The sequence below is a fragment of the Dendropsophus ebraccatus genome, chromosome 9 (genome assembly GCF_027789765.1).
Source record: "Dendropsophus ebraccatus isolate aDenEbr1 chromosome 9, aDenEbr1.pat, whole genome shotgun sequence".
Classification (NCBI taxonomy): domain Eukaryota; kingdom Metazoa; phylum Chordata; class Amphibia; order Anura; family Hylidae; genus Dendropsophus; species Dendropsophus ebraccatus.
Window position 1 is genome coordinate 87,048,527 of NC_091462.1, and position 72,089 is coordinate 87,120,615.

General features: G+C 43.7%; 1 protein-coding gene across 1 annotated transcript; it reads left to right on the forward strand.

Moving 5' to 3' along the window:
* Nucleotides 1-6,609: 6,609 nt before the first annotated feature.
* LOC138801814 (uromodulin-like) lies at nt 6,610-33,509 on the forward strand. Its single transcript, XM_069984911.1, has 5 exons — nt 6,610-6,655; nt 29,802-30,599; nt 30,696-30,827; nt 32,936-33,132; nt 33,492-33,509. The coding sequence occupies exons 1-5, from the start codon at nt 6,610-6,612 to the stop codon at nt 33,507-33,509; spliced, it is 1,191 nt and encodes a 396-aa protein (XP_069841012.1).
* The last annotated feature ends 38,580 nt before the right edge of the window (nt 33,510-72,089 follow it).

Sequence of the window (72,089 nt, forward strand, 5' to 3'; positions counted from 1 at the left end):
CTGTGCTTACTAGTTCATGTGTCTGTAGTAGAGTATTGTTGTACCATGTTAGCCATAGAAATCAGTAGAATAGAGAATAAATCAAGTGATACCTTTTGGAGGCTGAGTATCAGACATAATGTTATACAAAAATGTGTCTGTGATCAGATGGTCTTTGGTGGACACAGATGCAGCCAACACGCTTTTCTACAATGTGCTGTGCCATGGCAGGGACAGCTTTTCTTTCAAAGGAATGCACCAGTATCAGCATCTGATACTGGGGGCATGCCAGGGCCATGACGTGACAGAAGCCATCTGTGTCCACCAGGCGGATAGACAACATTTCCAAAGCAAACAGCCCAGCAATGCCAATATTATGTTTTTTTGCTTTGGGACGGTTGGGGTGAAAACATTTTTTATGCTCCTACACCTGGTACACAGAAGACTGGCTGCCAGACTAGCTGCTGTGCAGCCTGCAGGTCACACTGGTGGTAGGGGTAGGTGTAGGCTGTGTTGCTGGTGGTGGGAAGTGACAGTATCTGGACGACAGTATTTGGGACTGGAGATGGTGCTTGCTCATGCTGCACTGGCACATCGGCAGCAGAGGGACGCTTTGGCTTGGAAGTGGCAGAAGAGGAGGCAGAAGATGTCACGGTGGTTGTGGGGTGTAGCAAAAAACTTGATAACTACTCGGCCAGAGGTGTTGGTTGTCGTGACGCCAGTGTTAGTCCAGCACACAGGTGTGATGTTGGTACCTGTCTTAGTGTGTGGTCGGCAGTGTTCCCCAAATGGTCGGTAACCTGCTGGGTTGTAATGGGTTCCTTGGGCACTTGTCATAGTAGTCCTGTGTGGCAACTGACGTGCCAGATACAGATACTGACAGAGTCCCGGTTATACAAAAATGTAGCAGCTTTACTGTGAGGTTTTCTAAGTATAACAATGCACATTCGGTAAACAGTAACCTTGACACACAGGAGTGTTTGACCTTAGTGCTTGGAGGAGCTGCTTCGGGAAAAGCAAGGAAAGTAGTTGTAGCACTGCTTGTAGAGTAGAGGAGAGGAGTTTGCCAGGGGAGCCCCAACCCAGTGTAGCTGTGTACTCTGCCGGAACCTGCTGATATCTTCAACAGTGAAGCATACTTGTATTCATGTATAGACTATGTCTGACCACCTTCTGCCCCCTGGAATCGCCAAACCCGTGCCAGTAGGGTAGTACTTCTGCCCCGGCCGTGGTAATCTGGGTATAGCTAGGTGTCAGAGGTGTCCCAGTTACCTGCACTGCGCGATAGGATACGTAGGTCTTCTAGACTGCTTTGTACTATTGAGGCTAGTTCCTCTCTTGGTTAGTATACTGCCCTGCTCTTTTAAGACATGTTCCTGGCGTGGGTCAAGGTATTCCTTGATCACTTTCTCCCTGAGTCTGTCCTGCTACGGATTGGAGGTGTTGGCCTGCCTGGTTCAAGGGTATTTTTTGAGATCTCACCTCCAAATTCTGAAACTCAATTTTTGAAGCCTTCCAAAAATTCAGTTTGAGGCCCTTGAAGTCAGCACTCACCTTACGGGCCTCTAGACTCCATTTTTGGAGGGCTCACCTCAAGGGATTCTAACTCCATCTTGGAGGGCTCACTTTAAGGGCCTCTAACCCCATTTTTGAGGGTCACCTCAAGGGCCTCTAACTCCATTTTTTTAGGGTGCACCCCAAGGGCCTCTAACTCCATTTTGGTGGGCTTACCTCAAGGGCCTCTAACTCCATTTTGGAGGGGCTCACTTCAAGGGCCTCTAAATCGATGTTGGAGGTCTCACCTCAAGGGTCAATTACTCCATTTTTGGAGGGCTCACCTCAAGGCCTCCCTAACTCCATTTTTGAAGGGCTCACCTAAAGGGACTCAAACTTAATTTTTGGAGGGTTCCCATGAGACCTAAATCCCTTTTTGTGTAATGAAGGGCGTATGGAAGTGCAGATGAGTTTAAAAATTTAAAGAGGACGTGTCCGACCACATCACACACAGACACACACAGATGATACATATGCTTTAAAATGCAGTGCCCAAACTAACACATTTTGTCAGATATTCTGATTTTAATAAAGTCATTTGTCTTTACGATGAAGCTTGCCAGTTTCATTATATCTTGATGTATAAATTTACAACATAAACTGACAAGGAAAACTAAGAACAAAATTGCAAGAATGCAAGGCCCAGATTTGCATTGAGGTTGTGCAGATCTGAAATCAATTCTCTAGATGCCGCAATCACTATTGATATTCATAATTTATTTTTTAATCCCTTTTAGGCAACAGTACTATATTTGTAACATATAATACCCCTGTGAATACATATTTGATAAAATATCCTGCTTCTGGAATTTGGAGAATGGAAATCACAGGAATCAAGTTTATTTCTCTCAGAATATTTGGATTCACAGGTAAGATAAAATAACACGTATAAATATGTTTTAAAAAATCTAACTACTTAGATTACAAAAACTATATAAATAAGAATGAATACAAAACCAAAAAAGTAACACATCTATGTGCAGCCTGTGATATATGGCCAGTGTACTGGCTGCCTAGCACAGACTGAGCATTTCTATGTAATGGGACTGTAATTCATTATGGTGCAGTGAGCTTCCTGAATTTTTATGAATTATAATGCAATAAGTCCAATTCAAAAATAAATTTTATTGCGCACAACTCGTTTCCAGGTCAGAACAACCTCTTCTTCAGGTAGGTGCATACCTGTAAATACAAAGGTAACTGACTGGCGTTTAAAGGGGTATTCCCATCTGAGCTTGTGATCCTCTTATCCACAGGATAGTGGAGCTGATTGCTGGAAGTTCAGCTGTTGGGACAAATCCTAAGAGCAGGGAGGTAGATGCCCTGCATGGAATGAATTCAGCCATTGAAAACCACATGGCCATTGCATTTTGCACTTCATTCATTCTCTGTGAGGTTGCCAAACCCTTCTGAGCACTAAACACTCCATTATTGCAAATCAATTGCATTTCCATTCTTGGGATGAGTGGGCATCCCAGCGCTGGCCATCCCCAGTGATCAGCAGGGGGAATACCCCTGTAAAAAGGCACTGGAATGACATACAATGAGGTCAATTGCAGAACAGTTTCAGAACAGCCTTGCTTTTATAAAGAACGCTATTACATGGAACATTTAACATAGATAGGTAGATGCAAGAAAAAGTACCCATTGCTGAAATAAAGTGTCAGTCAGTCAAAAAGTTGTGCGTTCATTGGAATTGTTCCAAGAGTGCCCAGTAGGCCAATCCATGGACTTTTTTTTATTTTTTACAGGAAAATCGCTAGTAACCCAGTACTGTATATCAAACACAAAAATTTTATTTGCCTATAGTAACCAATCAGAGTTCAGGTTTCTATTTACCAGAACAATTTCAGAAAAGAAAGCTGAACTGTGATTTGTTGCTATGGGCAAGTCACACATCTTTCCGAACCTGCTGTCAGTAGATATTATACTTTTGTGAAAAAGGCCTAAAAGTGCAAGAAGATTATTGATATATTTTAATAAATCCATTTCCTCCTACTGTAGAACAATGGTTAAATTTACGTAAGAAAGTTATGATTAATGAAGAGAGTTACTATAAGAATAAAAAGAGGACTATATGCAAAATAGCTCTTATACCACTTAGGTAAAGTGGTGTCCCACCAAGTCAGTGTTTCACTCCATTCAGGAGTATTTGAACACTGACTGAGGATCTATGCCAAGCCACACAATCTGTCCAAAAGGAGAGACTACCCATCTGCAGACAGCTGTTTCAGGGCTGATGCTCCTCCTCAGTGCAGAGCAGGGTGTTGGCTCGCTAGTGAGAGCCCTATCAATGTGGGTCAAAGTGATTTTTTGTTTTTGTTGTTATCATGCTGTAAAACAAAGTTGATCTTACGCGAAAACCAGGTCCAGTCTCCTGAAGGCAGATTTTGTTACTTGTGCTGGTTGAAAAAAAGAGACCAAACACCGGAATTCCGGCCAGTACAGAGAGTCCCAGCTCAATATTTCCATTAGTCACATGACTGCGTTCTCTCTGTGAGCGCTCTGATGGCCTGGGATACACAGGACTTCCTGTTTTCTGACTATTTCCTGTCTTTTGAGAAAAAAAATCTGAAAAAAGGAAGTGCCATGTTCTCCATAACTAAAAAATAAATAATGAATATAAATTGCAAACTTGCTTTATATTCCATCTACTGTGGATTAAGATTTTAAGTGTACCTGTCATTATAACTTTCAAAACTTGAATCAACAGTAGATGTGATATAAAGCAAGTTTGCAATTTACATTCATTGTTCCAGGTCATGTGCGCTCACACAGAAGGCAGTCATGTGATTGATTGAGCGGTGACACTCTGTACTGGCCAGATTTCATGTGTTTAGTCTCTTTTCTTCAACCAGCACAAGACTAAATAGCTGCCTTCAAGAGGCTGGACCTGGATTTCTGGTAAGTATATTTCTGTTTTAAAGCATGCTAACTAAAATAAATAAATACATAATGAATGTAAATTGCAATCTTGTTTATTTCACGTATACTATTGATTTAGACTTTGAAAGTTATAATGACAGGAACACTTTAAAGTGATACTGTAACCTTGTTTTTTCAATTTAACATCTTCAAACATATGTCAAGGGTTACTTTTGTATTTACCACACCTTATTTTATATACTGTGTCATGGTGCTAGCTGAGTTAAAAAGTGATCTTTTATCCCGTCCGAACTGCGCCACTGGGCGGGGCTTGTCCTCCCAAGCGCCACTTATCTCCGCCCACTTCTCAGTCGCCGACTTCGCCCCCATCGTGACATCTCATCAGGCTGCCTCTGTGCTGTGCCGTTTCAAGTCAGCCCTCAGTGTGGGGACACAGCTCCCAGCACACTGCGCCTGCGTCCTCTTCCTAGTTGGAGCAGGCGCACTCTGTCAGAGACGGTGGGCAGATCATGGAAAGCTGTGCCTTGCTGTGCGGCGCTGGCACAAAGAGGCACTAATGTTGATCTGCAGATAGCCTATTGCGGCGGCTGTGAGTGCGGCCACAAAGGCTGGGAATCAATGTGGTGGTGCTTTGACGGCACCTGCGCATCACCACCACATTGATTCCCAGCCTTTGCGACCGCATTCACAGCCGCCACAATAGGCTATCTGCAGATCAACATTAGTGCCTCTCTGTGCCAGCGCCGCACAGCATCGCGCGCTGTGGGAGTGCAAGGCACAGCTTTCCATGATCTGCCCACTGTCACTGACAGAGTGTGCCTGCATCAACTAGGAGGAGGACACAGGTGCAGTGTGCAGGGAGCTGTGTCCCCGCGCTGAGGGCCGACTTAAAACGGCACAGCACAGCAGCAGCCTGATGTGACGTAACAATGGGGGCGGAGTCGACGGCTTAGAAGTGGGCGGAGATAAGTGGCGCTTGGGATGACAAGCCCCGCCCAGTGGCCCAGTTCGAATGGGATAAAAGATCACTTTTTAACTCAACTAGCACCATGACACAGTATATAAAATATGTTATGGTAAATACAAAATTAACCCTTTACATATGTTTGAAGATGTTAAATTGAAAAAATGAGTTGACAGTATCACTTTAATAGGGTTATCCACTACTAACAAAACATGGCCACTTTCTTCAAGAAACAGCACCACTCTTGTCTACAGTTTGGGTGGGGTTTTGCAACTTGGTTCCATCGAAGTGAATGGAGCTTACTTACAAACCCCACCTGAACTGGAGACATGTTATCTCTGGATGAATAGCATAGCACAGCAGCCATCTTAAAGTGACAGTGCCAATAACAAGACATAACAGCGGACAAGGCAAATAACACAGGGTTATAAAATTGTAAACAAAAGAACTATTTACTAGGTACTGAGAAGTGGTCTCTGGTCCCCACCTGCAGAACCACTCCTTTATTGAGTGTGTCTTGCTAATTGCCAATAATTTCCATCTGTTGTCTTTTCCATTTGCACAACAGCATGTGGAATTGACTGTCAATCAGTGAATGCTGCGTTTACACTGAACCATTATCCTTCGAATTTTCGCTATAACGATAGCATTTGAGCGATAATCAGTTCATCGGATAATCTTTCAGCTAATTATCATGTGCTTATACAGTATATAGGGCATATGCATCTATGGCAATAGTGTTTTTGATAATTTTTTTACCACCTTTTGTAAAGTATCTCTGTCAGGTGTCACACAAACAACTAGGAGCTGCGATTTCCACTCCAGCCACTTGGTGTCTCACTTTTCTCCCCCTATGCACAGCTGCAGTATGTAAAGGGTTAGCTTAAAGTGATATTGTCACCCCTTTCTGTAAGAAGACTTATCTACACAGTTACTAAAACCTAAATTCTGCAGTTTTCATACCTTACTTTATAATAAATATTTTGGTTGTTGGTCCAGTAAAAAAAAATATTTTTTTATCGTCGGTGGATTGTGCCACCTGGGCGGAGATTCACTTATGGTGTGCCACATTGCCCCACCCACATCTGTGCCATAGGACCAGCCCCTTTGTGACGCCATCAGCGTTTAGGCCCTTGGAATTGGCCGAACTAGAGAGGGTGGGGCTTAGAGCTCTTGGCCAACACATTCCAATGGGCTCCGAGGGGGAAATGACGTTGGGGCCTACGATGCGGGCAGGGAAATGTGATGCAGTGGCCATGAAGCCTCCCCCAGGTGGGACATCCCAACAACGATAAAAAGCATTTTTTACTGGACCAAGCATGAAGAAAACTATTATAAAGTAAGGTATGAAAGCTACAGAATTTAGGCTTTACAGCTGTGTAGGGAGGTCCTCATATAGAAAGGGGACGACAGTTAGTGTTGATCGAACTGTTTGAGAAGAGTCGAACATCTCAGTTTTCTCAAACTGGAACCAAACCAAACTTTTTTACTATTTTTTCGATAAAGTTTGAGCATCTTTCTGCCAGCCAATCAGTGCAGAGCACATAGAAGTGTCAGAAACGTCATTGCTGAGGTGTGGAGGGCTCATTGACCATCTCATATAAAACTCACTGGGATGTGTTCTGCATGCCATTTTCTGCTCACTCACTGTGCTGTACAAACTGCTCTCTGTCTGCTTGCATGCTGCTATTTCGCTTAGTTAGTTAGTTTGTTAGTTAGTTAGTTAGTTAGTCAGTTAGTTAGTTAGTTAGTTAGTGGGGTGTTTAGCAAGCTTAGGGACTTAAGGACAAGCTTAGACTTAGTTAGATGGCATTTTCCTCTCCATAGACAGCAATACTTGGCTTTGGTGAAGCTGGGTCACCGCCATTATTTCCTAATTTATACTCAGTGCCCAAAAGTCAATTTTTGTCAGTTTTCATTGCTGAATAATATTATAAAAAAAACATCTCCCCATCTGTCATATGAATCAATCATTCATACACAGGAGTTGTTTAGTTACGTTTATCCTGTGTTATAGTCATACGGAGATATATATAAACCGTGTGTTATTGTCATACAGATATACAGAAATAGAGTTCTCTCTGTTGCTAAATCTTTTTTAATGGCAAAAGTGTAATTTCCCAGGGGTATTCCCCCCAAAAAATCATTTTTGCGCACCTATAGCTTTACATCTTTCCAATATCAAAACTGAGTGGCCTCCTTTATACTGACTACTACAAAAGGAGCTAGGAAAGCTGGGTGACCACCATTATACTACTATACAAGATGCTAGGAAGGCTGGGTGACCGCCATTATACTGCCTACTTTACAAGATGTTAGGAAAGCTGGGTGACCTCCATTATACTGACTACTATGCAAGATGCTGGGAAAGCTGGGTGACCTCCATATACTGACTACTAAACAAGATGCTAGCAAAGCTGGGTGACCACCATTATACAAGATGCTAGAAAAGCCATTATACTTCCTACTATACAAGATTCTAGGAAAGTTGTGTGACCTCCATTATACTTACTACTATACAAAATGGTGGTAAGGCTGGGTAACCTCCATTATATTGACTACTATACAAGTTCTGGGAAAATGGGTGACCCCATTATACTGACTACTTTACAAGATGCTAGGAAAGCTGGGTGACCTCCATTATACTGACTACTATACAAGATGCTAGGAAAGCTGGGTAACCTCCTTTATACTGACTACTATACAAGATGCTGGGAAAGCTGGGTGGCCACCATTATACTCACTACTACAAAAGATGCTGGAAAAGCTGGGTGACCTCCATTATTCTGACTATTATACAAGATGCTGGGAAAGCTGGGTGACCTCCATTATACTGACTACTGTACAAGATGCCAGGAAAGCTTGGTGACCTCCATTAACTGACTACTATAAAAGATGCTAGAAAAGCTGAGTGATCTCCATTATACTGAATATATGGCCCTGACTATTTAGCACTGTCTTCCTGTCTGACAGCAGCCTCCTGACTTTCCCCCACCCCGGATGTCACCTGCTCTTTTGATTGCAGCACATGCCCCCCGAGCTAACCCATGGCCGCCCCCAGCCCCACCTGACTGGCCCCCCGAGCTCACCCATGGCCCTGCAGAAATTCTCTGAATTACCTCCTGCCTCAACTCTGCTATGTCACTGCCGCCTCAACTCTTCTACGTCACTGCCTTACTGCCTCAACTCTGCTGCGTCACTGCCTTACTACCTTAACTCTCTTACGTTACTGCCTGCTACCTCAACTCTGCTACCTCACTATCTTACTACCTCAACTCTGCTATGTCACTGCTGCCTCAACTCTGCTATGTCAATACCTTACTACCTCAACTCTGCAACGTCACTGCCACCTCAACTCTGCTACATCACTGCCGCCTCAACTCTGCTATTTCACTTCCACCTCAACTCTGCTACATCACTGCTGGCTCAAGTATGCTATGTCACTGCCTTACTACCTTAACTCTGCTACGTCACTGCCGCCTCAACTCTGCTACGTCACTGCCTTACTACCTCAACTCTGCTACGTCAATGCCTTACTCTCTCAACTCTGCTACGTCACTACCTTACTACCTAAACTCTGCTACGTCACTACCTTACCACCTCAACTCTGGTACGTCACTGCCACCTCAACTCTGCTACGTCACTGCCACCTCAACTCTGCTACGACACTGCCACCTCAACTCTGCTACGTCACTGCCTCCTCAACTCTGCTGCGTCACTGCCTCCTCAACTCTTCTACGTCACTGCTGCCTCAGCTCTGCTATGTCACTACCTTACTACCTCCACTCTGCGACGTCACTATCTTACTAGAGAGATAGGTTTTAGTAGCGTTTTGGTTAGGCAGGATTACTACTACTCCTTTTCAGGGCTAATATCCAGCAAAAAAAGTACTCTCTGAATCCAAAGCACTTCTCAGTGCTAAGACATAGATGACATAACAGCAGCAGCAGCAGTAGCAGCTGTATTCATTTCAGTACCCTGTGTGTACAAGTGACTTATAGTGTCTCTGGTTTAGATCACTAGGGGCACGTAAACGTTCTACATATTGTGCCAGTTGCCCATTAAAAGGCAAGTGATACCTATTGTGCCAGTTTCCCAGTAAAAGGCAAGTGATACCTATTGTGCCAGTTGCCTAGTAAAAGGCAAGTGATACCTATTGTGCCAGTTGCCCAGTAAAAGGCAAATGATACCTATTGTGCCAGTTGCCCAGTAAAAGGCAGGGGATACCTATTGTGCCAGTTGCCCAGTAAAAGGCAGGGGATACCTATTGTGCCAGTTGCCTAGTAAAAGGCAAGTTATATCTATTGTGGCAGTTGCCCAGTAAAAGGCATGTGATACCTATTGTACCAGTAGCCCAGTAAAAGGCACGTCATAAATACTGTTCCAGTAACGTTTGTACAGCATGACGCGTGATACGTGCGAATAACATGGCGCTCTTCAGACGCACATTGGAATCATGTATGTAACACTGCGCAAGAAATACGAAGGAAATGTGTGAACATTGCTATAAACGATTGTAAAGCGTTCACAAATATTCTTCCTTCGCAACTGCGGGGAGTGGCATTATACTGCAATTTTGGGGTGTTGGGTGCACCCAGGCATGCTCCCCCTAATGTCCCAGTGTCATTCCGGAGGTGTTTGCATCGTTTAGGGAGGTTTCATGGGGGACTTGGTGACCTCCAAGCTGTCAAATTTGGATTTCCAAGTGCCGAGCATTTTTTTCCCATAGACTATAATGGGTGCCTATTCGATTTGAATTCTCAAAAGTTGAATATTTCACTACTCGCTCATCTCTAGTGTGGACACTCTACACAACACTCTATCTTTACTCCTCTCTCTTCCTATAACACAACCCTATATAGGATAGGGGTTTTCTGCTTTTAGGCAGTTCTGACTGTCAGTCAGATCAGACAGTTCAGTGTATGGAAGACAAGCTACAGCCAAGAGTACCTTTCTAAGCAAGCCTGGCTTAGGCCAGAGCACTTGAGGGGAATGAGTTCTTTTTATGAGTACTACAGTATGCCTTGCTAAACCCACAGGAGGGGTAACCATCCTCTAGGGTACACCTTGTCCATGCCAGGGATCCTTCTCCATTATTCTCAGGACCATTACCAGAGTCAAGGAACTGATCCCCAGTAGAACAAAGTTGCTGAGAGCCAGCTGAAGTATTCTACCGAGTTATGCATGGCTATCCTGGGAAATCTGCTAGACCGAGTTGTAAAGGCCTGGGGTTTGTGTTACCAAACCTGGCACTCTGTGATCTGGCTGGGCAGAAGCTAGTCAGATACAAAGTTAACTATATGTGAGTACTACACTACTTTCTACACTTATCCTGGGAGTGTTCAGTACTGCATTAGATAAGGCCTCCAAGATGGTCCGCACACTTTCTATAAACCAACTCAACTTTCTTCACTACACTACAGTCACCTGTACCTGTCAAGATTATTGTTTGTTATCTCTGTATTGCACTGAAATCTTTTCAAGTAAAATCATCTTTGATCAATCTGTCCTATTTTTGTGCCGTAACACCCACAGCAATACCTTGTTCTTCCCTTTCAAGTGCCAGTGCCTGTGTGTCCAGGGGTGGGTATCACAACTCACCATTGACAAGTGAACCAGGGAAAAAGAAACACCAAGCCCACCTGCTGTTTAACACCCCCCCCCCCTCGGGTAATGGCACTAGTTTATAAAAGTGAGGCTGTTCTGGGATGGTACTACCTTTTCACTACATTGTAAGTCAATCTTTTGCCTCTTTAATGTTTGCCTTTTACACTGCTGATTATTGGCTGAATAAGCCGTTTTAGGAACGCTCATTGCCAAAAATAGTCCCATGTAAAAAGGCCCTGACTTAATTTACTTATGTGATGCATTGTCATGGTGTGATTACAGAACTATACAAAGGAGATAAAATGCATAAAGAATCATTAGCAACAGATTTTGTAATAAACTTGTAATAAAAGTCCTACATTAGTTTGAAGCTTAAAGTGTACCTGTAGTTTCATTTTTATTTTTATTTTTTTGCAGAAATCAATAGTCTAGGCAAATTTAAGAAACTTTGTATTTGGGTTTATAAGGCAAATATGCCATTATCTGCATTCAAAAAGACTTTTCCCAGCCCCACTTTGCTCTCTTTCATCCACTGCTCATTATCAGGAAATCTCAAATTGTTTACATCAGTCGTGCCCTGTCTAACCTATGCAGAGTGGAAGGGGGAGGAAGAAGGAGGGAGATTATTCGCCAGCAGAGAGCAGAGAACAAAGGATTACACAGTGGGAGCTGTGTGAAAGCCGGTATTCAGAGGTCAGAGAAGGATCAGAGCGGAACTCCGTGCGGACTGATGGTGCACAAGGAAAGGAGCGTAGTCCCAAAATAATACATCAAATGGAAATCCCGGCACTCCCCATATTCATCTCAAGATTTTTATTAGGTTTCCAAAACCGTGATAGTGTGAACAGCAGAACGCGTTTCGGCTATGCGCCTTTGTCAGCTGCCTAATACAAAGTGAAACTAACTGGTTTAAATAACAAACACAAGTCCATGTCTGCTGGCGGTTGAGCTGTATTCCGGTGACGTCATTTTCCCCACCAGGAGTAATCAAGTCCATTAACTCTCACATTGCTAGTCCATACTCAAAACCGCAGCACCTTGTACTTAAATGTGAACAGACTCTATCACAAATACAAAATAACACAATTAAAAACAATATATATACCCAGTTTTTACTATAAATACTTATGGTACTAAGGACCATGAATAGATATAAAGTATTACAAAATCATCAGTATAAATAGATGTAAAACCATACAAAACCATCCATAAATACAAAAACATCTATAAATACAAAAGACCTATATGCAAATATATACATGTGAAAAAATAGGAACAAGCCTATCGTAACCTTCTTTTCTCGGGTTCCAGCCGGAGTCCGGTGGGTTAACGGGTTTGGGAGGACTAAAAACATATGGGACAAGATATATTAGAATAAATATTCAAAAAAATATCATAAAAAGTTATTATCATAAAAAACTGCTCAATTCATAATCGCGATTGAGACCCCTAGGATGTAACGTTTGAAGAGTATGTATCCAATAGGCCTCGCGCTTTTGTAGCAGTTTTTTTATATCACCTCCTCTATTGGATACTCTGATTTGTTCTAATACCTGGAACTTCAACTGAGAGATGGAATGATGTTTCTGTTCGAAATGATTAGGGATTGGCAGGAGCAGATTTTTACAGCGGATAGTTGACTTATGTTTGCTTATTCTGTCTCTCACTGCCTGGGTAGTTTCCCCCACGTATAGCATCCCACAAGGACATTTAATACAGTAGACTACATTTTTTGTACCACAGGTATAATAACCTTTTATATTATATGGTCTACCTGTCTGTGGGTGAAATACCTGATGTCCCTTCGATACATTGCTGCATTGAGAACACTGTAGGCAGGGAAAAGTCCCTTTCCTTGGGGTGCTCAGTGTCTGTTGTCGTGTTACACAGGTGTCAGTTCTACATTCTGCTCTCACCAATGAGTTATATAACTTAGGTGGTTTTTTATTGCAAATAAGTGGAGGGTTTTTAAATTCCACTATGTTTGGATATGCCCTAGCCAGAACATACCAGTGCTTCCTAATCACCTTGCCAATTTTATATGATAACGGATGGTATTGTCTAACAAAAGCAATTCTCTTGTCTATTCCTGTTTTTTTGTCCCTGTTCTTATTCTCTCCCTGTTGTCCAACTTCTTCCCTAGCTTTAGTTAAAATTCTTTCAGGGTTTCCACGTTCTCTAAACCTATCCACCATCTCCTCTAACCTTTTTTGTTTATCTTGGGGGTCACTCACTATCCGATCTACCCTCTGTAACTGCGATTTGGGAATAGCCTTTTTTGTGCTAAGAGGATGTGCACTCGTAAAGTGTAGTAAACTATTCCTATCTGTTTTTATTTTCATACAGCTCCACTTCAAGTAAATCCATGAAAAATTCCCGTTGTTTCACTGTATACTCAGTGAAACAACGGGAATTTTTCATGGATTTACTTGAAGTGGTGCTGTATGAAAATCATTTCATGTTTCAGGGACAGTATTATCTCCAGAAACAAGGTTCGGCGATGGGGGCGAATGTGGCCCCCCCATACGCAAATGCCTATATGGCCTGGTTTGAGGAGCACCATATATATAATCATGATCTCTTTAAATACGTCAAAATATGGAAGCGTTTTATTGACAATATTTTTTGCGTATGGGAGGGGCCACGTGACATGTTGGAGATTTTCCTGGAGCAATTGAATTTGGTATGGACAGAGTTAAAGTTTACTATGGCATGTGACCAACATACAGTGGATTTTTTGGATACAAGGGTAGAAAAAAGTGGCGATGGTTCCCTTCTTACCGACTTATTTAGAAAAAAAAACAGATAGGAATAGTTTACTACACTTTACGAGTGCACATCCTCTTAGCACAAAAAAGGCTATTCCCAAATCGCAGTTACAGAGGGTAGATCGGATAGTGAGTGACCCCCAAGTTAAACAAAAAAGGTTAGAGGAGATGGTGGATAGGTTTAGAGAACGTGGATACCCTGAAAGAATTTTAACTAAAGCTAGGGAAGAAGTTGGACAACAGGGAGAGAATAAGAACAGGGTGTATGTAGTCTACTGTAAAATGTAGTCTACTGTATTAAATGTCCTTGTGGGATGCTATACGTGGGGGAAACTACCCAGGCAGTGAGAGACAGAATAAGCAAACATAAGTCAACTATCCGCTGTAAAAATCTGCTCCTGCCAATCCCTAATCATTTCGAACAGAAACATCATTCCATCTCTCAGTTGAAGTTCCAGGTATTAGAACAAATCAGAGTATCCAATAGAGGAGGTGATATAAAAAAACTGCTACAAAAGCGCGAGGCCTATTGGATACATACTCTTCAAACGTTACATCCTAGGGGTCTCAATCGCGATTATGAATTGAGCGGTTTTTTATGATAATAACTTTTTATGATATTGTTTTGAATATTTATTCTAATATATCTTGTCCCATATGTTTTTAGTCCTCCCAAACCCGTTAACCCACCGGACTCCGGCTGGAGCCTGAGAAAAGAAGGTTACGGTAGGCTTGTTCCCATTTTTTCACATGTATATATTTGTATATAGGTCTTTTGTATTTATAGATGTTTTTGTATTTATGGATGGTTTTGTATGGTTTTACATCTATTTATACTGATGATTTTGTAATACTTTATATCTATTCATGGTCCTTAGTACCATTGATGAGTATTTATAGTAAAAACTGGGTATATATATTGTTTTTAATTGTGTTATTTTGTATTTGTGATAGAGTCTGTTCACATTTAAGTACAAGGTGCTGCGGTTTTGAGTATGGACTAGCAATGTGAGAGTTAATGGACTTGATTACTCCTGGTGTGGAAAATGATGTCACCGGAATACAGCTCAACCGCCAGCAGACATGGACTTGTGTTTGTTATTTAAACCAGTTAGTTTCACTTTGTATTAGGCAGTTGACAAAGGCGCATAGCCGAAACGCGTTTTGCTGTTCACACTATCACGGTTTTGGAAACCTAATAAAAATCTTGAGATGAATATGGTGAGTGCCGGGTATTCAGAGGTCAGACAGGTCAGTGCGGATTTCAAAGAATACAGCCCGGTGATGCAGCTGTAAATTAACTCTTTGTTGTCCCTCATCTCCCTCCACCCCTCCCCTTTCTATAAGGAACCATGAAGACAAGGTGGAAAGCTTCAAACTGCTTTTTAATTATAAAAATGCATTTTTCGGCTAATAAAGCCAATTACAAAGTTTCTTAAAATCGCCTGTACTATTGATTTCTGCAAAAAAAAAAAAAAAATTGAAATGCATTCATGCATTACATAAATATGTATTTTCATTATTACTTTTGTTCATTTTATTGTAGTAATCTCATTTATTTATCTATTCATTTATATTTTTTCATACAGGTGCAAGGAACTCAGGTAGGTGGCATAAATATAGTATGGTTTTATAGCAATGTAATAACATATGTTATGGGCAAGTTATGGAATGTCTATATCACCTAAAATCCACGTAGGGGATACCCCCACCCCATGTGATGTGATTGCGGAGGGGGGATCCCTTCTCCTTACCTGGCCTGGCCTGTGTGTCGGAATGACGATGAACCCGGCTCAGTAATCTATGTATCTGGTCTGCAGCAGACCAGAGTAATAGAACACCAATCTAATGGATCAGTGCTCTATTATACACACAGCACTGATCTGAATGGGATATCAGTGCTGTGTATATAGAATTCCCTCAGGGGGCTTCTGAATATTTTGAATGTTTTTTTTTTTAATTAATAAAAAATACCCTCCCCTAATAAAAGTCCAAATCACCCCCCTTTTCCCATTTAATAAAAAAAAAAAAAAAAAAAAAAAAAAAAAAAATGTGCGTACTCACCAGAACTACTACATTATCCCATTCCCAATATCGCACGGTAAATGGTGTACGAGCAAAAGAATTCCAAAGTGCAAAATTGCAAAAGGAAAAACAAATTTAAAAAATTTCACCAAACATATCATTTTTTTCCCGTTCTTCAGCATATTTTATGCAAAAATGTGCATGCAAAAAAAAGTCTGTCATTGCAAAGTACAATTAGTGACGCAAAAAAATAAGGGCTCATGTGGGTCTGTAGGTGAAAAAATACAAGCGCTATGGTCTTTTGACCCCTTCAAGACCGGCACCATTGATGCACGGATGTTCGGGTCAAATTAATTCAATGTTCCTCCTCGCCTTCTAAGAGCCATATCACTTTTATTTTTCCACCTGGTTGGGGTGTAATTTTTTCCGCCATGATCTCTAGTTTTTAATAATATCATATTGGTGTAACAGAAAAAATTTGATTGCTTTTTATTAATTTTTTTTATATATATGTATAATTTAAAAAAAAAAAAATCACCAATCCTGGTGTTTTTTTTGTTGATGTTGTTGTTTAGGCATTTCAACATTCGGGAACAATAATGTTATATTTTAATAGATCGGACAATTCCACATGCTACAATATTTAATATGTTTATTTTATTTTTTAAATATTTTTATTTTTGTAATGGGCAAGGAAGTATATTAAATTTTTATTGGGAGGGGGGGTTATACGTTTTTTTTTTAAATAATACTTCAAAAAACTTCATTAGACTTAAAAAAAAACACTTTTATTTCACAGTAAAACATGCAAATATTAGATTGCATATACTGATCTAATAATTAGTTAATAATCTAATAATTAGTTAATGTAGCATGACTATCTTTCTTAGAAAAAAGAGAATTTTGAATATAAAGAAAGTTAAAATTTTCAAATTATTGCACAAATGGGTTTACAAAAAAAAAAAAAAAACCTACTGAGTGTAAGAACAAAAGTATACCACAAACATAAAGAGGAATGTGTCATGAAAAAAAACAAAATCAGAATAACAGGGATAGTTTAAAACATTGCATAGTTATAACTACATAAAGAGAGACAGCTCAGATTTAAAAAATTGGCACCGGGCATTAAGGTCAAAACAGGCTGCGGAGGCAAGGGGTTGAAAAGCACACAACATACTGCAGTATTTCTCCAAAGATGCCACAATTCAGTGGCCTAATAACACACTACTGTATAACATATCTATTTTGGCCCTCTCCAGTACTAGCCTACTACTGCCCCTAACCTGGAGCATCTTTTTTGAACTTTAAAAACCTAGTTCTCCTGAGAACCCCATGTATTGGTAGGTACTGGGGTAATAAAGTCAGTGGGATAACATTAGCTTTTTTACAGGCTAACACTAAGCCATGGCTTAATACCATCTATCAGATGCCTTCCACTATTAGGCTAGCTTCACACTATGTGAAACACCGGCCGTTCTGTTACTCGGCTGGGTCACAGAACGGACGGTGTATATTATCCCGGCTGGTACTGCAATACTGGTCTGAATTGGGATGTGGGCGCATCCGTGTGCGCCCGCATGCCAGTTCACCATAGTCGACAATGTGTGACCTAAAATTGCGGTCGCACAAAACTGACATGTTGGTTTTCTGTGCGGTCACTAAGGAACCCGGCCAAAGTGTTTACTATATGTATACACTCCGACTAGGATTCCCTCACAATGCAGTGCACGTAGGTTGTGTATTAATCACACCCGCTGTCACAAAACGACAACAATGGCTGTGATTAATATACAACTCACATTGTGTGAACATGCTCGGACGAGCTTCTCACGATACTCGAGAAAATGGCATCATCCTTTTCCTGTATGTTTGGGCGCAATTGTGAGATGACGTGGGATCCATACATGTCGATAGCATAGATTGGTTGGCCAGATCAGATGACCCGGGCATATAAGAATCTGGGCCGTCTGTAGGCAGGCATACTAGAGAAAGAACCCAACAGCCCTTGTATTGACTTAAAATCTTAATTTTTGGGGGAGTACTCCTGACTGCTGGCTAGGACTTGCACTGCAGCTACCACGATTTTAGCTGCACACTGAGGGGATCAACTGCTGCCAGAAAGGGGACAGCAGGTGGTGCTTACAGACCCCAAAGAAGTCCTCAGTGCTGTTATTTTTTATTTTTTTGTGGCTGGTGCTGCTGCTGTTGTACATTTTTTTGCTGTGATTTGTGGTACAGCTGCATAGAACCTCACTGCTCATTGTTCTGAGTAACAGGTGGCATACACCATAAAGCACCACTTACACACAGACTATACGGCAACCTCCAAAACCTAGTGTGACCAGTATATTTTGTCATCTGCAGCCAGTCTGCAGGGTTGCTTCCTTTTTAAGTGCAGCCATATCCAACCTCACTGCTCATTGTCCTGTGTAAGAGGTGGCATACACCGTATAGTAGCACTTACACACAGACTATACGACAACCTCCAACAACTAGTGTGACCAGTATCTATTGTCATTTGCAGCTAATCTGCAGGGCTGCTTCCTTTTTAAATGCAGCCATATCCAACCTCACTGCTCATTATCCTGTGTAAGAGGTGGCATACACCAAATAGCACCACTTACACACAGACTCTTTACGACTACCTCCAAAAGTAGTCTGAGTAGTATATTTTCTTGGCTTGCTGTGATCTGTAGTGCAGCTATCTCAGTCTTGACTGTGCAGTGTCCATAAAATGGTGAACCCCAGGGGTAAGGGTGGGCGTGGGGTTCCAAGCGATGCACTGGACAGAGGCTGTGGTTCTGGGTAGGGTGACACAGCACCCCTTGAGGAGGGAGCAGTGGCACACCGCAGACATTCACTCCCTAGCTCATCCTCGCAACTTACGGGGTCTCAGGGTACACTGCTATTAAAACTGCAGCAGTGTGAACAGGTGATGATGTGGATAGCGGATAATGTGTCCAGTAACTTATCCACCACCCAGGGTACCCATGCTCAATCCTTATCTGTTGAGCGTGTATGGCCTGAAGAAGAGGAATTGGTGGAGGAGGAGGAAATTGAGAGTCAGCCTATTGAGAAGAGGGAATTCTTGCGTGTTGGGACACTGGCGCACATGGCTGACTTCATGTAAGGCTGTCTTTCCCGTGACCCTTGGGTTAATTTTTTTTTTAAAAATACCAATTACTGGCTGTTCACCCTCCTGGACTCTCGGTACAAGCAGAACTTTCCACTCTTATTCCTGCCGAGGAATGGAGTATGAGAGTGAATCAATATCAACAGGCCCTGGTGCAGAAGCTGAAAGGCTTCCTTATCTACCTTGATCACTGAATTCTCACCGCCATGCTGTGTCAAGCATAATTTTTGGGGGGTTCAACTGCTGCCTCATCTATGTTGTTTACTGAGTTCTCACCACCATGCTGTCAGGCATTATTTTGGGGAGGTTCCATGCCTGCCTCATCTTAAGGCCGGTAAAGGCCACTTTATGGTCTGTTTTTTCGATTTCAAATCAAATCGACTTCAAGTCAAGTGCTATTTTGAAGGGCTGTCAAGTCATCTATTGTATCTCCAAGATACAAGCCACAGCTAAAAGGAACAGACAGGGAATATGGTGGAAAAAGTCCTCCCACTACTACTGCACTTGCCCTCTCTTAGACACTCTTTAAAGGATTAAAAGTGTATTCATTCAAATTCCAGGGCCTCTTAAGAAGACTGTATTGTTATTTCTTCGTCCCTACCTCCAAAGATTTTGACTCACATGCACAACTGCATGAGGGTGTAAGGCTAAATCTAGCCATAATCCGGCAATTTTTATTGGATGATTGTATTGTTTATTTCATACCATGTTATTGCTGGATACTAACTTTGAATAAATTAAACTTCAAACTCAAAATTTAAACTAATTCAAATTCAAACTCAAATTTTAATTCAAATTCAAAATCAAATTATAATTCAAATTTCAAAAAAAAAAAAAAAAATCATTTTAAATTTAGTCACCAGAACAGAAGCAGTGGGGAGAAGTGGGGAGTGACATGATACTGGGAAAATTACCCCAACTGCTAAAGTAGTCAGGGGGTGTCATGCCCCAGCCCAGGTCAGTCTAGTAAATTAAAAAGAAAAGGTATTAAAGGGGGGGGAGCAGTCAGCTTGTCAGGCACTGGAAGGGGAACACTCTCCAAGGACCTTTAGGCCTTTGACCTTGGTCGCATATGCCTTGCCCATCTTGGTCTGGGTCAGCATCATTGTCTTGAGGTTGACCACCAGGCTGTGGCCCAGAATTTGGCGTAATGGTGCAATTAGGCAGCCTCAGAGGCATCCATGCATGCTGCCCCTGCTGTTTCTTGTCCATTTCCATGGTGTTTCCAACATTTTCTAAGGTTGACAGGTTTTCAAGCAACCTTCCCTGGGCCGAGCTTGGGTCCCCTGCAAAAATGCTCGAGTCTGCTCGGTTTGTTACCCGAAATGAGCACCCAAGCATCGGGAAATATTCGACTTGAGTATCGAGCACCCGAGCATTTTAGTACTCACTCATCACTATGTATAACATATTTATTTTGGCCCTCCCCAGTACCAGCCGGCTACTGCCCTGACCCAGAGCGTCATATTTTGAGCCTAGTTCAAAAACTAGTTCTCCAAATAATCCCATGTGTTGGTACGTGCTGTGGTAATAAAATCAGGGGGATAGTAATAGCCATTATTACTGACCAACACTAATCCCTGGATTAGTAATGGATGCTACCTATCAGATGCCCTCCCCTATAAAGCCACATATAGGTAAGAAAAAAACACGTACACATACACGTGCATATACACAAAAGAAAAAGAAAAAACTTTCTGTGGTGCCCCCAATCTGCTGTCTGAGAAAAAAATTATCAGTGGGAGTCTAATTGCTTTTTATACCAGCATTTTATTCAAGGAGCACAGTGTGTTTCAGTATTATATTTAGGTGACACTGTGTACAGAGCAGTTTTCTTTATGGGGCACAGCAAATGGTAATACTTTATCCAGGAGATACATAGGTGTGCAGTGTGCAGCAGTATTATATTTAAAGGATATTATTAGAACCTTTCCTTGGCAGCAAAGTCTGCAGTGGTTAGGCACCGCTAGTAATATCTGTATTAGTCTGGACCAGATGGAGAAGAAAATGAACAAGTACAGAGTACTCACCTATAAGTACCACTGTGTATTCTGCCCAATTGCAGTGTATTCTTTTCTTCTTTGCATGTTAACCATAACGATGGCTTGGTTTATACTGGAAGCCGTAATTGTGCAGGGACAAACCTTCTTTAGTATGTTACTATGACTTGGCAATTGGTATATTTGATAATCAAATAAATAGTTTTTACACTAGGGGCATTCATCACACTAAGAAATGGTAAAATTGTAATGCCATTTCTGGCTGTTGTCACAAATCTATCACTACAAACCAATGCCTTTGTAAGTAAGTAGGCAGTTTTGAACCTCCATATAGAAGTTAGACTCCACTTTTCCTCCATGTAGTACAGGCGCACCCTGTGTCCCCATTTAGTAATTAGACCCCTCTTTGCCCTGCCATATAGTAGTTAGAACCCTTTGTGTATCCATATAGTAGTTAGACCCCCCCACCCCCATGTAGGCATCCCCCTGTAGGCACGTACATAGTATTACTCAATTTAGGCAACCTTCTGTAGGTAACCCTTCTCTAGTAGACATCTCTCCCTCTGGAAGTTTGTGCCCTGCAGTGAATAGTATATCCCAACTTAAGCACCCCCCATGGGTAATCCCGCTGTAGGTTAGTTAGCCAGGCCCCCAGTGGATAGCATCCTCCACATTAGATACCTTCTTCCCTAGTAGTTAGCACGCCACTCCTTCCTCATTCGGCAGCAGTTGTCCCCCTCCTCCTCATGTAGGCAAATGACATTGATAATACAAATTGATTATAAGAAATATAAATGCATAATTTTAAATAAAAAGGTTAAAGCCACTCTGTAATCACAATCTGACCCTCCCCCAAACCGCTTGTACCTTCTTATAGCTGCTGTTAAAGGACAAGTGCCATGAAAACCTTTTTCCCAGTAATTGAAACACATTACAAAGTTATATAACTCTGTAATATGCGTCAATCACCTATCTGCCTCCCTTCTTTGTCTTCCCCCACCAGGAAGTGTAAGAAACTCACACAGACCTCATTACTGTCGTCACCGTCACCAGGCAGCTCCGTCTTGTGAGGATGAGTCATCAGCAGGAGGGCTGGTCTAGGTCCTGTTACAGCAGCCCCCCCTTCCCAGTCCAAGTGATGGCTTGCAGTTGTTAAGCCAATGGGAGCTGAGCAAGCTAAGTCACCTGACAAGGCAGGGGAGGGGGGGGCTGCTGTAACAGGAGAAGGAGCTGAGAGAAGAGCTTGGTGACGGTGACGACAGTCATTAGGTCTGTGTGAGTTAGGACACTTCCTGGTGGGGGGTGGAGGGGGGAAAAGACAGGGAAGGGAGGCAGATAGGTGATTTAAGCACATTACAGAGTTATATAACTTTGTAATGTGCTTCAATTACTGGGAAAAAGTTTTTCATGGCACTTGTCCTTTAATCCAAGATCTATCTTGGGGTCCGTTTGGCAGGTGATGCAGTTATTGTCCTTAAAAAAACAACTTTTTTTGGTGCCCTAGGCAGAGAAGCAGAGGTGTAGCTAGGCTTTCCTGCACCCGGGGCAAAGATTCAGTTTTGCGTCCCCCCACCTTTGAACTTAGCATTACCAGAATCGCTGCTCCCCACACAGTGTAATGCCCTGAAAGTGCCCCAATACATACGGTACTTCTCTTATAACACTCCTACCACCACACAGTGATTACATATTACATGAAAACTGCACTGAACAAAACAGGAAGATATACAGCCTATTACAGAGTGCAGTTACATCCAGTGACTCACAGGTGGCATCTTCTCTAATCTGAGTATAGTAGTAAGGCCCTTCTGTGCAGCCCCAATATAGAATAGACTGCTGTGTGCTGCCCCCAGTTATATATAGACCCCTGTGTGCTGTCCCTAGTTATATATAGACCACCTGTGTGCGGCCCCAGTTAAATATAGACCCTCTGTGTTCAACCCCCAGTAGTATATAGACCCCTGCGTGCTGCCTCCAGTAATATATAGACCCCCTGTGTGCTGCCCCTGTTATCTATAGATCCCCTGTGTGCTGCCCCCAGTTATACATAGACCCCCTGTGTGCTGCCCCCAGTTATATATAGACCCCCTGTGTGCTGCCCCAGTTATACATAGACCCCCTGTGTGCTGCCCCAGTTATATATAGACCCCCTGTGCACTCCCCCAGAAGTATATAGACCCCCTATGTGCTGCCCCCAAATATATATAGACACCCTGTGTGCGGCCTCCAGTTATATATAGCCCCTGTGAGCTCCCCCAGTTATATATAGCCTCCCTGTGTGCTGCCCCAGTTATATATAGACCCCCTGTGTGCTGCCCCCAGTTATATATAGACCTCCTGTGTGCTGCCCCCAGTTATATAAAGACCACCTGTGTGCTGCCCCCAGTTATATATAGACCTCCTGTGTGCTGCTCCAAGTTATATATAGACCCTCTATGTGCTGCCTCCAGTTATATATAGACCCCCCTATGTGCTGCCCCAGTTATATATAGACCCCCTGTTTGCTGCCCCCAGTTATATATATCCCCCTGTGTGCTGCCCCCAGTTATATATAGCCCCCTGTGTGCTCCCCAGTTATATATAGCCCCCTGTATGCTCCCCAGTTATATATATACCACCTGTGTGCTGCCCCCAGTTATATATAGACCCCCTGTGTGCTGCTCCCAGTTATATATAGACCCCCTATGTGCTAGCCCCAGTTATATATAGCCCCCTATTTACTGCCCCCAGTTATATATAGACCACCTGTGTGCTGCCCCCAATTATATATAGACCCCCTGTGTGCTGCTCCCAGTTATATATAGACCCCCTGTGTGCTGCCCCCAGTTATATAAAGACCCCCCGTGTGCTGCTCCCAGTTGTATATAGACCCCCCTGTGTGCTGCCCCCAGTTATATAAAGACCCCTGTGTGCTGCCCCCAGTTATATATAGAACCCCTGTGTGCTGCCCCCAGTTATATATAGACCCCCTTTTTAGACTTTTTCTTTTTCTCTCCATCCAGCCTGGGCCACCTTGATTTCTCCCCTGGCTGTGAATTTTCTTTCCAAAATCTACCAGAGAAAAATATTAGCCTCCAACACATACAGTAGTTACCCTCCTCTGTGCCCCAATATAGTAGTTACACCCCTCTGTGCTCACATAGTTTTAAGGTGTCCCTGTGCAACAGTATAGTAGGACCAGACCCGCCGGCGGTGCCGGCCGGGTTCTGGTGTGGTGTTTTCGGGTCTGGTCCTGTAACATGGGGGTCGCAGGGCTGCCCGAAGGCCCCCGTTCCCTGACTGTGCACGCCTGCGGGGATGGTGGTCGCTGACCAGCATGGTATGGACTTAGTGTAGGGACCCATGTGTATCAGATACCTGCTCGCGGTACATGGGGCAGTGTGGCTTGATCAATTCATACACAAAATTCTGATGTGTTTTTTATTTTGCCTAGGGGCATTAGTATCAGCCATAGGTTTGAGGTGCAGTGCTCTTTTTCTTCCCTGAACCACATATATATATATTCACCCACAAAACAGTAGCAGTGAAGGATGACACTGTCTTTGAGTGGAGGATCAGACTCCTCATCTGTCCCTGTCGGGAGGGGGGGCAAGGGTTGTCTCTGCACATCTCCCCTCTCCTGATTAGCTTTGGACGTCATGTGACATTGGTCAGAATCCTTTCTTCAGCTCTTGAGCCAAGCAGAAGAGAAGAGGAGAGCAGGTCCTGCCGCTGCGGGGCTGGAGCCTTCAGCATAGAGGAGAAGGGATGCTGTCGGGGTGGGGGGATTTTTACTTAAGCATACATTGCACTTCCTGTAATTCAGCAGGAGATGGCACCCTAGGCCATCCCCTACCCTGGCCTACCCTTTGTCCCGGCCCTGGTGCAGCCCCCCAAACTACTTATACCTTTGTTTAGCTGAAGTTAAGTCCTTTCTGGTGGTCTTTAAAAAAAACGCTGGTGGTGCTTTGGTTAGGCAGAAAATGCAACTTTTATTGGGGTCTCTCAAGGTCAAAAAGGCAGGGCCTAGATCGCTCATGCCCTAGGTCAGCACCGCCTATGTGATGTTGCTCTCAGCTCCCCATGGATTCCTGTTTCGCTCCCAGGCCGACAGCTAAGTGTAAGCTGCGCATTCGCCACAACGGCATATGTGTGAAGGAGAGAGGACAGGGATCCAGCCAGAGGGTGTTACTATGGTATGCAGCTGGGGCGTCGACAGGCAGAGGAGAGGCGGTGGAGGGCAGGCCTTGTCACTGCCGTGTCACAGCGCAGGGAGAATACACCACAGAGGCAGCTTGGGACCGCCAACATCACTGCAGATGCACCATGAGGGAGAACAGTGGCGCATGCGCAGTGACAGCTTACACTTAACTGTCGGCCTCAGGGCCAAACAGGAATCCAGGGGGAGCTCAGAGCAACATCACATAGGTGGTGCTGGCCTAAGACAAGAGCGCTCTAGGCCCCACCTTTTTGTCGCTGAGAGACCCCAATAAAAGTTGGATTTTCGGCCTAACCAAAGCACCACCAGCGTTTTTTAAAAGACCACCAGAAAGGACTTAAAGGGGTACTCCGGCGGGGGGGCTATTTTGGGATCTGGCCAGGGATGAGGTGGCTGAGGGAAACAACGTCCACTCACCTCCCTGGTTCCAGCGGCGGGTCCCGTTTCAAGTCAGCTCAGATCCCGCCTCTGTCACTGACTGGCTGAAAGGACTTGAGACGTCACTTCTCGAGCCCGCGTCAGACACCAGGAAGCGGCCGAGAACCGGGGACCTGAGCGCCGCGATGCGGGACCCGCCACTGGAACCGGGGAGGTGAGTGGATGTCATTTCCCTCAGCCACCTCATCCGCGGCCAGATCCCAAAATAGCCCCCGCCGCCGGAGTACCCCTTTAACTTCAGCTAAAGGTATAAGTAGTTTGGTGGGCTGCACCGTGGGTACAGAGCCGCTTTAACTTACTTACTGGATAGAGGCATAATTACTTTTACTCAATCTCCCATTTGGCTAAGGGCCCTATTCCAGAGGCCGAGGAACGATGTAAACGAGTGCCGATCTGCTAGATCGGCGCTCGTTTACTGGGCCTATTCCACGGACCCGATGATCGTTAAGCGAGGGCTGCAGGGACATCGTTACCGGTGTCCTTGCAGCTCTTGCAGCAATACATTACCTGTCTGGGCTTCTGCTGCACTCCGTCTTCCTCCCCGGGTCCCGCAAGTATCATCAACTCCGGAGGGGCCTGACTGAGCTGTCAGACCGCTCAGCCAATTACTGGCCACGGCGGTCTCGGCCAGTGCTTGGCTGAGCGTCTGACAGCTCAGGCTGCTCCGGAGCTGCTGATGCTGTGTCGCAGGACCCGGGAGGAAGACGGAGTACAGCAGAAGCCCGGACAGGTAATGTATTGTGCATCTCAAATCGTCGGTCGCCCGCTGCGCACCGCTATTCCACCATAGCGATGCGCAGTGGGGGACCGATTATTTTTGGTCTGGCCCTAAATAAATGATCAGCCGATGACACGATCATCAGCTGATCGTTTTCTCTATTCCACCGAGCGATAATCAGCCGAATCGGGCCGATTGGGCCGATTTTCTCTCCCGTGCAATAGGGCCCTAAGCTTTTTTACTCTTGCTACTCAGCTACGCCTAATTTCTTACTGGCATGAGATAATGAGCCCAGCACTATGATCTCATCAGAAGTCAGAAGAGCTACATTGCTTAAAGGAGAAGTCCGGCGAAAATTATTTTTTTATATGTTATTACTTATGGAAAGTTATACAATTTTCTAATGTACATTAATTATGGGAAATGCTCATATACTGCTATTTCCCTTAAAGGAGAAGTCCGGCGAAAATTATTTTTTTATATGTTATTACTTATGGAAAGTTATACAATTTTCTAATGTACATTAATTATGGGAAATGCTCATATACTGCTATTTCCCTTAATTTAGTGTATCAGGAAGTGTTAGAATTATCTCTGAAGCAGTGACGTCACGACCAACGGTGTAATTCCTATGGAGTGTCCAGCAGGGGGCGCTCTATATATAGAAGTCAATGAGTACCATTGACTTCTATATATAGTGCGCCCCTGCTGGACACTCCATAGGAATTACAGTGTATGTAATGTAATGTAATGTTATGCACTGTACTGTTGTGACTTTATGAATACATTTATGGAATACTTTGGGGAGCAAGTGTCCTTGCTCCCCAAAGTATCCCATAAATGTATTCAATGAATACATTTGCAGGGCACCGAGCAGGGAGGGAGAGAGGTGCCATCTACCTCCCCCCTCCTTGCTCGGTGCTGGGAACATATACAAAGCACTACTCCCCCATTATCTGCAGATAATGGGGGAGTAGTACCTGTGCTATCCCTATCACCGCCCGCGCCGCCGCCGCCGCTCACACAGGGGCTGCTATTCATCGCGCCGCTGATTCCCCGCCGCCCGCGCCGCTCCTAACTACCCGCCCGCTCGCCCGCCCCGTTCCTGGCCGCCGCTCTCTGCTCATGCCGGCCGCGTCAGCCCGCCCCCCACCCCGGCCGGGAGCACGGCGCTTCCTGGTGTCCCCGGCCGGGGTGGGGGCGGGCTGACGCGGCCGGCATGAGCAGAGAGCGGCGGCCAGGAACGGGGAGGGCGAGCGAGCGGGTAGTTAGGAGCGGCGCGGGCGGCGGGGAATCAGCGGCGCGATCGTAAGTTTGATGCCGGGAGGAGGAGGAGGGGGAGCGGCGGGGGGCATGAATAGCAGCCCCTGTGTGAGCGGCGGCGGCGCGGGCAGTGATAGGGATAGCAAAAGGTACTACTCCCCCATTATCTGCAGATAATGGGGGAGTAGTGCTTTGTATATGTTCCCAGCACCGAGCAGGGAGGGAGGGGGGAGGTAGATGGCACCTCTCTCCCTCCCTGCTCGGTGCCCTGCAAATGTATTCATTGAATACATTTATGGGATACTTTGGGGAGCAAGGACACTTGCTCCCCAAAGTATTCCATAAATGTATTCATAAAGTCACAACAGTACAGTGCATAACATTACATTACATACACTGTAATTCCTATGGAGTGTCCAGCAGGGGCGCACTATATATAGAAGTCAATGGTACTCATTGACTTCTATATATAGAGCGCCCCCTGCTGGACACTCCATAGGAATTACACCGTTGGTCGTGACGTCACTGCTTCAGAGATAATTTTAACACTTCCTGATACACTAAATTAAGGGAAATAGCAGTATATGAGCATTTCCCATAATTAATGTACATTAGAAAATTGTATAACTTTCCATAAGTAATAACATATAAAAAAATAATTTTCGCCGGACTTCTCCTTTAACTCTCATAATTGCACAAATTTTATCTAATGTAGGGCAGAACTGGGACTAAAAAAGCAGCCTTGGCACAAAGAATCCTCAGGAAGGTGCTAGTACAGTCAGTGCCAAAACACTTTGCTCAACTGCTCTTATGCTCTGCGCTGCTGTTGTCTGTCACTTGATGATAAATGCTGAAATGCATTCTGGTTATCCCATGAACTTCATCCATCCTGTACCAAGGCACACTAAGTGATCATTTGGTTCTTCAGAATTTAATATTACACTATGTCATCTACTCCTAGATACTTTAGATAAATGGAACCCAAACCCTCTTAGCAACTTGTTGTATAGCGAATCCAATAATCATAGGCCTGAATAAACACAAATGTGGCACATGGTGTGTGTGTGTGTTTTTTTTTTTTTTTTTGGGGGGGGGGGCATTTTTGTGGCATTTGACTGAATATTGTATGAAAACAATATTTTGGATATTTGTCATTTTTCTGGTCAGTGTTTTTACCTGAACTTCACTACTTATGTCTGGGTTCAGGTCAAAATGCCGACCCAAATCCATCCGCCTTAGAAAGTAAGGGGTTAAAGCGTAACTGTCATTTCAGGGTCATTTTTTTAAAAACATTAAATATCAACAGTACAAGCGATTTTAAGAAACTCTGTAATAGGTTTTATGTACTAAAAGAGTTTCCTTCTGTAGTGAAAAAGCAATCTCCCAGCCTCCCCCCTCACTGCAGAAGAAGCAGGATTTCTATGTCCATTATGTGGCTATGGAGAGGGGGGGGGGGCTGTTAGGAGTGACTGAGCACGGAGCAGTCCTGCACAGCAAAACACCCTGCAATCTTCTCTCAGTAAGTTCATAGATAAGCACTGACCTTTCTGAAAACTGAATTCAGAGTTTTAGGTTCCCAGAGAGTCTCCAAACAGCTGACCTTCATGTCATCTCTTCCTGCTCCCTCATCTCCCTCAGCCCCTCCCCCCTTCATAGGCTTACAATGGAGAGAGCAGAGCCCATCTTCACTGGCTTCTCTGTAATAAAGACGGATTTGCCTGATAATGCACAGATAAGAAGTCAGGGGGGGAGGCAGGGAGATTGCTTCTTGAGTACAGAAGGAGGCTTTTTTGGCTGATAAAACCTATTACAGAGTTTCTTAAAATCGCTTATACTACTGATTTCTGCAATAAAAAAAAAAATATGACAGTTACGCTTTAAGTGCTTCCCTACTTAATCCCTTGTGTGCCAGACTGTAAGATGGCAAGATGCTGCATACTGTAAGGTGTAGAACCCCTGTCACCTGTCGGTAGCACTTCAGTATCTTCCTTTGGTTGTATCCATGTGGAATAGAACTGACATTAGATCATATTGTGGATTTATCATTGATTTCACCACTTTCTGTGTACAGTGATGAGATCCATGGTGAATCTGTCCCAAATCTGCATGTAAGTAATGTGTTTTTTTGCGGCATATTTGTGACAGATCTGCATGAAACAAATGACGCTTTAAGAATCACCATGATTTTATACAAATTTTGTTTTGTCTTTATATGCTTTTATTGATACAGATTATCCAGGAATTACATACTAACCTTTTATGTTGCAGGAAATTGCTCAGATGTACAATGTGACCCTAATGCATCATGTGAGGATTTTGTTGGTTATAAGCAGCAATGTGTATGTAAAGAAGGATTCATTGGGAACGGTGTAAGCTGTTCTGATATAGATGAATGTTATGATGAATGGGGGTGGCGTTCAATCACCTATATTTCTTGTGTCAATTCCATTGGATCATACACTGTATCCTGTCGACCTGGATATACAAATGAAGATAACGATGGCTGCATGGACATTGATGAATGTGCAAGTGGTTATCCTAATGACTGCCATCCATTAGCAGTTTGCACTAATAATTTTGGATCTTATATTTGTCATTGCCCCTATGGATATTTTGGTGATGGAAAGCAATGCATAGAAAATGAATGCATTCAAAGCACAACATGTGATAAAGGAACAGACTGCAATAAAGACCTAACTAGTCATACTTGTATAGATCCCTGTTCCAGCTATACAACACTTGTAGAGCCATACTCTAGCCCAGGTAACAAATACTACTCTGCTTACACTTTTCCATACCATTATGGCTGGTATCGATTTGATTCAGGAGAAGCACAAATCCCTGAGTACTGTGTGCCATCGGGTACATGTGGCATTGACATTCCCATCTGGCTGAATGGAGCTCATCCCACTATAGATGATGGAATTGTTTCCCGCACTGCCTGTATAAGCTGGTATGACCAATGCTGTATGGGATATTTTCCTCTATCAGTAAAGGCATGTCCAGGTGGATATTACGTGTACAAGCTGTTTGGACTAATGTACTTTTTCTTCCACTACTGCACCAGTAAGTTTCCTAATAAATCAAAAGCCTATATTTTTTTTATAATTTATAGTTAAATTTTTTTTTAAATAAAATTTCACATATTTCACTTCTTAATAGAATCAAATTATAGCTGCCCTGATATGGATTGCTTTCCTGATGAAGAATGTATGGACAGTAATGGTGTTTCAGAATGTCAGTGCAGTAAGGCCGTATATTATAATGATGGGTCAGAACCAAGCAATCCCTCAGGTAAGTATCTGAATCAGTTGTGTTGTGCCTTCATGGAATATGGGAGTAATCGTTCATGGCAGCTGGGGGTAGTATTGCCTAAAAAAGTTTGGTCCGGACTTATAAATGTCCCCGCATCTCCGGCGCTACAGAGATTTATGTAGAGGCGGACTGCCTCTACATAAACCCCGTGCGCGTCGGTGCGCACAGCCGAAAACCTACGCCACCTGAAAGGTGGAGTAGGTTTTTGGCGTATCTTTGAGCTGAAAAAATGATAAATTGCGAGGACTCTGAGTCCGCACCCCCGTAAAGCCCCCTCCACACCCCTCCCCGCCCCCCCAGCGTACTCGGCATGAAGTGCCGATATGCAAATATTTTTTTCGCAAATCAGCCATTTGCGAATAAAATCATTCGCATATTGGCACTTTATGCCGAAAATCATCAGTACGCCAGATGATGCATGTCCCCCTAAGTGTCCATCTGAGGATGCCTGCAGCTGGGATCTGCAGTATAGTGAAAGTATTGAATCCCAGGGTCCATTTTATCCTGGTGTTTGGGGGTGGTGTACCGATGATGAAACAGATTTAGTTTAGACACGCAGGTAACTCTAAAAAGAGTCATCATCTTTATTGAAGATTCAATTCTTTTTGGTGGAAAGCAGATCTGCGGCAGAAAATTTTGCTCTGAAAGGGCGGGTTGACACTACGGAATTCTCGCAGACAATGTCCGCGGAATTCCGTCAGCTGTCCGCCCGCACATCTGGGCGCTTTACCGCCGGCTCCATAGACACCATTCTATGGGCCGGCGTATTCCGCTATACGCTGAAAGAAGTGTCATGTCACTTCTTTCAGCGGATCGCGGAATACGCCGGCTCATAGAATGGTGTCTATGGAGCCGGCGGAAAAGCGCGTGCCGGCGGACAGCTGACGGAATTCCGTGAACATTGTCCGCGAGAATTCCGTAGTGTGAACCCGCCCAAATTCTGCAGTGTGAGGCTATGTGCACACTGAGGAAAAGGCGAGGAATTCAGCTTGAAATTCCTCCCGTAAAATATGTACAGAGCAAAGTCCCATTGTGTTCAATGGGTTTTCTGCTCTGTTTTTCACACTGCAGAATTTCCGAGCAGAATTTTCTGCTGTAGATCTGCTAGAGGAATCCTATAGAAGTCAATGGGGGGCTTAAATTCTGCTTGAATTCTGCCTGAAAACTTTCTGCTTGAATTCCTCGAGAATTCCTCAGTGCGCACATACCCTAGCGGAAATTTTTCTACTTGAAATTCCTTGTCTATTCAGCTCTGGCAGAATAGAAGCAGAATTTGAGCAGAGTGCAAGCGGAATTTAAGCAGAATGCAAGCATAATTTAAGCCCCCATTGACTTCTATAGGATTCCTCTAGCAGAATCGCCCAAAAAATTGACAAATTTATTGGCTCAGTGTCCCGCTGTGAGTGAATGAGAGGGTGCTCTCCGCTCAAAGAAGTCCTTTACTTGAGTGGAGGGCAGCGACAGCAGACGCGCGCACCCTCTCATTCACTCACAGCAGGACTCTCCCATACAGTTCTACGGAATTCCGCCAGCGCAATCCGCCCATAGAATAAACCTGTTATGGAAAAAATTCCAGATGGAAATTTGCGCTGTGTACACAGACAGACGGATTTCCCATTTTTGTCTATGGAAAGGAGCAATGGTGCCTTTAAACAGGCGGAATCCTGCGCCAATTTTGCGGCGGAATTCTGCGTGGATTCTGTGGCAGATTTCTGCGAGAATTGCTCAGTGTGCACATACCTTTATTCCTCGCTGAATACTCGTCTATTCTTTAGTGTGAACATACCCTAACTGATCTGGCTCCAACCCTCAGAACATTCTGGTAGCTTTAAGGGAAGGTCATGTGACCAAAATCTCATGCATCCTTACACAGATCTACCAGTGGTGCCAGGGAAAAAATTACCCTTGTTCATTGTAATAATTTAAAGCATTCAGTTATGGCAGTGTAAAAGACAATATGCAACATTATACCAGTTTAACTTAGGATACCTAAACAAAGACTCCACAGCTCCTCAATGGTTACAGTAGCTGAGAAATAGGACACTGCAAGTTGTCATTACATTGATTCTGTACTTGTTCTTTTTCAGAACTGATGTCATCAGAATGTAGATTAGATCAAATTAAAGTCACCTTCAGAAAGTGTTTGTTGGAGAGGATGGGATATAACAGCTCATCATTACATCTGAGAGACGGCAATTGTGAAGGTGTCATTGAAAGAACTAATGGAAGTTATGTAGTTATTACGACAATGCCAGTGAATGGACACTGTGGAACATATCGACAGGTAAAGAGAGATAATATTACTATAAACGAATAATCACTATTAAGGGGAATAGTATCTGCATTTTTATTGTTTGGTGACAACTAAACCCCATCACTAATAAGGACCCAAACCAATAGAGCTAGACTAGTATATCCTAATTTTATCCAACCTTATTACCTTTCTTGGATAACAAAATCTCTAAGTATATTACATGATGTGACTGATGATGGCATGTGCACATACACATACAAAAAAAATGCTGGATTTGTATTTATTTCTGCTGCTAACTGAAAAGTGTCTAGTGGCTAGTCACCCCAGTGTATTGTTTTTATGTTTTGTGATTAATAGATTGAAAGGATTCCTTTTTTTTCTCTTTTCAGTCCAAAAAAAGGACTTGAGCATTAAAGGAGGAGTCTGGGCACAGTCCTTTTTTTCCCCCAAAACTACAGAGGAGATGGTGAGGAAACAAAACAACATGCACTTGCCTCCCTGGCTCCAGCACTTGGGTTCGCTGCCCTCCGGTTTCCAGCTGCTTCTAGGTCTGAGTTGGACCTGGGACATGATATGCCAGGCCTGCTCAGCCAGTCAGCGGCCAAGGAGGGATCCTGCTATGGCCACTGACTGACCGAGCAGGCTTGGAACATCACATCTCAAGTCACCTCTCTAGATCAGGTAGCGACCTGAAACCAGAGAGGACAGTGGACCCCAGTGCTAGAGCCAGGAAGGTAAGTGCATGTTGTTTTGTTTACTCACCTCCTCCTCTGCAGTTTTGAAACAAAAAGTCTGTGTCTGAACATCTCCTTTAAGGCCCAGAATGCATGACGGGGGAAGAGCTTAATTTACCTCTAGTTTTATCTAATTACAAATATAAATAAATAAACAAAGGTCTACCCTTTTGCCTAATCAGAACATCCTGTAGATTTTGTTATTGCAGCACTGGCCTGTCTATGACAGTTACGGTTGATATTATTATTATTATTATTATTATTATTATTATTATTATTATTATTATTATTATTATGTTGATTTTTTATGTGACATGTTTTAGGTGAATGAAACACATTGGACATACACAAATGTAATCTATCTATCACCACAGTCAAACAGTGCAAATAAAACAGTCGATTACACTGTAAATGTATTGTGTTCCTACGTTAGAAATATGGAAACAAGTCTGTGGTTAGTGGGAAACACATTTATAAGGTAAACTATACTTATTAGTAAAAATTACATGTGTGTTGTTTGTTTTTGTTTTAACCCCTTAACGACATGGGAAGTACATTTATTTATGTCACATATATCCCTTCACATAGAATATGAACTTAGTTCCAAAATGGCAGGTTTCAAAATGTTGGGTTCAAAGATTTGCCCACTTACTTTAGCAATATGTCACAGACAGGATGGCATTGCAACCACTGTTTTCCATTTATTTAGGTTCCTACATATTTTGACCACTCTGTACAATAAATATTAAAGTGAATGTACCATCATGTAGATTCCCTTTAAGTGTAGCATACCAATAGAACGGCGCCGGCCTCAGGCTGAAGTACGGGAGGCGGGCTGGCCCGCCCCCAGGGGGAGGAAATCCTCCGTCCCTCCATGAAGCGGCTCCATTAATTCCACGCGCTGGCCCTGTTCTCTTGATATGCTACACTTAAAGCACATGTACCTGATGGTACATTAGCTTTAAAGGAATGTGTCCCCAGAAAATGGATAGAAAGTGAGGAAAATCTTTTGTATTTATTTTTTTATATAAAAAACTAAACTCAAGAACAAGTGGTCACATTATGAGGTTAGTTGGGGTAAAGCAAAATGAAAAAATCCGTAGTAGATGCTGGGAACTTTCAGCAGATGTGGTCGGTAAATCTACAATAACTGAATGTAAACCTGCCTGGGATAAACATACAGTATATCTATCCTAAGATAATAAGAAGGATCTTTGTCGGCCTACTATCTTTAATGTTTCTATTGTAAACGAACAGTTGAGGTTCAATGCATAGAAGGGAGGGCAATAAGGGTAATTACAAAGTGTGGAGTAAGATCATAAGCTACGTTTACACGGAACGATAATTTGCCCGATCGTACGATTAACGTTGTCGGAGTAAAAAATTTTTTTCATAACGATCAGCGTTTAGATGGAACGATATATTGTACAGAAAAATCGTTTTAAGATCGCTCGCCCACAGCCAGGCCCGCCTGCAGCCCGGCCCCCATCCTGCAGCGCGGCCCCCTGCCCGCAACCCGGCCTCCTGCCCGCAACCCGGCCCCTGCTCCTCTGCAGCCCGCCCCCCCCCCCCCCCCGCCGGCTCAATCACCACCCCCGCCGGCCCCATTGCGACCCCCACCACTCCGATCGCCACCCCGCCGCTCCGATCGCCACCCCCGCTGCTCCGATAGCCCCCCGGCCACGAGCGTACCTTACCTGCTCGGCGTAGGCAGAGGGCCCTATTGCTCCAACAGATTATCTGACAGATTTTTGTAAGCCAAAGCCAGCAGTGGATTTGAAAAGACGAGGAATCTCAGTCTTTCCAATGTTACCTGTTCTCTGTTTATAGTGCATTGCTGGCTTTAGCTCAAAAAAATCTGTCAGATAATCTGTTGTATAATAGGACCCTAAGACTAGCAGTACATGATGACCATAATGGAAATGCTATATAATAGTATTTGTGTCTTGCAGTGAAGGAAATCTTACCATTGACGGTTCAACTATCTACCCAATCAGAATGGGCTTCTTTGAAGATTCTAGTTATACTGTTCTGTATCAAGGCCCAACCGCGTGGTTAAAGAATGAGACAAATTTATATGTTGGGATCAGCGTGGAAAATAAACTAAACAGCCAAGTTGTGTTGGTAATAAAGAATTGCTCTGCTACAGTAATATCTGAGAACGGCGACTCTAGTCTATATGACATCATGAATGACTAGTAAGTTCTCTCTCTCTGCTTCCTTATTTATTACACTGTAATACTTTATTTATTGGTGACCTAGACAAGTTTTAATACAGATTAATGGTAAAATTTAAGGATTAAAGGGGTTTTATGTTTTTATTATGTTTTGTACAATTTTTAAGGATTTTGATGGTAACACTTCACATTAGCTGATCTATATTACATTGGAAACATTCTAGTTGGTTGGATTGGCTTGCTCTAGTCCTGATTCTCATGACCCGCGGCGTATTCCGTCGCTCGTCTCCGCACGCGGCGGCGCGCATTTCCGCCCGTGCCATAGAAACTGTTCTGTGCACGGGCGGATTCCGCGTTCCGTCGAAAGAATTGACATGTCAATTCTTTTGGCGGAACGCGGAATCCGCCCGTGCATAGAATAGTGTCTATGGCATGGACGGAAATGCGCGCCGCCGTGTGCGGAGACGAGCGACGGAATACGCCGCGGGTTATACGCGGCAATTCCGTAGTGTGCACGCACCCTAAGAGTTCTTTTTCCATCATGCCAGTGTCTTCCTCTTCTACTGCTCCATTATCATCAAGGACACCTGAATTATGCTGGAAATCTTGTCATGTGACAAAAGCAATAAACACATTTTAGGTATAAGAATGAATATACTGTGCACATCATTGTGCATCAGAATACCAGCGTTACTTTAATTGGAAAAAAGGAAAAATGATAGCATCTTTAAAAGTTAGGTTAAAAAAAAATCTATTTTTTTTAGATAAGCTCCATTTGGCCACCAATGTGCCTTTGTCAGGAATACATAGAAGTGAACACAATTATTATATAAATACAATAACATGCAATACAATGACAAGTAAATACAAATAGTGGACTGCATTAATTACATATAACGTATGATAAAACTGGATACGTACCAATTGTAGACATGTCACAGGAGATGTGTTCGAGGGGGTGTACATCTCACCTAGGCTGATGCATAGTGTGAGATGGTAAGTCCAGGAGGGATCTGTTGCTCAGCAGTGTTATGCTGCTGAGTTATTATTTATTTTTACCGGGCCTGGATTTACATGGAATGGCAGGTAGGTTTTGGTAGTGGGACTTGCCATTCCCTCCCCCCGATCCAGTTTGGGTTTTGCCATCAGGTGAGCAATCAGCCTGAGAAGGTAAGAGCTCCACAGAGATGCAGGTGGGGGCTCTCAGCCAGGGTGAACAGCCTGCATGCTGTGTTTCCTGGGAGCAAGGAGTTCTATCGCTGCTGGGGCCTGTTCACACCCTGCAATACTGCCGACTGAAGTGTCAGAGAGGTAACCTGCTTTTGTTAGTTAGCGCCCAGACGGGCAAGACCTTTTGTTTTGTTCTTAAAGCACAGTGTTGCAATATTTCTGTTACGGACTGTTTATGCTGAAAATAAACGCCAAGCTGTTGTTTTACAAGTCCAAGTCTGCTGTGAACTGTGTCCAAACACACCATCCCCCGGGAAGATCCCTACACAATATTATGTGAAAATTAGATTTGCATTTCGAGGGAAATACATAGTGCTTCAAAAGAGCGCCCCTTTACCAGTGACTTCCAGAGCGCCCCTTTACCAGTGACTTCCTTTTAAGAGAAACTTAAATCCTGGGTGCCGTCCCTTTAAGAGCAACTTGGCTCCCATCCCTTTAAGAGCGAAATGGGTCCCAGGTCGCTCTTAAAGGGACCAAGGTCGTTCTTAAAGGGACCCAGTTTGCTCTTAAAGGGACCCAGGTGGCTCTAAAAGGGACCCAGGTCGCTCTTAAAGGGACCAAGTTTGCTCTTAAAGGGACCCAGGCCGCTCTTTAAGGGACCCATTTCGTTCTTAAAGGGACCCAGGTCGCTCTTAAAGGGACCCAGGTCACTCTTAAAAGGAGCCATTTTGTTCTTAAAGGGACCCATTTCGCTCTTAAAGGGACATATTTCGCACTTAAAGGGACCCGGGTCACTCTTAAAGGGACTTAGGTCGCTCTTAAACGTACCCATTTCGCTCTTAAAGGTACCCATTTCGCTCTTAAAGGTACCCATTTCGCTCTTAAAGGGACCCAGGTCGCACTTAAAGGGACCCAGGTCGCACTTAAAGGGACCCATTTCGCTCTTAAAGGGACCCATTTTGCTCTTAAAGGGACCCAGGTCGCTCTAAAAGGGACCCAGGTCGCTCTTATAGGGACCCATTTAGAACGACTTGGGTACTGTCCATTTAAGAGCGGTTGGGTACCGTCCATTTAAAAGCGGCTTGGGTACCGTCCATTTAAGAGCGGCTTGGGTACCGTCTATTTAAGAGTGGCTTGGGTACTGTCCATTTAAAAGCGGCTTGGGTACCGTCCCTATAAGAGCGGCTTGGGTACCGTCCATTTAAGAGCGGCTTGGGTACCGTCCATTTAAGAGCGTCTTGGGTACCATCCCTATAAGAGCGGCTCGGGTACTGTCCCTATAAGAGCGGCTCGGGTACCGTCCCTATAAGAGCGGCTCGGGTACCGTCTTTTTAAGAGTGGCTAGGGTACCTTCCCTGCTACATGGCTGCCTCAGCTCTGCTATTTTACTGACTGACCTCTGCTACTTATAATGATAAAGATCATTGCTTGGTTACCATGACAATCTTACTCATGTCAGTGAGACAAAATATTACATCTTCTATTGGCCAATAGTGGACATGTGACTGTGGATGTTGTGATACATTGCCTGACAAGACCTTAGAGTTCCTATTGGCTGCTATATTTCAGCTATTTGCATATGTGCTGTGATTGGCTGTTAGCGGTTAGAGTGTGGCCATTATTTCCAATGGGCCATTATTTTCTATGGGAAATTTGGGGTCTGGAAACGTAAATTTCTTAAACACGACAAATCCGATCAAAACGAAAAATAGATAGCACACCTCACACCGCCGAGGGCTTCGAAAAGCAGTCTGTTCGCAAAGCGGTTCAGGCTGTATTACGCGCAGAAAAATGGCTGGAAGAAGAAACGGAAGAAATGGAAGAAGAATACGAATTACAATATAGTGCTTTTCAAGCACTATAATAAAATGCTATGGTGTTCAAAATTGAATTACTAGATTACTGGGTCTAATGGATATCTGGCTTATTATGGCTGTGTCCACATTACGACCAACGAGGAGCCTGTGTCCATAAAGCAAGATCATCATCTTGGCTCAGGCAGCAGATTGTGTGGTCATTAGGTGGGAAAGGGAGGGGGGGGGAAGAGCTTACAGTGCTGCTGCTGCTGCTGCACCGGTTTTCCACTTTCCACCTCACCAGAATTTGCTTATGGTGATCATTTCTTCTATTACAAAGTGTGTGTATGTGGGGAGGGGGGGGGGGGTGCAATCTTGTTGGACTATGAGCCAATTTTTCATGAGAATGTGGGTTATTATCCTACTATGATACCCATAGATGGACAAAATGGTACCTGCGTAATTACATCCCTTACTTCCCTAGTGAAGTTGGACTCTTTTAAAACTGTTTTTGACCTATACTCCCATATCAGGGGCTAGCCTCATTGTTAATCTTAACGTTCATTCTCTTTTCTGTAACTTTTGGGTCACTCACTAATATTCTTGCCTTGGCTTTAACATGCTTATAGGATGCTTACTTTGATAATGGGGCAAATTATTTCTAATTGTACTTTTCAAAAAGAGTTGAGCATGGGATTTGAGTATCGAGAAACTGAATCTGTAAGGTACGGGATACAAGTCACAGCATACTCCACCAGCATAGAGTAGCAACATTTGAGCAGATAAAATTGCTATTATCAAGCTCTTGTAACATTAGTTATAAGGTATAATACATCAATGTGAATTCTAATTCATCCTACACACTGTAAGTTCATGCCGGAAAGCCAGCTGTTCCTCAACCATAAAAATCTCTCCAATTGTCCGAAGTAAACAGTACATATGCTTGTTCTTGAAGACAACCATGTAGAACTTAGCATACTTAAAGGCCTTATTGCACCTCATAGCTGTCCCCCTACATTGTTGGTAGTATGCCTCCATAAACAAAAAGGAATTATGGAAAATGTAGTATGGGAACAATGTACATCCTGGGGATATGTCCTAGCTATCAACTATTTTCTCTACTGGTTCAAACCTTTTAGAATATGCAATAGAGATATACAATGGAACAACATCCAACAATATGAAATGGCGATCTCAGAAATCATTATAGTAGATATCTTAAATATCTGATGTACCCTGCACAAATAACTCTGTCCCTGTGGCAAATTTACATAGTAGTCAAAAAGTTAGCTGCATCATTGAATAATGACCCCCTACCTAACATTCTGGAGTGCCCTGATGAAATATGCAAGTCCATATGTATTTCAGGTAGGGTGTACAGTATTAGTACAATAGGCCAGGTCGGTCTAAAACAATCGCCTAGTTTTTCATCCCTCTGTCGTTCAGTTGTCTCAACCAACTGTATCAGCCCTTTTTTTACAGGTGTCTTTAGGATGGCCTTAAAGTAGCAGTTCACAATTTTTTTTTAATCTGACCCCCCCCCCCCCCTCCTAGTTGCGTGCTGGCCTGTATACTCACCACTGGTGACCGCTGTTGTGCGGCTTTATTCCAGTCCCCCACTCACTTCACCTGCTTCTATTCCACTCTGAAAAAACAGCGATCAGCACTATCGTAGTGTGAACAGTGTCCCGCTAGGATATCCCATTGGATTTAGCTTTTAGTCAGAAAAAGGGGGGTATGGGGTGCTCCTCTGAAATTTGAGTTCCAATATAATATTCAATATGAAAGAATAGAAAAAATTTAAAAAATAGAAGGGCACTCACCATAAAAACTTGACTTTTATTGTGGTTACATTAAAAACGATCCATTGTATTTAGGCGACCCAGACGCCAGCACCTCGCTGTGAATCTATGTGACAGCCGTTTCGCGAGCTTCTGTTACCTCTCTTCTGTCTCCTGTGATTGAAGGCCGGAAGCCACACTTTTCAATGCATTCTCTATGGGAGAGCATGACTTCCGGCCTTCAATCACAGGAGACAGAAAAGGGGTCACAGGAGCGGGTGACATGAGCGGGACCAGAACCAAGGGACACTTGTCACCTGTGGTAAGTATACGCACCAGCGCATGGGGGGGCAGATAAAAACATTTTGTGAACAGCTTCTTTAACTACTGTTCTTTGTCCTTCAACTGTTTAAGGTATTCCTATCTCAACTAATATAGTTAAACTTGTACAGCTTGTTGGATGGGATTAGCAATGCATCCAAAGCAGATAGGAGAGTAAATAGCCAACGGGAAGAGCGTGTCTAGGGCTTACCAAGCAACGCTTCAGTAAAAATGGACAGCACAAAAATCGTACATCTGTATATTGTTATTTTTAAAACAGAACCATTGGCTTTAACTGGAGCCTTCGTTCTGCAAAAATGGACCAAATAAGTGCAGGTCCTACTTTTTTTGGACATAAATGGATCCGTTTTCAAAACAGATGTATGAATGAACACATTGGAATCAAAAGATCCCTTTTCTAGGATGGTAAATTAAGATCCTGAAAAATAATCTGTGTGTGAATGAGGTGTTAGACTTTTTTTCCCCCCTAGTTAACTTATGGGGAGGCTTGGAGTTTGTGTGTACCACATACCAGGTGCTGTATGTTTTAGAGCACCCGTTACATTGCACACTGCACAGCCAGGATAGTATTAGCTGCACTACAGATCCCAGCAAGCCAAGGTACAGCAGAAATAAAAATGAGTACTGAGAGGGCAATTTATTTGGGGTCTATGTGGCTTTCCCTTTTCTGGCACCAGCCGCTCTGCACAGTGTGCAGCCAAGATGGAGGTAGCTGCACTACAAGTCTCAGCCAGCAGCCAAGAGGAGGACAAAAAAAGAAGTTGTAGCCCTTAGAAGGACTGTTGGGTTTTTGCGGATGATTCCTGCCTAACAGACACTATTTTTCAAACCCTAACACTCTCTCAGACAGACAGCAGCTCTCTCCCAATGCTCATCCAGCCTGCGTCTGAAGCGAGCATCGTGGGACCTGATTCTTATATGCCCAGGTCATCTGATCTGGCCAGCCAATCGCTACTATTGACATCTAGGGTTCCCACGTGATGCTATGAGCTCCCAAAGACTTTCCTGCATGATGATTGGCTGAAAAAAAGCCGCCAAACATGCAGGAAGAGGAAGATGACGTTGTCTCAGGTATCGAGAGATGCTCATCCGAGTAACGAGCACCATCGAGTACCCTAATACTCGAACGAGTACCAAGCTCCGACGAGCATGCTCGCTCATCTCTAATCCTCTGCTATAAATTTAAATGAAATATTTGTCATATTAAGAATAGTAACTTGCTAAGGGTCCTAGTAGTGGAATATATTGTGATCAGTTGGGGAATTTTTAACAGAAAGGGGTTATCCAAGGTGAACGTACTCCTTAAAAGTAGTATCAGGTCATGACACCAGGATTGTTTTCACTATACTGTACATTGTAGAATATATACAAGAGATTATAAAGATACTGTGTAATGGGATTGTTATTTTGTAGTTGTCCTGATATAAATGACAGCGCTCTGTCTATACTGGAGAATGGAGTATCTTCTGAAGGTCGATTTCAACTTCAAGTCTCCAATAAATTTCGGAACTACAGCAAAATGTACTTACACTGTCAGGTACACTTGTGTAATACGACATTGGATTCCTGTTATCCGGTATGTATAACTTTTTTTTTAACACCTTACTATGTGCTATCTGTCATAAAATACAGTTTAAGGTTATGTTCCCACAATGTAAAAATAAAAGCAAATACCAGCAGTTGTTGCCAAACACCGTCCATTATTAATTATCACTGTTGGTATTTGCCCTTATTTTTACATTGTGGGAACATAGCCTCAATTAGTTTTCCTACTAATACCACTTCTCAGACTGTGTCCATATCACATTTGGAGCAAGGTGTATTGTAAGGTGTATATACTGAAAAGCTCAAATAGCAACTATGCAAAATATATAGATAGTGCCCTGTGTACCCACTGGTGGCCAAAACAATGCTCCTTTGGCCTCTGTTAGTATGTCTTGTATTTTTGAACAAGGCCCGATTACTTATTATTATTATTATTATTATTATTATTATTATTATTAGTAGTAGTAGTAGTAGTAGTAGTAGTAGTAGTAGTAGTAGCAGTAGTATTTATTTATTTATTTAATTATTTATTTGTGCAATGCAAGTCTACGACACCAGTCATTTTGTTCATTGCTTTACAAGAAGTGAAGAGGTAAAGGGTTGTGGCTTAGGCTATGTTCACGCAATGTTTATTTTGCATCTGTTTTTAAGGATGGCCATCATTTTGACAGGAAAAGATGGCTGCAAGATAGACGTCTTTTGTCTTTAAATGGCGGTTGTCCAAAAAAGTGTCAGTCATTTTGTCATTGTATGATCATAGTCTTAGTGTAAAGCTTGAAATCCAATACCCTGTGTCAAAATGTTGGTATAAAGTATAGCAAACATGAGGTACTATAATGTTAGGCATTTGTGTATAGCCCCCCCCCCCTCCACCCCCCTTGCTCTTGTCCCTGCACTGATATTATCTACAGTACTTTTTTAGTTAGATTTATCTATACTATTCATTACAGATTTGTTCAAGAGAAAACCAAACATTTACCATTGAGCAAGCACAAACTGAGACCATTACACTGGGCCCTCTGTTTAGCACAGGTAATAGTTTTATCCAGTTCATTATGAGAATACGTATTCCAGTTATTATGATTGCTGTATTACAAAAAAAATTCCCGATATACATAAAACATACTTCTCTCCCTTAAAAAAAAAAAAAAAACACAGTTAAAGGTTCTGATGTGATAAGCACATAAGGGTGTACAAAAAGTAATCATAAACTGAATGCTACTAATGCTTTATACAGAATCATGTGTTTGACTTGTTTGTAAATAGGGGCACAAACTTTCCGAAGGATCAATAAGTAATGTGTTTATCTTATGTTTTACCCTTTTTATGTCTTCTTTTTTAGACCCTATATTTTATACAACTTACACAAATGTATTTATTTATTTCCTGAACCATAATGAAAACATATCACCGTAATATCGCTGTGCTATTCATTGTCTAAGATATACTGGAACCAAACACTGTAAATGTTAGTAGGTGTTTTCTTTTTTTACTTTCATTTATATCTCGTAGGTAAAAAAAAAAAAAAAAAAAAATGACCACACATGCTAAAAATAACAGTCAAATAATAAAAACATTAATAAATAGTATTAAAAGTAACAATTTTATAAGAAAGGTAAAAACAACTGAAAAAAAAAAACAATATATAATACATTTTCATGAGCAGGTATGTATCAAGGGATTTTGTATCCTAATGCATAAAAAAAAAATTAAACTCAAGATAAAATAAGTAAATATAATATAAATCTAACATATATAAGAAAAAACTAAATTGTAAAAATGATTTTTAAAACGATTAATATTAAAGTGATAAATAATTAAGTGTAAAGGTAAAGTATAGAAAACTAATTAAAAGTGTCACAATGTCATAATAATTACATGATAAGTCACAATACTAAAAGCTTCTTTTCTTGATTCTTTATTTTTTATCCTAGTCTGTTTAATAAAATATGTATACAATAATAACACACACACACACACACAAAACTTGTTTTGTTTTAAATTTGGTCATGTATATTCTTAAAATTCTGATATTAAAACCATTTAAATTTATTTTTTAACCTTTGTAGCCTATATATATTGAAATTAAATTTATGATTCCTCCTCTCTACCTCCCCTGGACAACTAAACGCTCTCAGTTTATATAAAACTTCCATACTGGGCTGGGTAAATGAAACATCTATAATTCATGAGATGGTCTGGATATCTACACTTGTTAATTAACAATCAGTATTTACATTGTGGACATGTGTGCATAGTGTGGGGGTGTTTTCCAGAATGGACATGAATCTGCCAGATGAACCAACATAACCTGTGTCTCTAGACTTCACAGAACTGGTATGTATACTGTAATGAGAGAAAATACTACAGTTAATGGCACTTAAAGGGATTGAAGCATGAAACAAAATTGTTATAATTATGTTCACCACATACATATATGTAAAGAAGTAGAAATTAGTAAAGTAACTGGCATCTCTGTAATGTTTTTCTTCCCAATGAATCTAATCACTTCCTGGTTTCCTCGCTCACCCTGCTGTTGCTATGAGTTTATATGGTAAATACATGTACTAATTGTTTGTAAGTTTTGAGATCTTAGAGCCTTGGCGTGTCACAGATGTGCTACGTACCATAATCAAATCTATCTCCATGACGGAACCATCAGAGTATTTCATGCAGATATGGTTGGAATATTTGGAACTTTAGTTCTTGGGATGGTTAGGTTCTTGGAATTGTGAAGGTCAGTAAATTATGGAATTACATTTTTTTTAAGCAAAGATTGTTAAGATATTCTTGCATAAATCACTCCACACAAATGCTCTATAGAAAAATATTTTCATATACAAAAACTTTATGAGGCAGCTTACCGGTAGATATCTGCCATCTGCGCCTTGAACAGAAGCTGTTTCCTATACCACAGGCAGAGAAGGGAAGGTGTGTCACCTAAAAACTACAGTAAACTGCCCATAGCAACCAATCACAGCTCAATTTTCATTTTTTCCAGAGCAGAAAGCTAAGCTGTGATTGGTTGCTTTGGGCAGTTTCTACTAGTTTCTATTTTACACACTTTGATATATTTAGACCATGCCGTATCCCCCATTTGCCCGATGAGTGGGCGGGGTGGTTCAAGGGGCGATGGGCGTCAAGGTGGGGAGGAGGCTCCTCATTTATCATGATTTACGCCTGCTCACAGATTTTGTACACCAGGCGCACGGTCAGGCACACGGCTGGTCGGTTACACTAAGAGGCGTGTGCCTCTTAGTCAATTCGGCCAGGGAAAAGGGGACGAGGCCTAATTTAAGACCGGTGAACGCGTATGGTCTTGATAAATCCTCCCCTAAGTGTCAGGTTATTATTAGGCTCAGTGGCTAGACTGAAAAATGCTGTAATGTTAACAAAAACTTCAAAATAAAAAGACAAAAATCAAACAAGTGTATGTGTAACATAATAACTTGATTCAAATAATAGGTAAAGGTGACCTGTTGTTTAAATCAAGTTTTTAAGTTAAACACACACTTTTTTTTTTTTTTTTTTATGACACACTTCCTTTAGGTATTTCATTGCCCTTTTCACTTTATGTGTATTCCACTTCACAGATTGTTGTTTTGAAGATATGGTGGTTCTGCTCGGGACATACACACTAAACCACGTCACTGAAGAATGGTAAAGGAACTGTAGCACTTGTGGAGTACCCAGTACTTTTAACTTTACTCACTCAGGAACCACTCACACTTGGGTGTTTTTAAGAGGTATATTTCTAGAACATACAACCTATCATGGTTGGTTGGTGCATGGGGGATGACATCTTGTTGTTTTGTACCTTAGTCTTACACACTGTTCTCCTGAGATCAATGTATACATAACTGCAAAGTATCTGTAGTGTAGGAGGCAGTGTCATGTAATGGATAAGCTTAGTCAGTTATTTAGTAGCTCACCAGACTCTCTGTAGACCTCACACAGCCAGCTCAGTCACCTGTGCACTCTAGTCAGTCTCTCTGCTTTCCTTTGCCCTGTCATAGCCACAACATTCAGCAGCAAGTCAATGTCTCTGCGTCTCTTCTGTCGTTTTTTAGTCTTTGAGAATCTCACCTGCAGTTTTGTCCTCATAGGATAGTAGACACTGAGGAACAAGGTAGTTTTCTTACCTCTGTTGTCATTGTAATTTTTCTGAAATCCTATGTTTTATTATTATGTTAATTAGAATCTTTTGAGGGTACTGGGGTGGGACTACACTCATTGGTGCACCAATCCGCCTACTTACCACTTTAAACATTAATCCGACTCACTGTTAAGCCATGTTCACACGGCGTATTGTACCGGCCGTTTGCAGCCGGGTCACGGAACGGCCGGTCTCTGCAAAGATCATCCCAGCCGGTACTGCAGTACCGGCCGGGTGATCTTTATGGCTGTAGAGTTCTGATGCTGGCACATCAGCGTGCGCCAGCATCAGAACTCCCCATAGCACACTATGAAGCAAGCGGCCAAAGCTGCTCGCTCCATAGTGTGCACTGACATGGGTTTCTACGGCCGCTACTCACTGAATAGTGGCCGCAGAAAACTGACATGTCAGTTATTTGCAGCTCCACTTGGGATCCCAGCCAGAGCGTATACTACGTGTATACGCTCCGGCTGGGATCCCATAGAAGAACATGCAGCGTGTCTTTTTGTACAAAGTATGGCTGGTGTTGATTATTGCAACAACGGCCGTACTTTTACGAAAATATACGCTGTGTGAACATAGAAATCCTACAAAGAAAGGCACCACTTAGAAATATTCAAATTTAAATAAAAAATCCTTTATTAAACATGATTGAAAACTTATATTTAAATATATAAGCAGAAATGCAGAGATGGTATGGGTACACCACAGATCCCACCTGGACAGAACAATTATAAGGGAAGTACCTAAGCATCAGAGGGGAGCAAATGAATAAATAAATAAAGTGCTGCAAACCAATCTACTATAGTCTACCTGACATGGAATTACCCCTCCTGAGCCTGTCACCATGTGGGGCAATCAGCTTCCAGAAATTAGTGCAAACAACGCAAAGTGCCAAGTGCAACTAGGTATGTATACCTCAATGGTCCGTGGGTGCCTCTCTTCCCCAACGCACGTTTCGCGTACAAGAGCTTGATCACGGGGCTGTGTGAACATAGCCTTACACCGCCTTACATGAGGGAAATGGTGTTGTAGTAACACTCCAGTGCCCTAAATTGCCTAATTAACATATTTGATGCTCAGTGACACACTGTGGCTATGTCTTGTCACGCAGCTCTAGATATATGTACATAAGTGTCATGATGGCTCACTGCAGGATCAGTGGCAAATTTCTCTGTTAAGTGGGAAGTTTGACTCTCCTTGGATACCAACAGGCAATGAGACCATAATGCATGTGACCTCCATCAGACCCAATGGGGGTACACTTTAAATCTTCAGTACAGCAGTGACACAAAGTGACAGGAAAACTATAAATGGCGTATGCAAAATAACACAAGCAACACATTTACATGCAAATAGCAAGAACAAGCAAGCACAGGGCCGTATTTACCACTAGGCACCCGTGGTCCGGTGCCTAGGGCAGCACCTTGCAGGGGGGCAGCACCAGGGAGCAGGGGGACAGAATTTTTATTTTTTTTTTGTAGTTTCCCTGCTCCCGTTCAGACTTGCCAGTAAATCTGTTGTCTTTTCCAGGGGGGTGTGGGGTATGGTGGTATTGGTCAGGTCTGGTATCGCCAATAGGTGCGTGAAAATGGGGCGTCTTCAGGTTTAGTGCCTAGGGCAGCAGCAGCTGTTAATACATCCCTGGTTACACAACCACAGAGTATGCGACCACCACCATCAGTGGTAGACATTTCGCTTGTGCAGCCGGTTAAGCTGCACATGAATTCAGGGCAGCCAGGCTCGGACTCCCCTGGGCCCCGAAATAAGGGCTGGGGCCAACTGCTGCTCTGTCCCTTTAACTTCGAGAGATCATGACAAACTTTCATAGGTAAATGCTGCAACAGCGCTGTGACTGACAGAGCCAAGGAGAAGTTGTCTCCCGGCCCTGCCATTCACTCTTGTAGCTGGAGAAAGCATTGTACTTCCAGCCGCTCCCAGACGCTCCCTCCCCCAGCTCCATGGAGTGCAAGTGTTGTCACTTGTGCGGCTTCAGAGCTGGGAGGAAGACTGGACATCAAGGGACTGCATCGGACCAGATGAGTATACTGTATATGATGGGGCGAGGGCGGACTGCACTGTACTGATTGACAGATGGAAGAGGGGGCTGTTACAGGGGGATGAAGTATGGAGGGCTGCTATAGAGGGATAATGTGTGTGTGTGTGTGTGGGGGCAGCTACAGGGGATAATGTGGGGTGGCAGCTACAGGGGGATAATGTGTGTGTGGGGGCAGCTACAGGGTGATAATATGTGTGTGTGTGACAGGGGATAGTATGGGGGGCAGCTTTGGGGGATAATGTGTGTGTGGGGGCAGCTACAGGGGATAATTTGTGTGTGGGGGCAGCTACAGGGGATAATGTGTGGCGGGCAGCTGCAGGGATATTGTGTGTGGGGAGGGACAGCTACAGGGAATAATGTGTGTGAGTGTGTGTGGGGAGGGACAGCTACAGGGAATAATGTGTGTGAGTGTGTGTGGGGAGGGACAGCTACAGGGAATAATGTGTGTGAGTGTGTGTGGGGAGGGACAGCTACAGGGAATAATGTGTGTGAGTGTGTGTGTGTGGGGCAGCTACAGGGGATAATGTGTGTGTGTGTGGGGGGGCAGATACAGGGATAATGTGTGTGGGGGGGCAGCTACAGGGGATAATATGAGTGGGGGCAGCTACAGGGGATATTGTGTGTGGGGAGGGACAGCTACAGGGAATAATGTGTGTGTGTGGGGGGGGGGGGCAGCTACAGAGGATAATATGAGTGGGGGACAGCTACAGGGGATAATGTGTGTGTATAGAGGGGACAGCTACAGGGGATAATGTGTGTGTATGGAGGGGACAGCTACAGGGGATAATGTGTGTGTATGGAGGGGACAGCTACAGGAGATAATGTGTGTTTGGGGGGGGGCAGCTACAGGGATAATGTGTGGGGAGCAGATACGGGGATAATGTGTGTGGGGGGGCAGCTACAAGAGATAATATGTGTGGGGGAGCAGCTACAGGGGATAATGTGTGTGTGTGTGCGCGGGGGAAGATACAGGGGATAATGTGTGTGCGGGGCAGCTACAGGGGATAATGTGGGGGGCAGGGCCAATTCTGGGGTCTCCGCCGCCTGAGGCAAACCGCAGGCGGCCGCCCCCTCACTAGCTCCCGCCCCCCCCCCCAGACCACAATGCGTACCCGGCACCCCCGTATACAAAGAACACCCCCCCCACCCCCACCCCGCGCGCGCTCCAGCTCTGCATCCGCTCACCTGTCCTGCCGCAGCACTCCCACCGCCAAAGCTCACCGTTGTCCCCTGCCGCGCTCCCGCGCCGTCAGTCAGCGGCTGTCATCGCCGCCATCCCGCCCCCAACGATAACCGCTGTCCCAGCTCATCGCGGCCCCCGCTGACCCCGGGCACTCACGACTTGCTGGAGGACCATGAAAGCTGCTGACTTGACAGCGCGGGAGCGCGGCGGGGGACATCGGTGAGCGTTGGTGGCGGGACCGGACGGCTGCCGCAGGACAAGTGAGCGGCTGCAGGGCGGCTATCTGCCGCCCCCTGCATGGCCGCAGAATCTGCCGTCTGAGGCGGAATACTCATTCCGCCTCATGGCAGAAGCGGCCCTGGTGGGGGGGCAGCTACAGGGGATAGTGTATGTGAGGGGGCAGCTACAGGGAATAATGTGTGTGTGGGGGCAGCTACAGGGGATATTGTGTGTGGGGAGCAGCTACAGGGCATAATGTGTGTCTGTGTGTGTGCGGTGGAAGATACAGGGGATAATGTGTGGGGGGGGGACAGCTACAGGGGATAATGTGTGTGTGGGGGCAGCTACAGGGATAATGTGTGGGGGGCAGATACGGGGATAATGTGTGTGGGGGGCAGCTACAGGAGATAATAATATGTGTGGGGGAGCAGCTACAGGGGATAGTGTGTGTGTGTGTGTGCGCGTGCGCGGGGGCAGCTACTGGGGATAATGTGGGGGGGGCAGCTACAGGGGATAATGTGTGTGGGGGGCAGCTACAGGAGATAATGTGCGTAGGGGGGCAGCTACAAGGGATAATGTGTGTGGGGAAGCTACAAGAGATAATGTGCATGGGGGGGCAGCTACAGGGGATAATGTGTGTGTGTGTGTGTGCGGGGGCAGCTACAGGGATAATGTATATGTTTATATAAACAGCCAAACAAATGTAATGCAAATATGTATTCAAAGGAGAAGTCCAGCGGGGTGGTGGTGGTGAGGGGTTAAAAAATGTTTAAGAGCAGGGGGTGGGGGAAATAAAAAAAGACAATATCTATACCGCTCCAAGTGCTCATCCTGTGCTACATCACGGAGCTCCCGAATCCCTCCACCTGTCATCTTCTACCCAGTTTTGGGTATGTCATGACCCGTGATGCACATCACAGACTGGTGGGATTTAGCCTGCTCAGCAAATCACCAACTTTAGCAGTGTCCCACCCCAGGCACTGACTAGCTGAGCAGGGCATCTGTCAGCCGCGCTGTGACGTAGCTGGCAGGAAGCTCAGAAGACAGCCAGCGGGGTCCAGGAGCGGGATGCTGCTCTGTGTGGGCCCCAAGACAGGTGACTATAAGTGTTTTTTTTTTTAATTCCACCCCCACCCCCTGCCCATAATGATTTTTTACTTCCCAGTCAGACTTCTCCTATAAAACCTCTTGATAATTTATATCAAGTATACGTAGAGCCAGGGGCATAGCTAATGTCTCCTGGGCCCTGGTGCGAGAGGTCAACTTGGGCCCCCCCCTTTCACGACCAAGTGATGGCTACTGGTAGGTGTATGTGTGTATGTGTATGTATGTATATATATATATATATATATATATATATATATATATAAATATATATATATAATGTCCACAATAGAGCGCACTCCCAGTTCCAGTGCTGGAGTGCCAAGCAACGGAGATTGGATAAAAATCTCCACTAAATAAATCCAAGAATTTTGCGGCACATCCGTATAGTGAAAATAAGTTGTGGTATTTATTGGTACATCAAAAAGCAAGTGCAACGTTTCAGTCTCATCTCGAGACCTTTCTCAAGCAAATACAAACAGTAACTCATATCCTTTTATAGTGTGTAGCAAATCATGAATAACAGGTGATTAGAAGTGATAAGGAGTGATACAAATCTGGTGCATAAAATAGTGATAAATAAGGTTCTATATACTGAACAAATTATGAGATGTGATTACATATGATACACTCAGTGTGTTATACATTCATATGTGTAAAAGTATATTTAAAATCAGACGGCGGAGTTGGCTTCCACTTGTCACTGCTCTATCAGTTAAAGCAAAAAAAAAACAGGCATAAATAGCATATACACAGTAAGTGCCCAGTCTTGAATATCTGTATCATAGACTGTCTTAGAAAAGTCACTGTGAAATAATCCTCAGGGAAAGTCCGTTGTCAGAACGTCAGAATGTAAAAAAAAAACAAAAAAAAAAAAACGCATTGGTCCGTAGACGTCTGAATAGTGTTCAGTCAGGTCAGCGGGGTAGATCTTGGAACTCCTTCCTTTGAATAGCAGGTTATCCGGCTTGAGAGCCATGCGCCCCTGAGCTTCAAAGGCACATAGCACTCATTACAACGCGTATCTCAACTGAGACCACACTGTGGCTCAGGAGATACCCGGTGAAGTCACCCAAACCTATATACTAAATGTTGATCACCCCTACACCCATGTATTGTAGAACTACAAAACGGCTGAATCCCTTGCTCAATGTGAACATGTTCCTACTGACTTCAGCAGTGATTTGCGGTAAGCCTCCTCCGCCGTGTTCCATAATTTCTGTAACAAAAGAAAAGGAGAAAGGATATAAGTAAAAAGGTATAACAGAGCTTCTAAGGCAGGTATCATGAGGTTGCTGGACATACTCCCACTATAAAGCAAGCCATCATTTGTACATTTTTGTTGTTATTTTAAATTCAACATTAAGGCCATTGGGCTGGAGTGTATTTAATTTATGAATCCAGAGTAATTAATTGAGCAAGGGATTCAGCCGTTTTGTAGTTCTACAATACATGGGTGTAGGGGTGATCAACATTTAGCATATAGGTTTGGGCGACTTCACCGGGTATCTCCTGAGCCACAGTGTGGTCTCAGTTGAGATACGCGTTGTAATGAGTGCTATGTGCCTTTGAAGCTCAGGGGCGCATGGCTCTCAAGCCGGATAACCTGCTATTCAAAGGAAGGAGTTCCAAGATCTACCCCGCTGACCTGACTGAACACTATTCAGACGTCTACGGACCAATGCGTTTTTTTTTTTTTTTTTTTTTTACATTCTGACGTTCTGACAACGGACTTTCCCTGAGGATTATTTCACAGTGACTTTTCTAAGACAGTCTATGATACAGATATTCAAGACTGGGCACTTACTGTGTATATGCTATTTATGCCTGTTTTTTTTGCTTTAACTGATAGAGCAGTGACAAGTGGAAGCCAACTCCGCCGTCTGATTTTAAATATACTTTTACACATATGAATGTATAACACACTGAGTGTATCATATGTAATCACATCTCATAATTTGTTCAGTATATAGAACCTTATTTATCACTATTTTATGCACCAGATTTGTATCACTCCTTATCACTTCTAATCACCTGTTAATCATGATTTGCTACACACTATAAAAGGATATGAGTTACTGTTTGTATTTGCTTGAGAAAGGTCTCGAGATGAGACTGAAACGTTGCACTTGCTTTTTGATGTACCAATAAATACCACAACTTTTTTTCACTATACGGATGTGCCGCAAAATTCTTGGATTTATTTATATATATATATATATATATATATATATATATATATATATATATATATATACACTCCAAGACAGATATTACCAATAACACCAGCATATAGGAAGTGAAAATATTATCACCATATATATTACCGCCATACTGTTACTGTATACTGAGACCAATATTGCCAATAATACAAGTATACAAGGGGCAAATATTAACACCACACCACAACCACTACCATCACCACCACATTGTTACTGACCAAAACCAGTATACTGAGACCAATAAAACACAGTACCGGATAACAAGTAACAAATATTACCACCACATACTGAATAACACCGCCACATACCGACTAACACTGCCACATACCGACTAACACCGCCACATACTGACTAACACCGCCACATACTGACTAACACCACCACATACTGACTAACACCACCACATACTGACTAACACCACCTCTGCTACTGAATAAGATCCACTGTACACAGATCACTATCACCTCATACAGTCATATAGAGGTGGAAGCAGCTCCACACAGGTTGTATACACCATATAAATTACAGCGCAGATATATCAGGTGACTCACAGGGGACGTCTTCTCTGATCGGAGTTCTTTCCTTTTCATCATCTTCTCCATCTGTCCTGGGCCGTTATGAGAACTCCGAGCCACAAATCCACAGAATCTGCCAGACAGACATATTAGTCTCCTCACACTGACACCATCCTCATCTCTATACACACTGCACATCTGTACTGTCCCCTTTACACTCTCATTTGGTGGGTAGCCCTGACTCTATGTGACCCCCTTATAGTATATATAGATGGCCCCCACTGCATGTTGCACCCCCCTTTCCTTATAGATAACCCCCTCCCCTTATAGATGACCCCCTTCCCTTATAGATGATCCCCTCTACCCCCATTATAGATGCCCCTCCCCCCCCCCATTATAGATGCCCCCCTCCCCTTATAGATGGCCCCCACTCCCCCCCCCTTGAAGATGGCCCCATCTTCTCCCCCCCTTATAGATACCCCCTCCCCTTATAGATGGCCCCCTCCCCCCCTTGAAGATGGCCCCCTTTTATCCCCCCCTTATAGATACCCCCTCCCCTTATAGATGGCCCCCTCCCCCCCCCCTTGAAGATGGCCCCTCTTCTCCCCCCATTATAGATGCCCCCCCTTCTCTTTCACCCATTATAGATGCCCCCCCTTCTCTTCCCCCCATTATAGATGCCCCCTTCTCTTCCCCCCATTATAGATGCCCCCCCTTTCCTCTATGCTAAGCAGTATTTAAAAAAAAAAAAACACACAAACTCACCTGACAACCCGCTCCCCCGGCGATCCTCTTCTTCTTCAGGCGCTGTCCCCGGCTGATGCGCGGCTGCCGGGGGTGTCCCGTCCTATCCCCGGCAGCGCGCACATCAGTAAGCTCCCTGTACGCCGGGGCTGTGACTTCTGACACAGGAAGCGTCTCTGACGTGCGCTTCCTGTGCCGGAAGTCAGGGCCCCAGGCAGCTCACTGATGCGCCGCGCTGCCGGGGATAGGACAGGACACCCCCGGCAGCCGCGCATCAGCCAGGGGCCCGGACGAGCCCGCTCTTGTGACCGCAACCAAATCAATGCTTGCGGTCACAAGAGTAATTTAAGGGGGGGAGCAGTGCAGTGGCAAGGGGGGGCCCTCGCGGGCCCCCCCTCGTAGCGGGCCGGGTCGCAGCGGCGACCGCTGCGACCCTGGTAGCTACGCCACTGCGTAGAGCCCCATTACCTCAGTATGATTCCAGCCTTGTATACATTATAGTGATGATGAGCGAATAGTGTAATATTCGAATATTCGATATTCGTTCGAATATCTCCACGATATTCGACTATTCGATTGAATATTCAATCCCATTAAAGTCTATGACACCTCAGGAAATGATGCCAACACCACTGGAATGCAACTGGGACATTAGGGAAAGCATCTAACACCCCAAAATCGCAGGTAATAAAGTCAATGTTATACAAGTGAATTACCTGGTTATTAAAGGGTGTATGAATATTTTATAGGTAAAGCTGGACGGCTGTATTATGTAGCACGTAGCCCTTGGTAAACAGAGTGCCTTAGAATGGCATAGCAGCCTGCTTGTACCACCCTGTGTATTTATGTATGACGTAGCAGCACGTAGCAGTGGATGAACACACGTATATATGTTATTGGGTCATGTGATTATGCCATCTAATCATTGTTATTCTCGTTTCTCGCGATGCTACATACACCAAGGGGCATGTTGATTGGCTAAAAAAACTGGAAAAAAACAGGGAAGAAGGGGGATTTGATGGCTCATCGAATATTTATCGAATATTCGGCGAACTATTCGATAATATTTAATACGATCGAATACCTTACTATTGATCGAATAGCTATTCGATTGAACAGTATTTGCTCATCACTAATTACAAACTGATATTTTGCTGTACTGTAAGAAAACAGCCTTTGTCTTCTGATAGAGGGATGGGAAATTTATAGATGAGCCCACTACAAAGCCACCAATTCTTTTTTGTTTTTCTTTAACACTCCAAGACAATATAAAAAAACTACTGAAAAGACAAATGTCATTTGTGCCAGTCTTATTCCTTTTCCTTGTTTTTGTTTTCAGATAATGGATGATCAAGAAACAACTCTGTGCTATCTACGAACTGTGACAATTTCATACAGACTTGAGTTTCAGTTATAATGACTTCCTGTAATCGGCCAGCTGTTATCTCATTGGACATTACTGTATGGCTGTGCGTCCACAACAGAAATGACAGTGATGAATCAATGGAGATATTTTCAGACAATGAGCTGCATGGCCATAAGGCACTGGGAAACAGGTCAACTTACCGGCACTAAAGGGGATAAGTGGTGACTCTCAGGCAGATTAGGAGTTAAATAGCTACAGAAAAGAATGGCCACTATGCAAACATTCACAAAACCCTACAAGCAAATATGCAGTAATATGATCTTCTAAAGTTCTTCAAATGTTTCCCAAAAGTGTCACTCTTCCTCTACTAAAGATGAACATTACTCTCTGACATTGATGGGCTTTGTTTATATAATGCAGAGGTAGGGAACCTTAGCCTTCCAGCTCTTGCAAAGCTACAACTCCCATCATGCCTGGACAGCCAACGCTAAAGTTTTGGCTGTCCAGGCATGATGAAAATTGTAGTTTTGCAATAGCTGGAAAGCCAGGGTTCCCTACCCCCTGATATAATGGAACAAGTGTGACATAAAACCTAGCAGTTTACTTATACGTTTTAAATCTCAACTCCAAGTTCTCTTGGGCATGTTCTACTTCTGCACATCCACATGAACACATGGTTTGATTTTTCTAGATTTGCAAAGGGGAACTAGTTACAATGTTATAATGCTAGTTAAAGAGGATGCTTCTTACTTTGTGTACCAATTCTATTTTTATGTAACTGTAAATGTACTGTAGTTTGTTGTGTTATTCAATATCTTGGTTGTAGAAATAAGATGAGTGAACACTGTTTTCTCTTGTATTTTATTAAGGGGATAAAAGAAATCACCAAATGATCATCGGCTGTATAATCGTTTGGTGTAAGTGGTCATGTTAAAAGGCAATGATCAGCACATCATCGATCATTGTCTTAAAATATGTTCTATTAAAATGACAACAATAGCAATAGTCTGCTGGCAGTTGCCCCGTGGAAAAGGACCATCACTATCCTCTATGGGCCACTGGGACGATCTAAGGACTCTCCCGCTGCTCCTCGTGGCCCCGCACTCCACCCCACTCAATGTCTGTGCGTGTAATAGCACAGAGAGTGAGCAGGGAATGAGGAGACAGATACGTGCTTGGTTTGTCCTTAATATTGGGTCATGTAATAGAGCCCTAACAGTCTATTGTCTGTTAGGGCTCTATTACATGAGCCAATATTAAAGGGGTGCTCCAGCATGGGGGCACTTTTTGGGGGGGATCGGGGAGGAGGTGGCTGAAATACAAGACGTCCACTTACCTCCCCGCTTCCAGCGCTACGTCTCAGGGCCGCTCAGCCACTCAGTGAAGGAGGCGGGATCCGAGCGGGTTTCAAACGGATCCCGCCTCCTTCACTGAGTGGCTGAGCGGCCCTGAGACGTAGCGTCTCGGGCGGCGTCAGACACCAGGAATCGTCCGGGATCCGGGGACCGGACACCGCAATGAGTGACCCGCCGCTGGAACTGGGGAGGTGAGTGGACGTCTTTTATTTCAGCCACCTTCTCCCCGGTCCCCTCAAAAAGTGCCCCCACGCTGGATAACCCGTTTAAGAACCAACTGAGCGAGAACCTATCTTCTTGTTCCCTGCTCACTCTCTGTGCTATTACAGCCTTTGTTTTCTGATATAGGGATGGGAAAGTCATAGATAGGCCCACTACAAAGCCACCAATTGTTTTTTTTTTTTTTTTTTTTTGAAGAATGTTGAAGGGAAAAAATATTTGGCGGCTTTGTAGTGTATCTATGACTTTGTAGTGTATCTATGACTTTCCCATCGCTCTTTCAGAAAACACAGGCTGTAATAGCTTAGGAAGTGAGCAGGGAACGAGAAGATAGGTCCTCGCTCGTTTGGTCCTTAATATTGGGTCATGTAATAGAGCCCTAACAGACACTTAAGGTACAACTATATTATGGTGAGGGTTGCATTCCCTCCACCTATTTCAGCAGGGACTTTCAGGCTTCTGTATATTTTCATGACTAGGAGAGGCAGAAGGGAGGAGTGGTCCACTCATCCTTACAGCAGACTTAAAACTATAAGCTGATAAAAATATGACACATTGCGAGCATTTCAAATTTAACTAGATTTGCATTTCCAGGGAAATACATAGTGCTTGAAAAGAGCTCCCCTTTACCAGTGACTTCCAGAGCGCCCCTTTACCAGTGACTTCCAGAGCGCCCCTTTACCAGTGACTTCCAGAGCGCCCCTTTACCAGTGACTTCCAGAGCGCCCCTTTACCAGTGACCCCCAGAGCGCCCCTTTACCAGTGACTTCCAGAGCGCCCCTTTACCAGTGACTTCCAGAGCGCCCCTTTACCAGTGACTTCCAGAGCGCCCCTTTACCAGTGACTTCCAGAGCGCCCCTTTACCAGTGACCCCCAGAGCGCCCCTTTACCAGTGACTTCCAGAGCGCCCCTTTACCAGTGACTTCCATAGCGCCCCTTTACCAGTGACTTCCAGAGCGCCCCCTTTACCAGTGACTTCCAGAGCGCCCCTTTACCAGTGACTCCCAGAGCGCCCCTTTACCAGTGACTTCCAGAGCGCCCCTTTACCAGTGACTTCCAGAGCGCCCCTTTACCAGTGACTTCCAGAGCGCCCCTTTACCAGTGACTTCCAGAGCGCCCCTTTACCAGTGACTCCCAGAGCGCCCCTTTACCAGTGACTTCCAGAGCGCCCCTTTACCAGTGACTTCCAGAGCGCCTCTTTACTAGTGACTTCCAGAGTGCCCCTTTACCAGTGACTTCCTTTTAACAGAAACTTTAATCCTGGGTGCCGTCTCTTTAAGAGCGACTTGGGCCCCATCCCTTTAAGAGCAACTTGGCTCCCGTCCCTTTAAGGGCGACATGGGTCCCTTTAAGGGCGACATGGGTCGCTCTTAAAGAGACCCAGGTCGCTTTTAAAGGGACCCATTTCGCTCTTAAAGGGACCCATTTCGCTCTTAAAGGGACCCAGGTCGCTCTTAAAGGGACAAATTTCGCTCTTAAAGGGACCCAGGTCGCTCTTAAAGGGACCCATTTCGCTCTTAAAGGGACGTATTTCGCTCTTAAAGGGACCCAGGTCGCTCTTAAAGGGACCCAGGTCGCTCTTAAAGCGAGCCAGGTCGCTATTAAAGGGACCAATTTCTCTGTTAACCCTTTAAGGACGGGCCCATTTTCGTTTTTGCTTTTTCGGTTTTTCCTCCTTGTGTTTAAAAGGTCAAAGCACTTGCATTTTTCCACCTAGCGACCCACATGAGCCCATATTTTTTGCGTCACTAATTGTACTTTGTAATGACAGGCTGAATTTTTGCATAAAGTACACTGCGAAACCAGAAAAAAATTCAAAGTGTGGTGAAATTGAAAAAAAAAAAACGCATTTCTTTTATTTGGGGGGTATGTGTTTTTATGCCATTCGCCCTGGGGTAAAACTGACTTGTTATTCATGTTCCTCAAGTCGTGACGATTAAAACGATATGTAATATGTATAACTTATATTGTATCTGATGGCCTGTAAAAAATTCAAACTGTTGTTAACAAATATACGTTCCTTAAAATCGCTCTATTCCCAGGCTTATAGCGCTTTTATCCTTTGGTCTATGGGGCTGTGTGAGGTGTCATTTTTTGCGCCATGATGTTTACTTTCTATCGATACCTTGATTGTGCATATACGTCTTTTTGATTGCTTTTTATTAAATTTTTTCTGGATTTGATGCGACCAAAAATGCACAATTTTGCACTTTTGCACTTACCGTACGAGATCAGGAATGTGATTAATTAATAGTTCGGGCGATTACGCACGCGGCGATAGCAAACATGTTTATTTATTTATTTATTTGTTTACTTATTTATAACCTTGGAAAAGGGGGGGTGATTCTGACTTTTATTAGAAGAGGGGGCTTTTTACTATTAACAACATTTTTTTTTTTTTTTTTTACACATATACTAGAAGCCCCCCTGGGATGACTTCTAGTATATACACTTGGATCTCTCTTTGAGATCTCTGCAGCATAGATAAGCTGCAGAGATCCATGAGATCGGCACTCGTTTGCTTTCGGCTGCTGCAGCCGAAAACGAACGAGTGCCGAGCCGAGGACGGCGCCATCTTGGACGCGTCCCCGGCCGGCATCAGTAACGGAGATCGCTTCTCCGGGACAAGGTCCCGGAGGAGCGATCTCCCCCACTAGACACCAGGGAAACGTTGCCTCCGGTAATCGGAGGCAGCTGTCAACTTTGACAGCTGCCTCCGATTAGCTAATTAGCGGGCACGGCGATCCGACCGTGCCCGCTAATAGCAGCGGTCCCGGGCTACTCGCGGCACCCGGGATCGCGGCACTTCAAAGCGGGGCCGCCGCGCGGCCCCGCTTTGAAGTGCAAGTGAGGACATATGACGTATGGGTACGTCATATGTCCTTAAGAGGTCCCAAGAGACAGAGCCAATTTCGATTTTTGCGTTTTAGTTTTTTTCTCCTTGTGCTTAAAAGGCCATAGCACTTGCATTTTTCCACCTAGAAACCCACATGAGCCCTTATTTTTTGCGTCACTAATTGTACTTTGCAATGACAGGCTGACAGACTTTTTGCATAAAGTACGCTGCAAAACCAGAAAAAAATTCAAAGTGTGGTTAAATTGAAAAAAAAAAAACGCATTTTGTTTATTTGGGGGAAATTTGTTTTTACGCCATTCGCCCTGGGTTAAAACTGACTTGTTATATATGTTCCTCAAGTCGTTACGATTACAACGATATGTAACATGTATAACTTATATTGTATCGGATGGCCTGTAAAAAATTCAAACCATTGTCAACAAATATACTTCACTTAAAACCGCTCCATTCCCATGCTTATAGCGCTTTTATCCTTTGGTCTATGGGGATGTGTCAGGCGTCATGTCGTTCTTTGCGCCATTATGTGTTCTTTCTATCGGTACCTTGATTGCGCATATACGACTTTTTGATCGCTTTTTATTACAATTTTTCTGGATTTGATGCGACCAAAAATGCGCAATTTTGCACTTTGGTATTTTTTTAGCGCTTACGCCGTTTACCGTGCACGATCAGGAATGTGATTAATTAATAGTTCGGGTGATTACGCACGCGGTGATAGCAAACATGTTTATTTATTTGTTTACTTTTATTTATAACCTGGGAAAAGGGGGGTGATTCAGACTTTCATTAGGGGAGGGGGCTTTTTATTCACAATAACACTTTATATTTTTTTTTTACACATATACTAGAAGCCCCCCTGGGGGACTTCTAGTATATACACTTTGATCTCTCATTGAGATCTCTGCAGCATAGATATGCTGCAGAGATCCATGAGATCGGCACTCCTTTGCTTTCGGCTGCTGCAGCCGGAAACAAACAAGTGCCGAGCCGGGGACAGCGCCATCTTGGAGCGGTCCCCGGCCGGCCTCAGAAACGGAGATCGCTCCTCCGGGATGTTATCTCCGCCACTAGACACCAGGGAAGTGCGGCGTCCGGTAATCGGATGCAGCTGTCATGTTTGACAGCTGCATCTGATTACTGTATTAGCGGGCACGGCGATCGGACCGTGCCCGCTAATACCTACGGTCCCGGGCTACACGCGGCACCCGGGACCGCCGCGGTTCAGAGCGGGGTCGCCGCGCGGCCCCGCTCTGAACACCCTTACCGGCAATAGGGCGTACCTATACGCCCTTTGTCGTTAAGGGGTTAAAGGGACCCACAAAAACACAGAAAAATGCAACAGCTCACCGCAACAGCAAGATACAGACCCACCATAGACATGAAAATAATTAAAAGCAGCCCCCCCAACTGCCCAAAAAATTCCCACAAAAATATTATTATTTTATTATATTTATTTATATATAAAATATATTATTTTTGCAGGTATTAGACGGATCTTGCATGCCCAGAGCATAGGCGTATTATACGCCATGGAGAGGCCATAGTGTGCATACAGTGTAGGGTCTGCCTCGATATGAGTCCACCTTATCGTGGTGAGGCAGTTTACGCTGTTTGCTAATAGTAACCAAGAGACTCATTATTTTTGTGGGAATTTTTGGGGCAGTTGGGGGGGCTGCTTTTAATTATTTTCATGTCTATGGTGGGTCTGTATCTTGCTGTTGCGGTGAGCTGTTGCATTTTTCTGTGTTTTTGTGTGTTTGCAATTTCAGCCATGGCAACGTGCTCCTGCCTAGTGTGAACAGTGTTCTAGGAGAGCTGACCAATTTTTTTCCTTTTTTTTTTCTGTGTTAAAGGGACCCAGGTCGCTCTTAAAGGGACCCAGGTCGCTCTTAAAAGGACCCATTTTGCTCTTAAAGGGACATATTTCGCTCTTAAAGGGACCCATTTTGCTCTTAAAGGGACCAATTTCACTCTTAAAAGGACCAATTTCACGCTTAAAGGGACCCATCTCACTCTTAAAGGGACCCAAGTCGCTCTTAAAGGGACATACTTCGCTCTTAAAGGGACCCATTTTGTTCTTAAAGGGACATATTTCGCTCTTAAAGGAACCCAGGTCGCTCTTAAAGGGACCAATTTCGCTCTTAAAGGGACCAAGGTCGCTCTTAAAGGGACATATTTCGCTCTTAAAGGGACCCAGTTCGCTCTTAAAGGGACCAAGGTCGCTCATAAAGGGACCCAGATCGCTCTTAAAGGGACCCAGGTCGCTCCTAAAAGGACCCATTTTGCTCTTAAAGGGACATATATCGCTCTTAAAGGGACATATTTCGCTCTTAAAGGGACCCAGATCGCTCTTAAAGGGACCCAGGTCGCTCTTAAAGGGACCCATTTTGCTCTTAAAGGGACATATTTTGCTTTAAAAGAGACCCAGGTCACTCTTAAAGGGACCAATTTCACTCTTAAAGGGATCAATTTCACACTTAAAGGGACCCAGGTGGCTTATAGGCCCCTTTCCCACTGAGCAAAGCTAGCGGAATTCCGCGACGGAATTGTCTGCCGCGGAATGCCGTTAGCCTCCCGCACATAATAGGAGTCTATGGGAGGCGCGCGCTGCTGCTCTGTACGCGCTGAAGAATGAGCATGTTCATTCTTCAGCGCGTACAGAGCAGGAGCGCGCGCCTCTCATAGACTCCCATTATGAGCGGGAGGCTAACGGCATTCCGCGGCGGACAATTCCGTCGCGGAATTCCGCTAGCTTTGCTCAGTGGGAACGGGGCCTTATAGGGACCCAGGTCGCTCTTAAAAGGACCCATTTTGCTCTTAAAGGGACATATTTCGCTCTTAAAGGAACATATTTTGCTCTTAAAGGGACCCAGGTCGCTCTTAAAGGGACCAATTTCGCTCTTAAAGGGACCCATTTCGCTCTTAAAGGGACATATTTTGCTCTTAAAAGGACCCAGGTCGCTCTTAAAAGGACCCAGGTCGCTCATAAAGGGACCCAGGTCGCTCTTAAAGGAACATTTTTCACTCTTAAAGGGACCCAGGTCGCTCTTAAAGGGACCAAGGTCGCTTTTAAAGGGACCCAGGTCACTCTTAATAGGACCCATTTTGCTCTTAAAGGGACATATTTCGCTCTTAAAGGGACCCATTTTGCTTTTAAAAGGGACATATTTTGCTTTTTAAGGGACCCAGGTCACTCTTAAAGGGACCCAGGTCCCTTTTAAGGGAACCCATTTTGCTCTTAAAGGGACATTTTTTGCTCTTAAAGGGACCCAGGTCGCTCTTAAAGGGACCAAGGTCGCTCTTAAAGGGACCAAGGTCGCTCTTAAAGGGACCCAATTCGCTCTTAAAGGGACCCAGGTCTCTCATAAAGGGACCCAGGTCTCTCTTAAAGGGACCCATTTTGCTCTTAAAGGAACATATTTTGCTCTTAAAGGGACCAATTTTGCTCTTAAAGGGACCCAGGTTGCTCTTAAAGGGACCCAGGTCGCTCTTAAAGGGACCCATTTTGCTCTTAAAGGGAGCCATTTAGATCTTAAAGGGACCCAGGTCGCTCTTAAAGGGACATATTTCACTCTTGAAGGGACATATTTTGCTCTTAAAAGGACCCAGATTGCTCTTAAAGGGACCCAGGTCGCTCATAAAGGGACCCAGGTCGCTCATAAAGGGACCCAGGTCGCTCATAAAGGGACCCAGGTCGCTCTTAAAGGGACCCAGGTCGCTCATAAAGGGACCCAGGTGGCTCATAAAGGGACCCAGTTCGCTCTAGCGACATGGGTCTCTTTAAGAGCGACATGGGTCCCATACCTTTTGGAGAGACTTGGGTCCCTTTAAGAGCAACATGCATCCCGTCCATTTAAGAGCAACTTGGGTCCCGTCCCTTTAAGAGCGACTTGGATCCCTTTGAGAGCTACATGGGACCCTTTAAGAGCGACTTGGGTCTCGTCCCTTTAAGAGCGGCTTGGGTCCCAACCCTTTAAGAGCGACTTTGGTCCCGTCCCTTTAAGAGCGACTTGGATCCCTTTAAGAACGACTTGGGTCCTTTTAAGAGCGACATGGCTCCCATCCCTTTAAGAGCGACTTGGGTTCCTTTAAGAGCAACATGCGTCCCGTCCGTTTAAGAGCAACTTGGGTCCTGTCCCTTTAAGAGCAACTTGGATCCCTTTAAGAGCTACCTGGGACCCTTTAAGAGCGACTTGGATCTCGTCCCTTTAAGAGCGACTTGGGTCCCTTTAAGAACGACTTCAGTCCCTTTAAGAGCGACATGGCTCCTGTACCTTTAAGAGCGACTTTGGTCCCTTTAAGAGCGATCTGGGTACTTATAATGGTAAAGATCATTGCTCGGTTACCATGACAATCTTACTCATGTCAGGGAGACAAAATGGTTAAGGACCTTCCATATATTACATCTTCTATTGGCCAATAGTGGACATGTGACTGTGGCTGGTGTGATACAATGCATGACGAGACCTTAGAGTTCCTATTGGCTGCTATATTTTAGCTATTTGCATATGTGCTGTGATTGGCTGTTAACGGTTAGAGTGTGGCCACTATTTTCAATGGGCCATTATTTTCTATGGGAAATTTGGGGTCTTTAAACGTAAATTTCCAGAAAACAACAAATCTGATCGAAATGAAAAATAGATAGCACACCACACACCACTGAGGGCTTCGAAACTCAGTTTAAATGGAGTCTGTGAGCAAAGTGGTTCGGGCTGTATTACGCGCAGAAAAATGGCTGGAAGAATAAGAAGAAATTGAAGAAGAAGAATACGGATTACAATATAGTGCTTTTCAGGGATGCCGTGGTCACGTGACTGCCGGCCAGCACTAAGCTGAGCAGCTTCAATGCAGGATGAGTGACGGATCTCTCTGCCACTCAGCCTGCAGTGCACCAGCTGCTATGTGTCTGGATTCAGGAGGCCGGACCAATCAGCCTTTGGGCCGGGCTCCTGATCCAGTATAATAGTAAGTCAGAGACAGCCTCTAATCGCTGGCTATTAGGTTCATTCTGATCCCAGCTCCCCTTGTCCTATTCCTGCGAACCCCGTCCTAATTCCTTTCTGCTTGACTTACTCGTTGTTCTGACCTCCGCCTGACTTTTGACTATCCCTTGTGTTACTGATTGTGTCCTGCGTTGCCCGTGTGGTTTGACCCGGATTGTTTTCCATATTGTGTTTGTCTGTCTGTCTTGTTCTGTGTTTCACTTACGCAGCATAGGGAACGCCTTCGTGGTTTTCTGCGACCGTTTAGGGTCGACTGAGGCAATTAGGCAGGAACAGTGGGTGGATTCAGATCAGGGCCCACTGTCTGGTCGTGTTTGTCCTCTCTGACAGACTAAACAGGGAGTGAGGATAGACCAAAAGTGTAAATTAATAGTTTAGCACCTCAAGGCCATGTTCAGAAAACGATTTTTCAACGCCGTTATTTGATACTCCAAATAATGGTTGTTTTTTAACATACTTTGGTGGACGTCATTACAATGATGGCTGTTGGTACATTATTCTAGTTCCGGTTGATGACGGCCCTTTTGAGTGTGTCTTTATTTTTTTTTTTTTATTTCAAAAAATGTTTTTTTTTCCAAGCCGAAAAAAACCATTCCATAAAATTACCAGGGACGCAGCCATCATCAAAAGAAATATAATAACATTAACACAAACCTCCCCACCCTACCCACCCCTGCCCGATATGGAGAAGAAAAAAAAAAATACAATATTGTGATAAACAAATAACAACCAACTACTCCCACTGCAATCAGGTGCACCAACCCCTGACCAGCTTGTGCCACTGCTTCCTCCCCTTATAATAGAGTATTTCATAATTACCAATTTTAGCTGTTAATCTTTCCCAACACTGGACCTGTGGCGGGGACGTATCCAATCAATTTCTAACGATCTCTACTCTCGCTAAGTGTATTAGTCTAGCGACCAGAATTACATCCTCGTTCCCAGAAATCGCCTCCATATACCCCAGAATAACCAAACTGGGATCCATAGGGATGTCCACTTTTAGTCTTTTTTCCTATTTCCTCGGTTACTCACCGCCAAAAGTCCTGCGTCAACCCACAATCCCACATTATATGAAAGAGATCAACATCCTCCGTGCCGCATCTGAAGCAACACCTCCTGTCTCCATTTCGTCTCTGCATTTTAATATTTTTGGAGTGTTATATAAACCATATATCAACTTCAGGGCCGGACTGGGGCTGAAAAGCAGCCCTGGCACACAAACCCCACCAGCCCACATATATACCTCCCCCCGCACACACACCCAACTATGTTGAGCAGAAGAATAGAATAGTATACAGCAGTGATTGGATACCAGGTATACACAGATGCTGCAGAATATTATACCCCGCAGACTATAGAAGAGAACACAGCAGTGATATCAGATACCAGGTGTACACAGAGGCTGCAGAGTATTACACCCTGCAGACTATAGAAGAGTATACACAGTGATATCAGATACCAGGTGTACACAGATGCTGCAGAGAATTACACCCCGCAGACTATAGATGAAAATACAGCAATGATTAGATACCAGGTGTACACCGATGCTGCAGAGTATTACACCCCATAGACTATAGACGAGAATACAGCAGTGATCAGATACCAGGTGTACACAGAGGCTGCAGAGTATTACACCCTGCAGACTATAGAAGAGTATACACAGTGATATCAGATACCAGGTGTACACAGATGCTGCAGAGAATTACACCCCGCAGACTATAGATGAGAATACAGCAGTGATTAGATACCAGGTGTACACCGATGCTGCAGAGTATAACACACCATAGACTATAGACGAGAATACAGCAGTGATCAGATACCAGGTGTACACAGATGCTGCAGAGTATTACACCACGCAGACTATAGAAGAGTATACAGCAATGGTCAGACACAGTCACAGGTAGAATACAGAACAATTACAGAGGATCGGTCCGCTCTCCTGTCATTGTGCTGTTCCCCTATCAGATTCCTAAATAAATTATCCCAGACCCCTGACTAAATGGAATCCACAGACCCTTAAAGGAATTCATAACCTGGTCTTCCAAATAAATTCATAAGTCATACCACAATATGTAACTTCAGACCCTATGCCACATTAACTCATACCCCAAACATCAAAAGAAATACAGATACCAAACCATCTCCCCCCACACAGCTCAATACCCTCACCCTCCATTCTCTATAGTGCACCTCCTCCAGGTTACACAGAGGGGACACAACCATAGTGACACTGCCATGAGTCGCCCTGTGCGACAATGTGCGATGTGCTGCATCCCCGGCTTTCACACACCGGTCCTCGCTGATCTGCCTTTTTCCCGCATAGTAAACACTTAATGATATTATTACTATGTCACACAGTATTAGTACCACTATATAGTATGTGAGCAGGACTGTCCTCAGAAGAAGCAATATTAGCCGTCAGTAGGGACAGACACAGACAGTAGAGGACCCCTGTGCACAGAATGTGACCCGACCTCCCATAACCTAATCACCCCCCCACTTTCCTTCCCTGTGTAAGTATTTACACTGTAGTAACACCAACGGACTCACAGGTGACGTCTTCTCTGATCAGTCTCGTTCACTTTATTTTTTCTTCCGCATCTGGCCCGGCCATCATGAAGATTCTCCCGAGCACAATTCGTCTTCACAGAATCTGCCAGACAAACAATTTAGGCTCCTGGCATTAGCACCATCCTCACCTATATACAGCATTTCCTCTGTATTGCCCTGCTGTAATAGAGCCCACTTTGTTCCCCATATAATAAGCCCTCTCTGTGCCCCCATATAGCATACATAGCCCCTTTGTCACCTCATATAGTATATATGCACCCATATAGTGGATATATACCCCTTCTGTGTCCCCCATATAGTGTTCATATACCCCCTGTGCCCATAAAGTGTTTTATGCCCCCTCTGTGCCCCTTTATAGTTGTTTCATGCCCCCTTTTTGCTCCAGTTACTTTTTTCTATACCTCCTCTGTCCTGCCTAGAATGTAGAGGACTCCTGTGTACCCCCTTAGTTTTTATATGCCCCTCTGAACCCCATATAATATTTATATGCCCCCTCTGTGCCCATAGTATTCTATGCCCCCTGTGCCCTATATTTGTACCCCCCTGTACCGCAATTAGTTCTTCTATGCCCCCTGTGCCCTATATTTTGTACCTCCCTGTACCCCCAATTAGTTCTTCTATGGCCTCTGTGCCTTATATTTTGTACTCCTCTGTACTCCAATTAGTTCTTCCATGCACCCTGTGAAAACCCCCACCACCCTCTATATACCCCAATTAGTTATTTATTTATTCTATGCCCCATATGGTCCGATCTGTGCCCCATATCGCTGGCCCCTCTATGCTCCAATTACTCCGCAGCCCAGCCCAGCAGCCCAGCAGCGGAGGGCCGCGCCGGTGCTGTTTATTGTATGTATTGTATGTTTTTTTTATTATGCAGCCCGGGCGGCCCACGAACTGGTAATCCGGCCAGCCCAGCAGGCATTTGCCCGGCTTGCCAGATTACCAGTCCGGGCCTGATCAACTTCAACTGAATTATTTTGTGATTGGCATTTAATGAAACTTTCATGACTTTACTAAGGATAGTCTCCCACATTTCTTCTGAGATTTCACCCAAATAACTATCCCAGTTACTTATATTCGTTGGCTTTGTTCTTTCCACTGTAATTGACATCAGTCCTTTATAAAGATTAAGTACTACCTGTCTTTATTTTAACGATCCATTGAATTTAATATAAAAGGCAGTGAAAGAACGGTGAAAAAAATCTGTGCGAACAACGTAAAGCAATGCAACACAACAATATTTTTCAAATGTGACCTACTTTACTTCATTTCAAAAATTGTAAATACTGTGAAAAAGGGGAAAGAATTTGCATTTTTTAAATATTTTTAATATAGCCTAGCACATAAATGAGTTATTAATTCACATAAACAATATGGCATCATTAAGCAAATGTCCTTTTACATTTTTATAATATTAGAAGTCCTAAAAATTTAGCAGCAAATTGCAAGAACATTTCCAATATTAATTTTTTTAAGGGACAATTAATTTGTGAGGTTTATATGACCGGCCTGTATGTCACATGTCACCCCCGATTATTCTCATCCTATGGGGGTCACGCACTAATGCTTTTTCATCACCACAGAGACCCAAACTTCTGCTGGTAGCATCAGCCTCTTGTTAAGGGTTTACTATAAGGCCCTTTTACATGGGCCAATGGACTGAAACAAGAGAATGATGAACTTTGTAATCAACACTCGTTTGTTGTGCCTTTACGAGGGAATCAACTGACTGCTATCCCTTTTACATGAGCCAATTGCCCACAGCAATCTTTCCTAGGAACCCTTATATATCCAATGATCAGCATGTAAAAGAGCCTAGGTATGAGGCTATGCAGTAACAGCATGATGGTATTATGCAGCTAGTGTACAGTGGTTGTATTTAGTTATTGTATGGTGGCACTACTTGTTGAGATGGGCCCTTAAATGGGGCATTTTCAGAGTCAGTGCCCAAGCTCTACATACGGCCTTGCCCTCAACCATAGGTATTTGTCAGAACTTAAAGGGCAACTCTGATGAAATTTTTTTTTCAAATCAACTGTGAGAAAGTGCTAGATATTTCTAATTTACTTCTATTAAAAAGATGATTTATGACCTACATAACTATGTCTATGACATACAGCAGCTAATAAGTACTGGAAGACTGAAGATTTTTTAATAGAAGTAAATTACAAATCTCTGGCACTTTCTGACACCAATTGATTTGAAAGAAAAACATTTTTGCTGGATTCACCCTTTAATTCAAATTAGTTTGTATAAAGTGAAAATTGCTATATTTTTTCACAGATATGTAATTTCAGTGCATCACATGTTGTGCGACCATAGAGACACACCTCATACAACTGGGTTATTCTGCCTATTTTTTTTTTCTCCTGGGTGCAGTAATTTTTTTTTATCCCTGCAGTGTAAGCCAGAACAGTGGTATTAAATAAACAGCAATTTCTCAAGTTTTTGCATTTTTGACATGTTAATGTATTTCTTAGGTTGATACTATCACATCTAGACCCTCCATTGTTTATTCAGTTACAGGTATACCTTATGCACTTTAATTGCGGACCTGTGCATGTGGTCTCTATGGTATAAATAACTGTATCTGATGCATGCTATGCACGTTCTAATGTGCTGTAATGCAATGTACTTTACATTGTTGTTACTTGATACATGATACTGGTTTCAGAGTTGTAGTCCCCTCTTGTTGTTTGTTCATCAGTCATAGATCATCTTTTGGTTTATTATGTTTATGTTTTAATCAATAAAATGTATTTGTGTATAATTTGATAGTGGTTTGGTATTTCTATCCTTGGACTACCGGAGAGAGCCAAAGGCAACATACAGTAGCATATACAAACACGACCTCTGCCTCCTGATTGCCCTGCATAACCTCTTTAAATCTTTCTGAGACTTCCATACTGTATTCTGTTACCAGCCTTTTGTATGTTACTGCTTTTTCTCAATAAAGAAAATATATTATCTGTGATTTTTTACAAATTATCTATATATGGCTGTACAGGTAGCATCCTGGGAACAGGACAACCACATACTGTACATTTTTCTCCAATAAACTATTTAAAGGGGACCTGTCACCGAGGACACGGGCGCTGCACAATCTTCCCTGCACAAATATCATTTGAGGATTGGGGAATCCCAGAGGTTGGGCCCAGTCTGATCTTAAAGTAATTGTGCTACTAGGCTATAATCCTTCAGTCCCTCTATTGGAACCCAATGAGCGTCCAGTTATCATTAGTAACATTTATTTAGCTTCCTAGCTTTAAAGCACTCAAAAAAAAAAAAAACCACAAGAAATAAGGTTTGTTAAAGTGGGGGAATAATTTATTGGGGACTTAGTTTGGGAGAGTGGAATTTGTCCTGGGGATTACAGTTCTCTCAATCAATGCAGTGGTGGCGCTCCATGTGTAGCCGAGTTTCGACCCAAACCCTGACCCACTTTCTGCTGGCAGATGTTGCAGGTAACAGAATTGTCTCTTCCCTCACCTGCATAGAAGAAATGTCACACCACTGAGCGCAGACAGAGGTTCTCACGGGGTGGCACACTACTGGACTCCTCCTGACTGCTGCTGGGCTCCTCCTGTATGCTGCTGGGCTACAACCTTGGCAAACTTCTGTGCCAGGGCCTTCACGTTCCTTTCTGGCCCTTTTAACTCCTAACCCACCATTCTTGGATGGAAGTGGATGCTGGGTCGGTGGCACAAACACTACTTGATGCTACTCCTCTGATTACAGTGACAATGGTACACATGGCTGCCATGTGGGGTCTGTCTTGTCATTTATCTTCTACCTCCTCCTCATCATAGTCAGGATCAACTAATCAGCCATGCAGTATAAGCCTGTAGTGCAGCTACAACCTATCC

Excerpts from the sequence above, each read along its gene's own strand:
- LOC138801814 (XM_069984911.1), top strand. The coding sequence starts at position 6,610 with ATGCGGGCAGGGAAATGTGATGCAGTGGCCATGAAGCCTCCCCCAG. Across the intron at positions 6,656-29,801 it reads GGCCATGAAGCCTCCCCCAG|GAAATTGCTCAGATGTACAA; the intron begins GTGGGACATCCC and ends TTTATGTTGCAG. Across the intron at positions 30,600-30,695 it reads TTTCTTCCACTACTGCACCA|AATCAAATTATAGCTGCCCT; the intron begins GTAAGTTTCCTA and ends ACTTCTTAATAG.